General features: G+C 38.4%; 2 protein-coding genes and 3 pseudogenes across 6 annotated transcripts; 4 read left to right on the top strand and 1 right to left on the bottom strand.

Annotated features, from left to right (window-relative positions):
• Window positions 1–33,482: 33,482 nt before the first annotated feature.
• Window positions 33,483–42,032, bottom strand: LOC143601280 (RNA cytidine acetyltransferase 1-like; annotated as a pseudogene).
• Window positions 42,033–44,549: 2,517 nt separating this feature from the next.
• Window positions 44,550–46,656, top strand: LOC143601276 (acyl carrier protein 2, mitochondrial-like). The gene is made up of 2 exons (XM_077078728.1): window positions 44,550–44,768; window positions 46,208–46,656. The coding sequence occupies exons 1-2, from the start codon at window positions 44,559–44,561 to the stop codon at window positions 46,382–46,384; spliced, it is 387 nt and encodes a 128-aa protein (XP_076934843.1). The 5' UTR covers window positions 44,550–44,558; the 3' UTR covers window positions 46,385–46,656.
• A 5,252-nt stretch (window positions 46,657–51,908) lies between these two features.
• Window positions 51,909–56,241, top strand: LOC143601277 (putative metallophosphoesterase At3g03305; annotated as a pseudogene). The gene is made up of 4 exons (XR_013147624.1): window positions 51,909–52,269; window positions 53,478–53,719; window positions 53,883–55,421; window positions 55,900–56,241. The product of XR_013147624.1 is annotated as a putative metallophosphoesterase At3g03305 (transcript).
• Window positions 56,242–56,925: 684 nt separating this feature from the next.
• LOC143601278 (putative E3 ubiquitin-protein ligase ARI8) lies at window positions 56,926–65,992 on the top strand. 3 transcript variants are annotated; one of them, XM_077078729.1, is made up of 15 exons: window positions 56,926–57,264; window positions 58,905–59,029; window positions 60,112–60,214; window positions 60,297–60,387; window positions 61,067–61,239; window positions 61,922–62,026; window positions 62,132–62,220; window positions 62,981–63,088; window positions 63,176–63,266; window positions 63,362–63,451; window positions 63,946–63,993; window positions 64,312–64,383; window positions 64,494–64,593; window positions 64,686–64,815; window positions 65,679–65,992. In XM_077078729.1, the coding sequence occupies exons 1-15, from the start codon at window positions 57,112–57,114 to the stop codon at window positions 65,950–65,952; spliced, it is 1,752 nt and encodes a 583-aa protein (XP_076934844.1). In that variant the 5' UTR covers window positions 56,926–57,111; the 3' UTR covers window positions 65,953–65,992. The 3 variants fall into 3 exon arrangements, with proteins under 3 accessions (XP_076934844.1, XP_076934846.1, XP_076934845.1); XM_077078730.1 differs by lacking the exon at window positions 56,926–57,264 and adding an exon at window positions 58,031–58,114 and having other exon boundaries at window positions 65,679–65,991; XM_077078731.1 differs by lacking the exon at window positions 58,905–59,029 and having other exon boundaries at window positions 57,165–57,264; window positions 65,679–65,990.
• Window positions 65,993–70,237: 4,245 nt separating this feature from the next.
• On the top strand, window positions 70,238–71,961 carry LOC143601275 (heat shock cognate 70 kDa protein-like; annotated as a pseudogene). Its single transcript, XR_013147623.1, has 2 exons — window positions 70,238–70,464; window positions 70,566–71,961. The product of XR_013147623.1 is annotated as a heat shock cognate 70 kDa protein-like (transcript).
• The last annotated feature ends 128 nt before the right edge of the window (window positions 71,962–72,089 follow it).

Genomic DNA, 72,089 nt, shown 5'->3' with positions numbered 1-72,089 from the left:
CTCTGAACCAGTAAGTGCTGAATCAGTATGTGTTGTTTGGCTAGACCTCTGAATGATTGTACAGAATGACTATTTTACCCTTTAAACTATTTCGTGCTGAATAAAATATATATGTTTAGTCAAAGTTGTTAATAACTATATTGAATGATGATCGTGATCAAAATTTCATTATAATTTATCAAAATACATTTTAAAATAAACTTTCATTATAACCAACCAAAATACATCTTAAAAATAGTTCATCGAGACACACATATATAACTTAACAATACACCTACAAGTAGAATACTATGATACTCACAAAAACAACATGTAGCTATAGACCAAAGCAAATATGAGTACATGAGGGAAAAGAATAAAAACAGTAAATACAAAGTTCTTGAATCTCTCTTTCAAGCTTCATAAAAGGACCATAGGAAATAAATCCAACACGCCAACATGTACTGTAAAGTTCTCTTAACGGCAACTGCAAGTTGACGATGGGTTTTCTTTCGGAGCCCCATTAGATTCTGAAACGATGGTGGAAAATATTCCAGGTTGGGGTAACCATGCTTCTTAATCAAACTTTCACTGCTTTCGCCTACTAATGATGCTAGCGTGTCGTCGAGTCTTGTCTTCGATTGTTGCTGAGACAGTACCTATATGAGTGCAATGATATGTCATTTGTTTGTGGGGATGAAGAGGTAGGTCCCAGCAGAGCCCAGTTGGACCCGCAAGACTCACCTTGAAGAGGGACGTCTGCGCAAAGACCAACTGGATCCGCAGGACCCACCATGCTCAGAGAGATGAAGACCTTACGCGCAGTACGCCAGCTGTTCCCGCAGGAAAAGCCTCCCAATGGTGAAGTACCCCGCCTGTTCCCGCAGCTGCGGATACAAGCCATCAGGGAAGGCTACCCGCACTAATAGTAAGGCTACACGCACAAGGCACTAACTCTCAATAATTCAGTAATGTCACCTGAAGAAGGAATGAGCAAGGCGGGAATACTCCCGCCTAAATGAGCCAGTCCGTACGCTTCTGGAAGATCTTTTGTACTATACTTGCCAAGGTATGGACAAAATAGACAAGATCTGACCAAAGCAGCCCATGAACAAATCACAGGGTGACAGCTCACCGACAACAGTACGAGGATGAGCACCCTCTAGTACGAAATGTCACTATCAGCCGCTGCCTACTCACCAACCCTCATCGTGGCACGTACATAGCCTGCAGTTGGTGGAAAAGGAATAGTACACAGTCGGCCTTGTCACTATCAGCCGCTGCCTACCCACCAACCACCAGCATGGCACGTGCGTAGCCCACAGTTGGTAGAAAAGGAATATTATACAGCTGGCTGTACCTGCTTGGAAACCTACCTTCGGCTATAAATACTCCAACACCTTGGAACGGTATCATTATCTTATCTTATACGATCTGCTCTAGCTATTTCCCTCAATATACACTTATATTCAGAGCAATCTAGTCTGATTCTCACGCCGGAGGGTGGTCACAAGGAGGTACCCCCCCCCCTTCTCAGTGACGAGCTCACGGTGTCTGTTTTGCAGGTCATCAGAAGAATAACCATCTTTGCCGGACCTAACCCTCGTGGGAAACATCTACTTAACCATAAGATTATCCGTAATCTGCCGGGGTCACTTAGTGTTTCTTCATTGGCGCCATCCGTGCATAAAAGCTAGAACTAATTCTTTTTCAGTTTTTTCAAAACCTCTGGAAAGATGGTTAAGGTTACTCCGGTGCCAAGGCCAGCGAGTGACCAAGAAACTCCGGTAACCACAACCCCAGCTACTGGGGGGAACACCGGCGAGTACACAATTTTTACGAACACTACCCCGGTTACCCAAGCCGGGGCAAGTGCAGTAAACAATCCTTTACTGGGATTCACCGATACCCAGTTGGAGAAACAACAAATGAGGTTCCCCCGCCAAACACTTGATCAAGTTAAAGCGTGGGTAGAAGCACGTCAGAAAGAATTCCAAGCTGAGTTGGATGAACGTTTACGTTCACTCCAACAGGCTAATGACGAGTTCGGAAACACTCAACAACTCAACATGAGTAATGAGTACGAGTATGATGAAGATTGGGAAGAATCTGACAGTGACGCAAACCCGCGCCATAGGGCGAAAGGGAAGCGTAAACAAACAGATTTCCAATGAAGGAATTTTGGAGAAACCTTTAAACCAAAAAACGCGGGTGGAAACCCACGTGTCTACTCTAAAACCTTCAGACCAACTGTTGCAAATGCGGAACGTCCAAATTTGCAAGGGACATTGCGGAAGCAATTGCCCCGAAAAGTGCCAAACAAATGTCCAACATAGGCACATATGATGGTATATCTGACCCATACGATCATTTGAATAGATTCATAGCGGGGGCAATCGTCAGCAATTGGACGGAACCCACGTGGTGTTACATGTTCCAAATGACGCTTGTTGGGGCAGCCAGAGCGTGGTTTGACCGTCTACCGGTCCACCACATCTACGATTGGGCAGACTTCCAGCAGAAGTTCAGCCAACACTTCAGTCAACAAAGAAAGTATACCGAAGAGCAATGGACGATCCTCAACTGCATCCGAGAGGAAGATGAGTCTTTACTAGACTTCATCACTCGCTTCAACTCAAAGAAGCTGAGTCTGGGCACCATAAGCGAGGATCTTGTTCGCGCAGCTTTCATCCAATGCGCCGAATACCCAGAGCTTATCCGCACATTGACGGGTAAACACGGCATGCCATCCACATGGGATGCCATCATGACAGTAGCTAAACGTTTCGCGGAAACGGAAAAGCAACTGGGTAGAGATCTTCCCCAGAGCACAAACCTCTACACTCAAAAAACAAGAGAAAATAACGTCCTTACCGCCCGACAAAACAAAAAGAGGAAGCTTGGTATTTGGCAGTTAAGGGTAAACTTTGACACCTCAGCCGGCTCGCACCCTCTCTTAGGCGGAAAGGACAACATGCAGTCGTCGAACCGGAATCCCAGATGGACGCCACTCACCAAAAGCGTCACCGAAATATTTGCCACCGAGAGGCTCCCATGGCCAAAGGCTCCAATAGTCCGACAGCGTCACAACGCTGATCAGAGCAAGTCCTGTGACTTCCACGGGACATAAGGTCACACCACTGAGGAATGCATATCCTTGAAAGATGTCGTCGAGACATTTGTTAGAGATGGGAAACTCACTCACCTCGTGGCGTAATGGACGCTAAGCAGGCCAATGCGTGTAGAACCCCAGTTGGGGAAAACACGGATGAAACTGCAGCTTCAATGTTGGAGACTACATACTGTGTAAACAACGAGATTCCGAACCAGGTGCACATCGGCTCGAAAGGCTCGATGACACCCCCATCCCAAGAACATGGAAGGGAGCTAAATTACACAGGCTGCATGTAGATCAATTCCAAACTTGTAAAGAAAAGGCCTAGAGCCAGTTCTAATGGAAATGATTCTCCTTATCACATTGACGCTGATGGTCTTACATTTATACTTATGAACTTTCCACACTGATATGCCGGTATTCACCGCATAAATAAGTGTGAAAAGAAGTAAGTCGTTGCGTGTGGAAGGCGGCAAAACCCGCATAAACACAAAAAACGGTAAAAATTTCTAAGGAAAAGATGAGGAAAACCTTCACGCAGGTCAGTTATAGGTGAAGTTTGGTCATCCCACTAAATGAAAGTGACGGTCCTACCCGCACAATCATGATAGAGGAAACTGAACATTAACCTATTGACAACCACGCGTCGAAAGGTTAACTTATTCAAAACACTTGGAAAATTTCTAAAAAGATGAGGGAAACCTTCACGCAGGTCAGTTATAGGTGAAGTTTGGTCATCCCACTAAATGAAAGTGACGGTCCTACCCGCACAATCATGATAGAGGAAACTGAACACTAACCTATTGACAACCACGCGTCGAAAGGTTAACTTATTCAAAACACTTGGAAAATTGCTAAGTTAAACTAAAGTATGCATGAGCGAATCATATATTGTTTATGAGGCAAAACAAGTGCCAAATTAAACTATAATATGCATGAGCAAGTCATGCAACGTTTATAAAGCAAGTCATTAAGTGAAAGTGACGGTCCTACCCGCACAAACATTTATATTTCATAAAAAGTTCAAACATTACAAGAATGGCTAGGTATCTACCCGCCTACAGTAATGTAAATCTATCCTAACGGTGGGAAGGGATCTCAAGGTTCAAACTTCAGGACCACTCCCCCCAAACCCACTTGCACCCGCACCATCAGTTGGCTGTGGCGGTTCAAGGAAAGCCTTGAAAATAGTTAGCCCATCATCAGCTGCAGCAATTTCGTTCACCTTCTCCACCACCGGATGCGGGAAGGCAGCATACTGGTTCACTGCTTGGTCGTAAGCAACTTCAGTGTCCACGTCATAAAGAGGGAAGTTGGAAGGCGGGATGCCCATCTCAACAAACCCCAGACCAAGCAGGAAACCAGCCTTTTCCCCATCCTCATGGGAAGCGTTGAGGGCTGCGCTTATGGCATCTTCATAAGACGTGTTTGAGAAGATCCGATGCACAACCTACAAAAAAAATATATATATGTATCAAAAACTTTTCTAAGTATAAAGAAAAGCGTAAAGATATTATGAAGCTACGCATACCTGCGACAACGCTTCTCGTAGAAGCCATTCCTTGGTGATCAGAGCTTCCTGGAGGGCAACTTGAGCTTGGTCACGGGCGCGTTCGGCTTCATTTTTGTTAAGGTTGGCAAGCAACACTTCCTTAGCAGCAGCCTCTTCAACGCCCTTCAGCTTACGCTCAGTGTGGTCAAGCATACCCTTCTGGTCCAGGAGCTCTTGGAGTTTTTTGGCATCTTCTAAAGCCAAAGCATCATGAGCCTGCTGAAGCCTCTCTAGTTTGGCTTTAAGCTCCTCATTCTCAGCGCGCAGAGGCTCAACAATGGCTTCAGCTTTGGTGGCCCTCTCGGTCGCGTTCCGCGCAGTTTCCTTAGCCAACCTAAGCTGTTCGTTAACAGCTTGGGTAGCCTTGGAATGGGCCTCGAGCCGGGCCTGAACTTCAACCTCGAGGGCCTTGAAGGCCTTTTCCTTCTCCGCAGCAATGGCGGCAAGTCTCCTGTTCTCCTCCCGGATAGCCCGCGCCTGAGCCACTTCCTGGCTACGCGCCGCCTTTAACTTGTTGTTTTCACGACAAAGCAACTCGACGCGCGGCTGCATCCGGGCAAGGAGAATCCGAAGCTCATTCGTCAGCCTACCCTCCTGGTAGCTAGACATGGCTTCCCCCAACGCACCACTTGGGGCTGCGTGACACGCCCACTCGACGCAGTCCACAGCCGTTCGAATGGTTGTTCCCCGGCGAATGTTCCACCGTGGAACATACACCTCATTGGAATCCGAAACTGCAAAAACAAAACAATTAGGAAAAGATGATAAAAAAAAGATAATAGGCCAAAATAACCCTACGCACCTGTAGGGTCGACAACAGGCCGGTAGCCGCCAAACCCATCACCCGGACCTAAGGGATATCCATCCAAGAGGTCAGGCAGATGGGAAGGAGGCAGAAATTGGCTAGAAGCCCCAACCCTGAACATACCTGATGAACCGGCCGGGGACGAGGTAGTCGCCGGTGCCGGAGGCACGGTTGAAGCCGCCGTGGTAGAGACCATCGGAGGTGAACTCACTGGAGGTGAACTCACAACCGTGGCCGCCGCTGCGGAGGAGCCCGCAGAAAAAATCACCGCCGGCTCAGTGAAGGATGCAGTGAAGATGGCACTGACAGCCAGCGGAGATGACGTCACAATTGGAATAGTTGCCTCAACGGGATGAGCAACTGAACCAACACTGCAAACAGGCGCAGCTGCCTGGGTCATCGCCTCGGGTAGGTTGACCAAACCTACCGTCGTAGGTCCAGAACTGCTCCTTCCCGCACCACTTTGGAATGCGGTTGCATCCACGCCTGCATGAAGATAAAATATTAAAAACAATGGCGGAAAGAATTGCGGGTAAGATAAATAAAAAGTATACTAACGAGTTTTCTTGAGCTTGAAGGTTCTGACAGGCGGGGACGAACCCGATGGAGCCGGCCTCTTCATGCCGGTCACCGTCGTCGTACTGGGCTGCCCGGAGGTGACAGCTGTCTCAACCTCCGGAACAGTGGTCTCACCATCACCAGGGTTCCCCACTGCCTCCTCGCTCTCGGTCTCCGAGTCAGACCGGTTCCCCTGATCGGCAGTGGAGGCAACCTTCGACTTGCCCTTCGCGCCAGCAGCCTTCTTATTCCTCACGAAGAAAGGACCATCTGCGGATCCCTCATCAGAAGATGATAAAATTAAGGAAACTCCAGCAGAGGTTTGAGCATGAAGAGGGCGAGGGTTAAAGAATCCCTTACCTGGCCGCGTGGCGCTCAAAATCTCGTGGCCCGGCGGATAGACCTCCACGAACCTACCCACCGTTTACTCCAGGATGGGCAACTCGTTCTCATCAAGAGCACGAGTACCAAGCCGAGCGGGACCACCGCTCTAACGCGGTTGCAGAAGCGACTACAAGTTGTTTCCCTCTGAAAATAAAAGAGAAACAGTTAGAAGAAAAACCCTAAATCAGCAAAAAAGACGGAGCATACCGTAGGGAGTAGAATTCAAAACGTATTCGAGGATGATAGGTACTTGCGGCGTCCCAGAACCGGCATCCTTCTATACCCGGCTCATCCCAAGCATCACCATCCCAGACTCCGCAAAGCGGTAAACCGGAGTCTGGACCTGGGAGATCTTGGTAAACCATTCCGCCTCCTGGTAGTTGGAGGCGTGAAGGTTGGGGAGTGCCCTCCCGTTCTTGAATGTCATCGCAATAGGGACGACACGGGCAGAGATATAGAAGAACTCCTGCTTCCAAGACCGAAGACTGCGCTCGGTAGCACAGATCTTCAAACCCTTGATCCGAGTGATCAAGGTGTACCAGCCCTGGATGCACCTCCAGGAATAGAAGGTCATCAGGTGGTCGACACGGGGCTCAACGCCCAGATTGTGGCACACCCATTCAAAGTGGCGAACCTTTGTGATCGCCATCGGGTGCACCTCCGTTAAGTATACACCGTGTTTCTCCAAAACACGGTACACAAACTTCGTCAATGTGAACCTGAGATTCCCATAGATGAAGAATGCAGCATACACCCCTATCTTGCCCTTGGGGGCATCGTACACCGTCTGGTGAGGCTCATGAAACTCAGGCTCGAAAGGCTCGAGCATGAACTTCTTGACGATGTACTGATAAAGGTCGACGGAAAGAGCACACTGGTACTCGCCAGCAGTACTCTTATCGTCCTTGTCAGACGCAGACATCGGGTTCTCAGGGTATACGTCGGACTCTTCGGCAGTAACCTCAGGATCATGAGTAGAAGACATTTTGGAGGTATGAAAGAGAACGATTTCAGGAGAATGCTCGGCGGAAAAGTTAGAGTATTCGCCAGAAATCGTTTAGAAGAAGAAGAGTGAAGTAAGGGTGTAAGTTGAGATGCATCCTCTTCCCCCTTTATATACCTATCGCAATGAATGCGATGAATTTAATGCGGGGGAGAGGGAAAAGCGCAGGCACAATGAGACAACGACACGTGGAAAGCAAGCTGGCAACAGCTGTCGACAGGACGCGTGCCGTAAAATTCGCGCCCACGCGCCTGAAAACTCGCGCCCACGCGCCTGAAAAAGCGTCTGGAATGACCATATACTGTCACGTCGCCATAACTTCCTGCACATCCTGAAACTGTCAGAAGAAACCGTCGGACGACGCTAACGTCCCTTCAACAGTTTGGACTGTTCTTATCCTTTCACCAACTCTTCGAATTTCAAAAAGATTCAAAGATTCAAAAATAAGAGGGAATATACCCCCTTACCTTGGTAACCAAGAAACCGTAAGACAGGTGCGGGTACAGTGTCAAGGCGAAACCCTTCACATACTTAGCACCTGCAGGGAATTGAAGCCAAGAATACCTTGGTAACCAAGAAACCGTAAGACAAGTGCGGGGACAGTGTCAAGGCGAAACCCTTCACATACTTAGCACCTGCAGGGAATTGAAGCCAAGAATACCTTGGAAGTAAAGAAACTATAAGACGAGTGCGGGTACAGTGTCAAGGCGAAACCCTTCACATACTTAGCACTTGCAGGGAATTGAAACCAAGAAGGATCTTCTGGGCCATGCTTGCGGAAAGGGAAATAACATCCCCGCATAGCGGGAACGTTGAGAACTAGATTGTCTGAAGCTCCAAGATGGAATTGGTTGTTTAACATAATTGATCACTATGTCTAAAACTACCAAAACCTCGTGGAGAATCTACACAAGTGAAACTCAACGCTCCTGACTGGCGAGGAGGTTACACACCTACCCGCATCATACCCAAAGATCAAGCAGAAAAGTCGGGAATTTCTGCACGTGACATTAGGAAAACCGCGGGAAGAATCCCCACGGAAAACCTTAAAACTAAAAACCCTTTTCAAAACCCCTTGCTTAAGTCCAAAAGTTCACCTCATTTATTAACAATTCATGAGAACAATGGACTGGGGGGACTTGAAGAGGTAGGTCCCAGCAGAGCCCAGTTGGACCCGCAAGACTCACCTTGAAGAGGGACGTCTGCGCAAAGACCAACTGGATCCGCAGGACCCACCATGCTCAGAGAGATGAAGACCTTACGCGCAGTACACTAGCTGTTCCCGCAGGAAAAGCCTCCCAATGGTGAAGTACCCCGCCTGTTTCCGCAGCTGCGGATACAAGCCATCAGGGAAGGCTACCCGCACTAATAGTAAGGCTACACGCACAAGGCACTAACTCTCAATAATTCAGTAATGTCACCTGAAGAAGGAATGAGCAAGGCGGGAATACTCCCGCCCAAATAAGCCAGTCCGTACGCTTCTGGAAGATCTTTTGTACTATACCTGCCAAGGTATGGACAAAATAGACAAGATCCGACCAAAGCAGCCCATGAACCAATCACAGGGTGACAGCTCACCGACAACAGTACGAGGAGGAGCACCCTCTAGTACGAAATGTCACTATCAGCCGCTGCCTACTCACCAACCCTCATAGTGGCACGTACATAGCCTGCAGTTGGTGGAAAATGAATAGTACACAGCCGGCATTTTCACTATCAGCCGCTGCCTACCCACCAACCACCAGCATGGCACGTGCGTAGCCCACAGTTGGTAGAAAAGGAATATTATACAGCTGGCTGTACCTGCTTGGAAACCTACCTTCGGCTATAAATACTCCAACATCTTGGAACGGTATCATTATCTTATCTTATATGATCTGCTCTAGCTATTTCTCTCAATATACACTTATATTCAGAGCAATCTAGTCTGATTCTCACGCCGGAGGGTGGTCACAAGGAGGTACCCCCCCCCCCTTCTCAGTGACGAGCTCACGGTGTCTGTTTTGCAGGTCATCAAAAGAATAACCATCTTTGCCGGACCTAACCCTCATGGGAAACATCTACTTAACCCTAAGATTATCCGTAATCTGCCGGGGTCACTTAGTGTTTCTTCAGGGGACTAATTATCATTTAAAAAAAACAACTATTACGTACTTGTATTTCTTCATTTTATAACTACATATGACCTATCATATTAAACTCAGCATGCAATCTCAAGAGTTCATGTTTATTTATAAACAATCTTATCTTATTTATTATAAAATATTTTGTTTTAGTTAAGTTCAATCTTGGCAACATCATTAAACATTTTCATATGGAAGCACAAACAGTTATTAAGTCACAAACATTCATTTATATTGTTTACGAACGAACATAAACGAACACAAACATGCCCATTTTCTTAATCAAGAATCATGAATATAAAAACCCTATCAGTTTAACTATTTGTGTTCGGTCGATTGTTTGATACAAAAATGCTCCATTCATGTCCGTTAGATAAGTTTACAAGCCTAATTCTTAATGTCACATAATATTTACATTTAAATATCTTACCTCAATAGAAGATGCAGCAGTTTACAGTTTCATGTTTACAAGCCTAATGGGTTCTTTTTGATCCAGCTCGTGCATCATATATATGCACAAATGATGAATTTTTATACTAATGACAAACTTTGCTTTAACTGTGACTTGTTTATAAAACCATTGAACACAACCACGTGTATATGGATGGCGTAACATGACCATCATGTCATAGTTATGCACATCATATATATTAACTGAGCAATAGCTTGAAATTGTGCAGCAAAACAAATCATCTACAAACCTGCAGTAATCAAGTTCAAAAGATATAAAATCTAAAAGAAAAGTTAATAGTTATAAAATTGAAAGTGAAAATAAACATAGCACACTGCTAGTCCTTGAATAGATCCGAGATGGGATCTGAATTAATGGTTTGCAAACTAAATGTCAGCCCCTTTTTTCTTCCAAAATTTGAAGTGCCATAAAAGATTACAAGTAAATTATTCAATAAACTATCTACTATATATAATACATCAAACAAGGGCAAATTAAGACACCCATTTTTAAGTAATTTACAACACTTAAAGCATGAGGTACATGTGTTAGTAAGGGTAAACATGTCTTTTAAACACAATTCATTCAACTTATAAGTTTGGTCCCTCATCTTTAACCATATTATGTTTTTAATTTACCTTGTAAACTAACTTCCCACCCATGATTTTTAAACGACTATAGCCTTTTCGTACGTTAATATTTTTATAAACAAATTGCACCATAAAAACGAGCATTTTATTCTCTTTAATTTGGATATGATATTGTTGTAATTTTTTTTCATTTTAAATAAATTAATATGTTACGTATGGGTGTTCAGTGTTGGTTTTGATGGTTTTTAAGTAAAACTTGTGAGTCCAACCGTTAATATTGATTTTTTGTCGTCCAAAACCAAACTCAACCATTGAAAGTTGAAACCGAATTGTTGCTAACGGCCTGGTTCCAGTTTGGTTTCACAGTTTAAACTTCAATAATAAATTTAGTTTAAAATAATTAATAATTTAAATGTACCATCAATTTTAACTAAAAACCAACATAATATGATACTTGAGATGATCATAAATAAAAAATGATAATTTTAATTAGCCACATAAATGGTAAATATTAATGGAAGATTTATGACGTGAAATAATAACAACAAGGATTCGAAAAGGAATCATATTGCAATTAGGTTAATTTAAAGTCTTTTCTGGTTTCATATGGCCGGTTGCCAATATAAACCGCGGACCAACCGTTCATTACATTTTGAAAATTTTGAAACCGACCAACAAACCGAAAGTAAAAAAGAAAAAGAAAAAAGAAGTCAAACCAATGACCGATTTAAACGATTTCAATGTTTTAACTGAACATAAACACTTATATTTGTACGTGATTAACAAGTTCAAACACCCGCTGCATCACGCGGGCACCCGTCTAGCTTCATAGAAAATGAAACAAGAAGTAAAATGATAAACTTTTGGTATAAACTAGTGATGTTCAAGGTTCGATTTGTAACCGTGAAACAACTCAAACCGGTCATTGTTTTGGTTTTGCGGTCGATTTATTTTCATAACTTATGACGGTTGGTTTTAAAAGTTTCAAACCGTAGTGAACGGTTTGGTTTACGGTTTATACGAAAAACCGAACCAGGCCGTAACACTAAATTATATTTTAACATTTTAAATATAACCTAATATTGTGAAGTGGTTGTTATAAATCATAAAACTCTACTTTGTTTTAGCTATTAATGTGTAATGTTCAAAAGTCAAAACTGATTGTTAGCTTGTTGTGAACTGGAGATTGATAGGTTAGTTTGAACCCTTTTGTTGTGTGAAGTATTGACAACTATTTTGTGCTTCTATTTGGCTATTTTGTTCTTTTATTTGGCAGCTTGTATTCATTTATTTTAACAACTTGTCTGTATTATACAACCGTTCTTCGCGGTTTTAAAACTTTACAACCATTCGCCACGGTTTGAAAACTATAGAACCGACAGACTGAAAACTTCTATAAAAACCCTATCAATTATAAATCATATCAATCTGACTAATTAATTTTGAAAATCAAAGAACAATTATGAAGAACGAGACAACAAATTATCTCCTAGCCTTTGCAACTAAAGTGTTAATAAAACCTTTAGTCAATCAACATTTGTAATCACTTGTAATATCAAACTAATAAAATTCAACAAAACCTAAATCCTAAATAGTAATCACAATAACCCCAAAACCTAAACCAGATTTCTAGCTTCTAAGCCTGACCGTACCTAAGAGGTCGGGAACACAAATCGACAAGGGTAGGGAAACAAAAGAGCAAGAAATCGATTAGGGAGACAGAAATCGTACCTGATTGTGCTTTGAATCGGGCAGAAATCGAGCGATGATGGTGATGGTGTGCATTGGTCGATCACCCAGAAGAGAAGAGAAGATGAAGGAATGACGAATGTAAGGGCAATTAGGTCTTCTTTTCATTTAGATCTCATTCAGCGTTGTTGTGAAGCTGAATGGGTAAGACCCCCATTCAGCCATTAAGATGTGATATTTGAATGAAACAAACAGTCTGATGTATGAGCGATTCAGACTTCAGCCCCATTCAGCTCATTCAGACCTCAAACAAACACACCCTAAGATAATATTTTATACTTTCTTGGGGGATATATACTCGTAATATGTGTGTTCATTTTGACAAAATTACTTGTGGACGTTGACTTTGTAGAAATTAACTTGAATGCATCCATGCACAGGATTGTTACAGTTTAATTTGTTTCATTACGCACGAACTCTAATAAGATCGAATTCTTTACTTTGTATTTTTATTTCTTGTTTTGGTTAAATTTTAACTGTGCACCTTTTTTTCTTGTAGAGATTTGCATTCCAGCTAGTGATTCACCATTGATGACGCATACGACATGATGTCGCAATTGTTTTGATTTACTTTTTAACATGTACCAGTGTTGGAGCGCGATAGACTATAAAATGTCGTATTACTTTGCTTTGGCTTTAGTAATTGTGATGTCGGAATTATACTGGGAGAGTATAAAATGTTGTAATATTTTCTTTGTCTTCAATAATTGTGATGTTGGACGACTATGTAATCATGGACCTCTCTAGGAATCAAGTATAATGTTTGGATGATAAAGAAAGAAGTGAATGTTATGTGATTTTCTTTGTTTTCTGCATGTAATGGGTATACTATAGTGAGTACGTGTTAATTTCTTTCTTCTCGACATGTAATTAGAAGTGGTTTATGGATCAATATTTTTTTTGTTACAAAGGGGCGAAATAGAGAGATAATTGGCAACCATCCGTTACAATAGTGTAACGAATTACATAAATAACGCAGTTCAAGTGGTCGTGAAGTGAATGGTCAAATTGATCTTGAAGTCTTAGAAAAACTGCCAAAAGAAAGGTCGGGGTCCTTGAGGGAGAGATAATATTTATGCATATTTGGGAAAGCAGACGGACCATGGAGAACCCAAATATGGCCAATCTAAACTTTTTCCCGAACAAAGTGAATGCCTATTTCTATGTGTCTAGAAGGTTAAATCGGTTTCTCCGAGAAATAAACAACACGAACGCTATCACAGTAGACAATAGTTGGATTTTTTTGCTGATTTAGGTGACTTGGAGAAAAAAAAATGCTTTTAGGTATTGAATTTGAATTTAATTGCTTTTAGGTAATCCTCCATCTCAGATGGCGGATTGCACGTACACGTAAGCACTTTTCCACCTGTGTCCCCAAGTCGGATGCCATGTCAAGATAATACACATGGAATCCTCTATCTGAGATAGAGGATTACGTTTTACCATCGTTCACCGTGGAGTTACCATATGGAATTTCATTTCTTTACCTCTGGACACGTGTCACAACCCTCTGAAATCCTCTATCTCAATTAGAGGATTGTCATACAAAGAATATATGCTTGCTACGCTCGTGAATGAATTGTATTCATCATTTGAAATCCTCTATCTCGAATAGAGGATTGTCACACAAAAGAATATATACTCGTAAATGAATTGAATTGTATTTAACATTTGGAATTAGGAAATATCATATTCGTCACCATAAAAATGTGTTTAGCTTTTTCGTGAATAAAAACTTTCTTCATGTGTGAATTATCGTATTGGACTTTAAAATGTAACTCTAAGAATCCTTCATCTTTCCATTTAAAGATATGATTATAACTATTTTTCAAACACTCTTAATACAATTTAAATTAACTTTTAATGTCAGCGAATAAGTTAAATTAACTTGGAAGGTTGAAGCAAAAAAGGATCCACAAATATTCGCTGACATTAAAAGTTAATTTAAATTGTATTAAGAGTGTTTAAAAAATAGTTTCTTAGAGTTACATTTTAAAGTCCAATATGATAATTCACACATGAAATTTTTATTCACGAAAAAGCTAAATACATTTTTATAGTGACGAATATGATATTTCCTAATTCCAAATGTTAAATACAATTCAATTCATTCACGAGTATATATTCTTTTGTGTGACAATCCTCTATTTGAGATAGAGGATTTCAAATGATGAATACAATTCATTCACGAGCGTAACAGGCATATATTTTTTGTATGACAATCCTCTAATTGAGATAGAGGATTTCAGGGGTTGTGACACGTGTCCAGAGGTAAAAAAATTGAAATTCCATATGGTAACTCCACGGTGAACGATGGTAAAACGTAATTCTCTATCTCAGATAGAGGATTCCACGTGTATTATCTTGACATGGCATCCGACTTGGAGACACAGATGGAAAAGTTGCTTACGTGTACCTGTAATCCGCCATCTGAGATGGAGGATTACCTAAAAGCAATTAAATTCAAATTCAATACCTAAAAGCACTTTTTTTTTCTCCAAGCCACCTAAATCAAGAAAAAAATCCAATAGTTGCCTTCCAAACATTGAAGCTCTAGCAAAAGATTTAGGAGCCAACATGTCTTGGAAACTGCATTAATTACCCACTCCTCTATTTTCGCCATTCTCACTAAAACAAGAAATGGTGTGTTATTGTTTGAAATATATGAGATTAAGTCGTCTCTCAAGAAAACACAATATCCAGAGGTCATTGAGAATCCGAGCACTACCTTAATCAGCATCAGAATAGGCAGTTAGGTACCAAGACGGAGAGACAGTAATCCAAAGACCATAATCAAAAGTAACATGCAGATATCTAGGGACATGTTTTATAAAGCAAAATGGGGCTCTCGTAGGGCATGCATAAATAAAACAGACTTATTGAACGACATACGAGACATCTAGGCGTGTACTAAAGTGCCCGACTAAATCCATATGGAAGTAGCACATCATATGAAGCGGTAAGCTTGGACGAAGTGTCCACGTGGGTGCGCATGCTTTACAGCTTGTCATGGTGGCTCGATGTAGAATATCCTGGCACACTAAGATTGAGACGGAAAAAAACAGCGTTCTTGTCCTTAGACGTTGTAATGCCTAGCTAGTGAAGGCCTGTAGCGACTTAAGATCAGACGTGTCAAACTCAGTGAATAAAGTGGATATTGACGGAAATCACGTACACAATTAAACAAAAATATAACTGTGAATTGAAAGACGAACAAAGGTTTTGGATTAATTAATTAATAGATACGATCAATCTTGGTAAATACAAAATTATTCATAAGTAATACATATATAGACTAAAGATGATAGGGTTGCCATGTTTCTAATCGTTGTGATGGTTAAACAGGAAATCGTTATGCAACGGTTTTATGCCCACACTTTAATATTAAACGCAAACCCTAAATCATCTATCCTAATATAATGTCAAAACGTTAATAGTAATAGTAATAATAATAGTAATAGTAATACAAATAATAATACAAAGTTTAAACTTAATAATGTTTTTCATTATTTAATACTCCCCCTAACACTGTTAAGTTTAAGAGGGATCTTGGGTAGACTTTTGTGTGCATCCTTGACGACCTCAATTGCTTTGGCAAAATCGAACTTTCACCTCTTCGTAAATTTCTTGGTTGCATTCCGGTTTTCGTCCGGATAGAGAGTGAAGTATGTCCAGTCGTGTCCATCAAACATCCCTTGTCCATCAAACATCCCTTGATCCTTGTTTACATTACTTGAGGAACCTGCAAACATTGAATTTTCGTTTGTTGTAGAAAATTCAACCCAACATCTTTCGCAATTGAAGAGGTAGGTCCCAGCAGAGCCCAGTTGGACCCGCAAGACTCACCTTAAACAGGGACGTCTGCGCAGAGACCAACTGGATCCGCAGGACCGACCATGCTCAGAGACGTGACGTCCTTACGCGCAGTACGCAAGCTGGTCCCGCAGGAAATGCCTCCCAATGGTGAAGGACTCCGCCTGTCCCCGCAGCCTCGGATACAAGCCATTAGGGAAGGCCACCCGCGCAGCACGGCTACACGCACAAGGCACTTAGCTCTCGATCATTCAGTGTCACCTGAAGGAATGAGCCAAGCCGGGAGCAATCCCGCACAGAGGCGGGAGGGGGAATACTCCCGCCCAAATAAGCCAGTCCGTATACTGAAGGATCTTTTACTGTACCTGACGAGGTATGGGCGAAAGATCTGATCAGAGATACGACAGCTCACTGATACAGTATGGCGAGCAGCATGCTCCTGTACTGTATCACTATTAGCCGCTGCCTACTCACCAACTACTGCCATACCACGTGCGTAGCCGTCAGTTGGTGGAACAGGAACAGTGTACAGCAGGCCTGGTCGCTATCAGCCGCTACCTACCCACCAACTACCAGCAGGGCACGTGCGTAGGCTACTGTTGGTGGAACAGGAACACTGTTGCAGCCGGCCATACCTCTTTGGAAACCTACCTTCGGCTATAAATACCACAAATGGTATGACCATCTCATCTTATCTATTATCATCATATCTTACTACATTATCATATTATACCTGATATCTGCTCTAGCAATCTCTTAATATACTTTTATATTTAAAGAGCAATCTAGTCTGATTCTCACGCCGGAGGGTGGTCACAAGGAGGAACCCCCCCCTTCTCAGTGACGAGCTCACGGTGTCTGTTTTGCAGGTTATCAGAAGAACCATCTTCCAAGGGTCTAACCCCTCGTGGGAAACATCTATCTAACCCCCAGGTTACCAGTAATCTGCCCGGGGTTCGGTTAGTGTTTCTTCATTGGCGCCATCCGTGCATAAAGCTAGAACTTTATTTTTCTCCAGTTTTTTCAAACTTCTACAAAGATGGTTAGAGAAATTCCGGTAACCACAACCCCAGCTACTAGGGGGAATACCGGCAACACAGTTTTTACGAACACTACCCCGGCTACCGAAGCCGGGGCAAGTGAAGTAAATTTTACGAACACTACCCCACTTACCAAAGCTGGGGCAAGTGCAGTAAATGATCGCCTACTGGGATCCACCGATACCCAGTTTGAGAAACGAAGACTCCCCCGCCAGACTCTCGATGAAGTTAAGGCATGGGCGGAGGCACGACAAAAGGAATTCCAGGCTGAGTTGGACGAACGCTTGCGTTCCGTGCAACAGGCCGACGAATTCGAGTATTGGGAGGATGACTCGGAGGAATCCGACTCCGACGCGAACCCTCGCCATAGGGCAAAAGGGAAGCGTAAGGAGACGGAATCCCAACCGAAAAGGCATTTTGGACAAGCCTTCAAACCAAAAAGCACAGGTGGAAGTCCACGAGACTTCTCCAAAACGTTCAGACCAAACGTTGCAAATGCAGGAATGTCCAAGTTTGCAAGGGACATTGCGGAAGCAATCGCCCCAAAGAGTGCTAAACAAATGCCTAACATAGGCACATATGACGGTTTATCTGATCCAGACGATCATTTGAACAGGTTCATAGCAGGGGCAACCGTCAGCAATTGGACGGAACCCACGTGGTGCTACATGTTCCAAATGACGCTTGTCGGGGCTGCTAGAGCTTGGTTTGATCGTCTACCGGTCAACCACATCTACGACTGGGCAGACTTCCAACAGAAGTTTAGCCAACACTTCAGCCAGCAACGGAAGTATACCGAGGAGCAATGGACAATCCTCAAATGCATACGAGAGGAAGATGAATCTCTGCCAAACTTCATCACTCGCTTCAACTCAAAGAAGCTAAGTTTGGGCAATATCAGCGAAGATCTTGTTCGCGCTGCCTTCATCCAGGGCGCACATGACCCAGAGCTCATCCGCACCCTAACGGGTAAAGATGGCATGCCATCCACATGGGATGGCATCATGACAGCAGCAAAGCGCTATGCGGAAACAGAGAAGCAACTGGGTAGAGATCTCCCACAGAGCACAAACCTCTACACTCAGAAGACGAGAGAAGACAACGTGCTCACCGCCAGACTAAATAAAAAGCGAAAGCTAGGCATTTGGCAGTCAAGGGTAAACTTTGACACCTCATCCGGCTTGCAACATCGAGTGGGCGGAAGGGATAATGTACGGTCGCACCGGAACTCCAGATGGACGCCACTCACCAAAAGCGTCACTGAGATATTCGCCACTGAAGAGCTCCCATGGCCAAAGCCTCCAATAATCCGACATCGTCACGATGCTGATCGGAGCAAATACTGTGACTTCCACAAGACAAAAGGCCACAACACTGAAGAATGCATAGACGTAAAGGACATGGTCGAAGCATTTGTCAGAGATGGGACGCTCGCGCACCTCGTGGCACAATAAAGGCTGAGCAGGCGGGTGCGTATAGAACCTCAGCTGGGGAAGACACGAATCAATTCCAGCTTCAAAATCGAGACTACATGCTGCGTAAAGAACGAGATCCCGAACCAGGTGCGTATCGGCTCGATGGCACTCCCATCCCAACATGGAAGGGAGCTCATTTACACAGTCTGCATGTAAATCAATTCCAACTTGTAAAGAAAAGGCCAAGAGCCACTTCTAATGGAAATGATTCTCTTTAAGAACATCGAAGCTGATGATTTTACATTCATACTTTTCTGAACACTAATATGCCGGTTTTCACCGCATAATTACGTGAAGTCATTGCATGGGAAGGCGGTCCTACCCGCACGAACCCAATAACGTGACAAACCTTCACGCAGGTCAGTTTGGGAAAAAGTTCAGCACCCAAAAATGAAAGTGCCGGTCTATCCGCATGAATCATTAAAGGAAACTGAATAATAACCTATCAACAACCGCGCGTCGAACGGTTAAACTATGCAACACTGGCGACGGCGTTCACATTACGTGAAGTCGTTGCGTGGGAAGGCGGTCCTACCCGCACGAACCCAATAACTTGACAAACCTTCACGCAGGCCGGTTGAAGGGGAAGAGTTCAATTATCCTATTAAATGAAAGTGCCAGTCTATCCGCATGAATCATGAAAGGAAACCGAACACTAACCTATCGACAACTGCGCGTCGAACGGTTCAAAACAAAATTCTTAAAAAGGATAAGGAAAACCTACACGCAGGTCAGATAAGGGTAAAGTTTTGCCATCCTACTAAGTGCAAGTGACGGTTCTACCCGCACAATCACGAAAGAGGAAGCAAAACTTCACACCTGTTATCAACCACGTTCAAAGGTTAACTTATCCTCAAAAGGTGAGAAAAACCTACACGCAGGTCAGATAAGGGTAAAGTTTTGCCATCCTACTAAGTGCAAGTGACGGTTCTACCCGCACAATCACGAAAGAGGAAGCAAGACTTCCTGTTATCAACCACGTTCAAAGGTTAACTTATCTTAATGCCTTAGAAATTTCAAAAAGGAAAACCTACACGCAGGTCAGATGAAGGCTAAAGTTTAGCCATCCTACCAAGTGCAAGTGACGGTTCTACCCGCACAATCACGAAGGAGGAAGCGAAACTTTAACCCATTATCAACCACGTTCAAAGGTTCTTATTCTAAACACTTGGAAAATTGCTAATTTAAACTAAGTATGCAAGTCATAAGTTTATAAAGCAAGGAACCCAAAGAGGGAAATAACAATCTTATACGCAAAAAGATTAATATTTCAAGAATATATTACAAGAATGGCCGGGTAACTACCCGCCTAAAAGAATAAAACTATACAAGTCTATCTTAGCAATGGGAAGGGATCTTCAGGATCAAGCTTCAGGGCCGCTTCCACTTGGACCCGCTCCGTCAGAAGAACGGGGTGGTTCGAGGAACGCTTTGAGGACAGCTAACCCATCATCAGCAGCAGCTACTTCGTCCACCTTCTCCACCACTGGATGCGGGAAGGCGGCGTATTGGTTCAATGCTTGGTCATAAATGGCTTCGGTATCCACATCGAACAAAGGGAAGTTGGAAGGCGGGACGCCTTTCTCAACAAACCCTAGACCAAGCAGGAAGCCGGCCTTTTCCCCATCCTCATGAGAAGCGTTGAGGGCTGCGGTCATAGCATCATCATAAGAGGTCTCTGAAAAGACCCGACGCACAACCTACAAAGAAAACACAAGTATTAGAACCTTTTCTTACAAAAGAAAAGCGTGAAGATAAAACTAAACATACCTGAGGCAACGCTTCTCGAAGAAGCCATTGGAGGGCAGCTTGAGCTTCTTTATGGGCTCGTTCGGCTTCGCTCTTGTTAAGGTTGGCAAGTAAAACTTCCTTTGCGGCAGCCTCTTCGACGCCCTTAAGCTTCCGCTCGGTGTGGTCAAGCACCCCCCTCTGGTCCAGGATTTCCTGGAGTTTCTTGGCATCTTCCATTGCCAAGGCATCATGAGCGCGTTGGAGAGCCTCTAATTTGACCTTGAGCTCCTCATTCTCCACACGCAAAGGCTCAGCAACGGCTTCAGCCTTGGCAGCCCTCTCGGTTGCGTTTCGCGCAGTCTCCCTGGCCAGCCGAAGCTGTTCATTCACAGCTTGGGCAGCCTTGGAGCGGGCCTCGAGTCGCGCCTGAACTTCAACCTCGAGGGCCTTGAAGGCCTTCTCCTTGTCGGCGGCAGTTGCCGCCAGCTGTTGGTTCTCCTCCCGAAGAGCACGCGCCTCAGATATGTCCTTGGCGCGAGCTGCTTTCAACTTGTCGTTTTCACGACAAAGCAGCTCGACGCGCGGCTGCATCCGGGCCTGGAGAACCCGAAGCTCATTAGTTAGCCTACCCTCCTGGTAGCTAACCATGGCTTCCCCCAACGCACCCGGAGGAGCAGCGTGGCGAGCCCAGTCCACGCACTCCACAGGTGTGCGAAGGGTTGTTCCTCGGCGTATGTTCCATCGCGGAACATACACTTCATTGGAATCCGACACTGCAAAAGAAACAAAGGCAGTAAGGAAAAGATGATAAAAAACAAGAGAAAAGAAAGGAACCCTACGCACCTGTAGGGTCAATGACAGGCCGATAGCCGCCAAACCCATCACCTGAACCTAAAGGAAATCCATCCAACAGGTCAGGCAGACGGGAAGGTGGCAAAGATCGGCGGGAAGCCCTGCGCGTACCTGATGGTCCGGCCATCGGTGCCGGTGGCGCGGGCATGGTGGCAGCCGCCGAGGCCGCCGTTGTGGTCGCCGCCGCGGTCGCCGCCTCGTAGGCAGCAGCAGTAACCGCCGGCTCTGTAAAGGATGCTGTAAAAATCGCACTCACAGCCGGCGGTGACGTCATCTCAGCTGGAACAGTCTGCTCAGAGGGAGCAACTGAACCAGCGGGTAGCAGGCGCAGGCACCTGGGTCGACGCCTCAGGTAGGCTGACCAAGCCTACCGTCATTGGCGGAAGGGTACTCCTCTGCGCTTCACCCCGGAATGCGTCAACATCCACGCCTGCACAAAGAAGAAAGTGTTAAGATAAATTTATGAAGTAATAAATCTACAAAGACAAACTATGATTGTACTTACGGGTTTTCTTGACCCTGAACGTACGGACGGGCGGGGAGGAACCCGATGGAGCCGGCCTCTTGGTACCGGTCACCGTCGTCTTCGTTGGTTCTCCAGAGGTAACGATCGTAGCCTCCGGAGCAGTGGTCTTCTCACCACCAGGCTCCCCCGCCACCTCTTCACTATCTGACTCCGAGTCAGATAGAACAACTGGATCAGCTGTGGAGGCCTTCTCCTTCCCCTTAACGCCGGCAGCAGCCTTCTTCTTCCGTACAAGGGGAGGACCATCTGCGGATTCCTCAGAAGAAGATAGGATGTAAGGATTTCCAGCAACGGGTACAGCATTGAGGGGTTCAGGATAGAATATCTCCTTACCTGGCCGCCGGTGGCTCAGGATCTCTTGGCCCGGCGGATAGACCTCCACAAACCTATCCGCCGTTTGCTCCAGGATGGGCAACTCATTGTCGTCCAGAGCACGAGTGCCCACCCGCACGGGACTGTCAGCTTCCCGCGGGAACAGGAGCGACTCCAAATTATTCCCCTCTGAATGAAAAAGAAACAGTTAGAAAATTAACTAATATCAGCAAGAAAGACAAGACATACCATAAGGAATAGAGTTCAAACCGTATTCAAGAAGGATGGGAAACCGGGAAGCATCCTTCCATACCCGGCTCATCCCCAGCAGCACCATCCCGGACTCCGCAAACCGGTAAACCGGAGATTGGACCCGGGATATCTTCGCGAACCATTCCGCCTCCTGGTAGCTGGAAGCGTGAAGGCTCGGAAGCGCTTGACCCTTCTTGAACTTCATAGCAATGGGGATGGCGCGGGCAGAGATGTAGAAGAACTCCCGCTTCCACGATCGGAGACTGCGCTCGGTCACGCAGATCTTCAAACCCTTGATACGGGTTGTCAGGGTGTACCACCCCTGGACGCACCTCCAAGTATAGAAGGTCATCAGGCGGTCCACGTAGGGCTCAATACCCAGAATCCGACACACCCACTCGAAGTGCCGGACCTTGGCAATCGCCATCGGATGCACCTCGGTCAGGTGCACCCCGTGCCTCTCCAGGACACGGTACACAAACTTTGTCAATGGGAACCTAAGGTTCCCATAAACAAAGAATGCAGCATATACCCCGATCTTGCCACTGGGGGCATCGTACACAGTCTGGTGAGATTCAGGAAACTCAGGCTCGAGAGACTCGAGCATGAACTTCCTGACGATGTACTGGTACTAATCGACAGGTAGAGCACACTGGCATTCGCCAGCAGTACTCCTATCGTCGGCTACAGCTTCAGCATCATGAGAAGACATTTTTGCAGAAAGAAGAGTGATTTCGGGAAAATGCTTGCCTGAAAAAGGGGAGTATTTGCAGGAAATCACTAAGAAGAAGAAGAGAGGTGAAAGTGTGAATTGCAAATAACCCTCTCCCCCTTTATATAGTAATCGCAATTAATGCGGTGAATTTAATGCGGAGGAGAGAGAAATCGAATGTGCAATGAAACTATGACACGTGGCAAAAAGCAAGCTGGCAACAGCTGTTGAAAGGACGTATGCCAGTAATTTCGCGGCCACGCGCCCGAAAAATCGCTCCCACGCGCCTGAAAAAGCGACTGGAATGACCATGTTCTGTCACGTCACCATAACTTCCTGCACGTCCTGACACAGTCAGAAGAAACCGTCGCACGACGTTTCAGAGGTTTGGACTGTTATCTTTTCACCAACTCTTCGAATTTCAAAATTCAAAATTCGAAAATATTAAAAAGTAAGCGGGAAAATACCCCTTACCCCTTGGCAAACAAGTAACCGTAAGACGGCTGCGGGTACAGTGTTAAGGCAAAACCCTTCACATACCTAGCACCCGCAGGGAATTGAAGCCAAGAACCTTGGTGAACAAGTAACCGTAAGACGAATGCGGGTACAGTGTTAAGGCAAAACCCTTCACATACCTAGCACCCGCAGGGAATTGAAGCCAAGTACCTCGGCAACCAAGTAACTATAAGACGGGTGCGGGTACAGTGTAAAGGCAAAACCCTTCACATACCTAGCACCCGCAGGGAATTGACGCCAGGAATACCTTGGAAGTAAAGTAACCGTAAGACGAGCGCAGGTACAGTGTTAAGGCAAAACCCTTCACATACCTAGCGCTCCGCTGGGAATTGAAACCAAGAAGGATCTTCTGGGCAATGCTTGCGGAAACGGAAATAACATCCCCGCATAGCGGGAACGTCGAGAACTACGTTGTTTGAAGCTCCAGGATGGAATTGGTGGTCTTAACATAATTGATCACTATGTTCAAAACTACCAAAACCTCATGGAAAATACATACAACTGGGACTCAATGCTCCTGACTTGCGAGGAGGTTACAGACCTACCCGCATCATACCCAAAGACCAAGCAGGAAACTCGGGCATTTCTGCAAGTGACAAGGACTTCCGCGGAAAGAATCCCCATGGAAAACCTTACAAAACCCTTTTCAAAACCCTTTGCTCAAGTCCAAAAGTTCACCTCACTTTATTAAACACTCATGAGAAGAACATTGGACTGGGGGGACTTGAAGAGGTAGGTCCCAGCAGAGCCCAGTTGGACCCGCAAGACTCACCTTAAACAGGGACGTCTGCGCAGAGACCAACTGGATCCGCAGGACCGACCATGCTCAGAGACGTGACGTCCTTACGCGCAGTACGCAAGCTGGTCCCGCAGGAAATGCCTCCCAATGGTGAAGGACTCCGCCTGTCCCCGCAGCCTCGGATACAAGCCATTAGGGAAGGCCACCCGCGCAGCATGGCTACACGCACAAGGCACTTAGCTCTCGATCATTCAGTGTCACCTGAAGGAATGAGCCAAGCCGGGAGCAATCCCGCACAGAGGCGGGAGGGGGAATACTCCCGCCCAAATAAGCCAGTCCGTATACTGAAGGATCTTTTACTGTACCTGACGAGGTATGGGCGAAAGATCTGATCAGATATACGACAGCTCACTGATACAGTATGGCGAGCAGCATGCTCCTGTACTGTATCACTATTAGCCGCTGCCTACTCACCAACTACTGCCATACCACGTGCGTAGCCGTCAGTTGGTGGAACAGGAACAGTGTACAGCAGGCCTGGTCGCTATCAGCCGCTACCTACCCACCAACTACCAGCAGGGCACGTGCGTAGGCTACTGTTGGTGGAACAGGAACACTGTTGCAGCCGGCCATACCTCTTTGGAAACCTACCTTCGGCTATAAATACCACAAATGGTATGACCATCTCATCTTATCTATTATCATCATATCTTACTACATTATCATATTATACCTGATATCTGCTCTAGCAATCTCTTAATATACTTTTATATTTAAAGAGCAATCTAGTCTGATTCTCACGCCGGAGGGTGGTCACAAGGAGGAACCCCCCCCTTCTCAGTGACGAGCTCACGGTGTCTGTTTTGCAGGTTATCAGAAGAACCATCTTCCAAGGGTCTAACCCCTCGTGGGAAACATCTATCTAACCCCCAGGTTACCCGTAATCTGCCCGGGGTTCGGTTAGTGTTTCTTCAGCAATGATTTCCCAAAGGGTGTATTAATCTACCTTCTTCATACCCCTTTTCTCTTTTGACTGCCATATAGAGATCAAACATCTCCGTCTTTTTGTACTTTCAAATTTTGGTGAAGTTAGCTTCGTCAACTTCAAGTAGAAATCAAAGAACCAATCGAGCATATGTACAAACTTTACACGTATCTGATCTCTATATTTGTATTAATCATCTATACTCTCGATTAAATCCAAGAGTTTAGTACAATCATTAAACGAATTAAACTCGATTACATCAATGATTAAATATAATTAAACTAGAGTTTTACCCAACGCGCCGGGCAGGTCGGTAAAACCGGACGATGGTAAAATCCAAGCGTTTTTGGTTCTAAGCGTTGAGGTGGTAAGTCGACGCGAAGTCGCGAATTCGGTCGGCTTCGATTATCTGAACGTAGGTAAAACCTGAATATTATCAATCCTGGGCATTGAGGCGATGAGTCTACGTAAATTCGACATGTTTCCGTCACGTTCGTTACGGTACATGAACTAAAAAACGAATCAACGTTCAGTCGGTTTTCGTAACGATACTGGAACTAAAACAAATGTGGTGAGTCTACGCGAATAGGTTCAGTTGCTGACACATTTATTAAGGTACCGAAACTAAAATAAAGCAAAAAAATATACAAAATAAAAGTAAAGCTAGCATTCGATCATTTTCTTTATGTTTGTTATAGGCTGAAACTAAGACAAAAAAGTGTTTTGCATTGATAAGGTGTTTGGCAAATGGGAAAATGACATACTTACGGGTCAAAAAACTCTTATTTATTTACATTAACATATTTAACAAAAACATAAATAAAAGAATCTAAAAAAACAGATAAAACAAAACTAAATAAACCAGTTCAAAGATAGGAGTTATATATCCAGATTCCACAAGAAAAAATATAAATACCAAGAACTTTGGTTTTATATTCACCTCAAAACCAAAATTAGTTAAAAAAAAAAAAGAGTTAACCACATTTTACAACAGCTTTGAGTTCACCTCGAACCTGCGGTGCATGGTCTTCTAATTCCCTAGTCCTAAGGATTAACAAATTTCCAACAACCAACACACCATGACACTACAATGTGTTAAGCATCAAAAGGATTTACATAACAATAATACAAAGATAATAAAATAATCAAAAAAATCTTTTGTGGCACCAAACTTCACAATTATACTATACTAGAGATTTACCCAGCGCGTTGCACCGGGGCAGGTAAACTCAAACGGCGGTAAAACTCAAAAGTTGTCGTTCCAAACGTTGAGGTGGTAAGTCGACGCGAATTCAGTCGATTTCGGTTACGTGCATTATTATACCGTAACTAAAACCAGAAATAAAACAAAAAAATTATAATAATTTAGGAGATAGAGTCGGTTGGTAAAACTTGAGCGTTGGTAAAACCTGATCGTTAATGATCCCGGACATTGAGGAGATGAGTACGCAAATTCGATCGTTTCCGTCACTTTCGTTACTGTACTGGAACTAAAAAAATTGGCATCCAGTCCGTTTTCGTCACTTCATTAACATACTAAATCTAAAACAAAATGCGATGACTTTACACGAATTCGATCAAGTTTCCGTCATGTTCGTTACGATAACGGAACAAAACAAAACAAAGAAAAAGATTTCCTCCAATGGCTCAATGGAGAACTTTTGGCAACAAAACTCTTATCTATATTAACATATTTGAACAAAAAACACAAATAAAATATTAAAAAATATAAAGAAATCAAAAAAATATCTATTCAAACAATGGAGGGGTTGTTTTATATGAGTCTTGAACTTGCATTGTGCTATTGATAGTTTAGTAATTAACAAACTTAATATTAACCAATCCACCAAGACATCACAATTGGTTTATCATCAAAATGATTTAAACAAATACAAAAATAAATAATAAAATATTCAAAAAATTCTTTTGTGGCATCAAACCTCTTAATTGTACTATATATATATATAATATGTAAAAAATAGATAAATATAAATTTGTTTTATTAGATATAGAATTAAACTTAAAAGTATGTGATGATGCATATATTAAGATAGACGTTTGTGGAGATTTAGTGTTGAGTGAAAAATGAAGGTTTTTTAGAGAGGTTTCTAATATGACGCGGCATGTTAAGGTGCAGGTTTTGATTCCAGTGTTGGAGATGCTTTTAGATTAAAATTTTGTTTGGGCTTGAAAATGATAGACATGGCACCGATGTGAATAGTATGGTTTTGTGGGAAGTGTGGGAGCATGAATGAGCTTATTTGGGTTAAGGATGGTTGTAGGCCCCTTGATTGGATCTAACAATACACTAACTATTATTAGTTATCTTGGATCAACTTCTACACTAGTTGACGGACAAAACTAGTTAGGACCGAGATTTCGGATCTTGTTGTGATATTTATTGCGGCCGAAAGAAAAAAGAAAGGAAGAGAGTTTGTAGGTGTGAGATAGTAATATGAAAAAAAAAGGTTCTTTATGTTATGATAGATTCACACAATATACAGTGTGATCTCTCATACACATATTTTCATTTATATCGGCCCAATGGGCTCATAGTACACGGGCTCAAAGCCTAGCATTACGAACAAAGTGTTTAACAAACAAACTAACAACATAAACGAAACATAATACAAATATGAAAGACTATCAACATAAAAGGGCCTAACCATCTCCCTCTAGTCTTTGGTATTTGCTTTATTGACTTCCATCACCACTCGGACTCGTACTCGAAGATATCGTCTAGATTGACGAACTTGTTGAACTTTCCGACGATTGTGTCCGTGTTGTCACGATGGACGTCTTCAACAGTACAAAGGCGACCCCACAAGCTTCTTGAGATCGCTAAGTCCAATGCCTGCAAGTTCGTTTTCATCAAAGAACCTCAGGTCGTGAGTGCGTTTTCAGTGAATGATGGCCTCGCCGTGTACGTTGTCAAACTCCCAGGCGATGAAGTCGAAGAGAAAGTCAGCCTCAAAGGGCATCCCATGGCAAATTGGTTTGCAATGATCTTCTGACATCTTGTATCGTCTTCCCTTGGATGGCTTGTGTAACAACTCGGGTTTTCAAAATAATATTTTATATCCGTTACTCGGCCCGCCTTATTTTCGGAAAATTTTATCAATAAAAATATTAACTATATTATATATATATATATATATATATATATTCTTATCTTTATTTATTATACAAACTTTGCTAAATGAACAAAATTACCCTAAACTAAAGTTTTCTCCAATTGTGATTCCATTTGCACTCTATAAGGACTAATCTGCAATATTATTATAATATAACCCATCTTCCAACCCAATACCCATATCCAAGTCCAGAACCCGTATTCATATCCATATCGTAACTCGTTTAAATTTCTTGTAGCTTAATTCTCGTTTTAAACTTGGAATTGATCTTAACAGATCATTTATACGCGTAATCCTAACTAACCAACGCAACAAATTAGGAAAAAGAAGATCAAATTATGCGATTTGATATATAAACGAGCTTTCAAAACCCGTTTTTGATTTAACACCATAACAACCTCTATATTCCAATTAATCTTTGATATGCATGTATTTATACATCTCGAATCCCTTTTAAAGTTATGTTTATTTAATGTTTTAAGTTCGTTTTAGTTCGTGTTTTCGTTTATCTTTTATTAATTTAGGTTTTGAGTCAAGTTTTATATATTTATCGTGTTTTAACTCTTTTGGTGTCTTTCATGTTAAGCTTTAATTCTTTCTATCATTTTATGCAAAGTTATTATTTAACTATTATATTTATTATTATTATTATTATTTATAATATATTTATAATGGTTTTAGATTTTTGCGTCTCGTAAAGAGTTGGAGGAATAGGCAAAAAAGAGAGGACGAGATCATGGGTGTGTTATTGTCGTCCGACGGTCAAGGACAAACGGTGTGGACCTTGCATGCAATCATGGAGGGGAACCCAAACTGAAGGCCACGATCAGGCGTACCGGGAGTATCAAAAAATATTGTCCATTTAAACTCCAAGGCAGGTACGACTCGTCAGGTAAATGTTGGAGGCTTAAAGTGGTAAACGAGACACACAACCACGATCCCATTGTCTTTGAGGCGGGGTATGCGGAGCTCCGAAAAATGAACAGCGATGAACTTGATCCGGTTGCGAGGTTATATCAGAACGGCTTGAAGACCCAACAAATTCAAGATGCCGTAAAAGACCAGTTTCCCGGTTGCCAACCATCACTCATGGACATATACAACTACATATCAGCTTAGAAATGAGGAGAGAATTGGCGATACCCCCATGAAGGTAGTTGAAAACCTTCATAGTTTACTATATATATAAACTTGTGCTTATAATATTTATTAATGTTTTATTTAATCCAATGCAGGTACTTGAATACTTTTTCGATAAAAATGGTTTTGTGTACTATACCCGGGAAAATGCTTCGAACGATAGGACGGAGGATATTTTCTTCTGTCATAATAAGTCAAATAAAATGTGGTGTGCATTCCCTGAGGTGTTGTTGATTGACACGACGTACAAGACCAACATGTACGACTGGCCGTTGGTTCAATTTGTTGGCGTGACATCAACATCAAAGTCGTTCTGTATTGGCCACACATTTATAATTAGGGAAAAAGATAAGAACTTCACATGGGCACTCGAGAAACTTAAAGAATTGCTCGATGATCGTATGGAGCCACGAGTGATACTGACTGACGCGGACCAAGCCCTTATGAATGTGTGTCAAGTAGTCTTCCCTAATGCCACAAAAAAATTATGCATATGGCACATCTCCGAGAATATAAAAAAAAGTTTAAGAGTCTATATAGAACAGATATCGGGGAGGACTTAACGTACTGGTGGAAGGTTCTGTATCAGTCTCCGACGATCGATATTTTCAGGTATAATTTCACTCAGATGCAACGCCATTTAGAAGAACTGGACAGACACGGTAAGTCTTTCAATTCGTATGCAGTTTCTTATATTATGGATACACATTTTATTTACATTTTCCCTTTATTTTGTCAGAGGTCTGGAATTATATTCATAACAACTAGTTGGAGCCATACAAACACAAGTTTGTAGCTTGTTGGATAGACGATCGGCGAAACTACGGCGAGCACACAACAAACCGTGTTGAGAGTCAGCACGCAAACTTGAAAAGGTACCTCCATGGAACCAACAACACACTCGAAACCATTGCGAGGCATGTCCTTAAGGTGGTTAAAAGTCAAATGGCAGAAATCGGTGGAACGTTTGAAGAGTCCCGTTTTAAGGTCATGGAAGAACATCGACAACACGGCTGGTTAAAAAAGTTAATTAATAGGGTGTCGATTAAGGCTCTTCAACTGATTGTAAACGAGTACCATTTGATAGATAGGATGTGTGACGGCGGAGCTTCGTGCGGCCACTATTTGTTTACTTCTACAGGGTTACCGTGTGCTTGTCGGTTGGAGGGATACATAGTTGAAAACAGATGTATTCGACTACAGGATGTAGACCCATTCTGGCGACAGCTAAATTTTGATCCAGCGTATCCATAGAACGAAGAACAGACTAAGAAGCAGGGGTAGAGAATATCAAGAAAACACTTTCGTCAATAACCGACCGTCATCAAAAGAAAAGTATTTTCGCGAAGCTGATGTCTGTGTTTCCAGGAAAATCAATTAAGAAAGAGCCTGAGAAACGAGAGGACCCCAAAGGACGTCCCAGAAAACAGGATCCCCCGAGACACAACTCGTTGTCCCGTTCGATGTCACCCAGTGGCGTGCAAAATTGCAGATTATTTTGCTGGTTACTACCACCGACAGTGGCGTGCAAAATTGTTGGATGGCCCGTACGTCACCGAGCTTGCGGATTTCGTTGGGCTGCGCAGATCAGCTAACTGGTTTACGTATCCCAGCGATTGGTCCGCGCCCGTTGAATCGCCCCCGTTGTACGAGCATGCATATCGTGAAGTCGTTTTCAGGACCTAATGGTAAGCCGGTAGACTGACTCGTGTCCGGCCAGTTGGCAACCGCTTCTTACGTCCCGGTGCCTTTAGTCGAGCCTGCCCCGATAGCAGCGGCGGAGGTCCAGGTTGTTGACCAGCCTGTCGACGAGGAGGAGGACGCAGGTGGGGACGCGGATGTTGATGCTGATGTTGACGCACATGAGGTACGTGTTTATATTATCGTTTAATTTTTACTTTTAATTCATCTATTTAATTAATTAGTTATTGTTTTGATATTAGCCACCGCCATAGCACGCCCCCCCCCCCCCCGGGTACTTATCGCGCAGTGAGTTTGGATGCCGGCACTGACGCCAGGTTACAGCTCATAGAGCTGGGATGCTGGAGATGCAGCGGGTGCATCTGGAGATGCAGCGTCAGATTGGCTGGATCGTCAGTTACCTCGTCCCCGCTCAGCGTGGGGTACCGCCTCCACCTACTTTTGACCACGAGGCGGCACGTCGGGCGTTCGACGCGGACGGGGGTGACGACGTGGACGACGACGGTCAGGGATCAGGCGTCAGACGGAGGGTCAACGACCATGTCGATGTTCATGATGTGACGTTTACGGCCGCCAACATCGACGACACCTCGTATTTATAGTTTGTGTGTATTTTGTTTTATTATGTAAAAACTCGATGTTTTTGTATATAATAATGTTTTGGTTTGGTGTATCTACATGTTTATTGTTTTGGTACAAAAAATTTGTTACAAAAACTTTTTATATAATAATGTTTATTGTTTTTAAAAATTTATTATATAAAAACAATAAAAAAGAAAAAAAAAATAAAGACATAAAAAAAAGAAAAAAACACCAAAAATAAACTAAAAAAACATAATAAGATAAAAAAGTGTTTTTTTTAAACACCCCTTAAAAGACGGCATATAGTTCTATAGGCGGTCTATTAAGGGGTTTTTAAAAAAAAACCCAAGGTGCCTCTAACATTTTCCTTTCTAAACGACACATCTCTTCCATACGCCCTCTTCAACCGTTGCGTTGTGTCACCGGATAACCGCCAGTGTATATAACCGTTTTTAGTTAGTGGGTATAAAAACCCCTCTCCGATAGATTGTTAAAAACATCCAACACAAACCATTGAAATGAATATATGAAACCCTTCTGTATTATATGTGTTCATAATTTGTGATACCCATTCAATTTCTATCAAATTGATATATGAAACCTTGCAAACTCTAATTTCGCATAATCAGTTTGAACTATTCTGGCAGTAAGCGACGGAACAAGCAACGGCATGACGGTGATTCACGCGATTCCGGTTATAATATCAACGAAACTAAGATGAGAACAGACCGCTGATTGAATCAGAACAAGAGAGGTGTGCGATAAAGATGCCGATTTAATTTTCATCATCATATCCATCGGTTCATGGTGATGGTGACCGTGTAATGCAACAGACAAATACCGTCGTGATTTATAGATAACAACCAAAGAGACTGCCTTCAAACACAGTTACCAATCCGTCGCTTGCTTGCCACCGTTTCACACCCCACCCGCTCACTGCCGCTAACAATTTCCTGTCATGTTATAATCCTTCTTAACGTTTCACCATCTCCGTCAAAATATGGTGAATTAAAAGGCACAACGTTGTTGGTCAATGTGGAATTGGTTAGTTGTGACCCACGTCTCGGAAGATTGCCGGATGTCTCATGGTCTTCATGTGTTTTAGTAATTGTATTACATGAATAGATTGCATCACTTATAAAATTACTTATTAAAGGCGTTTTTTTTATTTTTCTTTTACAAAAAGGAAAATTCACGATGAAAAATTATGAAATTTAAAATATAAGAGTTAAATCAGTTACATTTTATTCCATGAGAAATTAATATTACGGTCACAACTATATTCAAACATAGATATCTTATGTAAACTTAATATTACCATCTAACCATACACAAATAAGATTTTTTAAATTATTGGTTAATTTTCTTCAACATAGTGGATGATTTATCTTTTAATATAGGGGCAATTTATTAATTACAGGGATAATATATATTTAAAAATCTTATTTGTATGGTTTTGCTTTATTTTATTTTGCATTTATTTTTCAAAGTTATTGTACGTAGTGGAAAACGGATTGGCGGATAAATCTCCCCATAGATAAATCAAACCATACCAAGAACATATACTCACATACTTGAGTCAATACCGACCAAATTCCCGTCGCAACGCGCAGGTAATTCTGCTAGTTATAAATAATTATACACTTCTACCAATTATAAATTACTACGCCCTTCCCTTCTTTGAAGATTTGGAAGAACCTCCATCATTGCTTCTTTTCTTGTTACTATCTTTCATTTTCCCATGTTTTTCGACTTTTGTTTTAATGGACTTGACACTAATCAGACCACCAGGCGGTACATTTCCACCCCCGTTTTTCAAAGCACTCGCAAACTCTTCGTCCTTGTTTGCAATCGCGTACCTTTGGAAAAACTCCGAGTTCAACACATTGTCACTGCCTGCTTTAAAATCATCCTAAAATACAATCACAAAACAAATTTTAGTTCAAATATCAATTATCAAGACAATTGTCAACCAAACAAACCTTAACTATTTTTGCAGCTTCATTGAGATCCTCTTCCATTGTAATCTCGTGTGGCTTCAATTCCACCTGAAACTAGTTAAATATTAAGACAGTACAAAGCAATGAAGAAAATTTACTAATTTACTTTAAACTTGTGTCATTAATTGCATGTCTTCGGAGAAACACTGGGTTCAACACACCATCACTGTTTGCTTTAAAACCATCCTAAAATTCAATCACAAACAAAATTTAAATTCAAATATCAATTATCAAGACATTGGCCATCAATGGTAAAACAAACTAACCTTGACTTTTTTTGCAGCTTCACGGAGATCCTCTTCTACTGTAATCTTGTGTGGCTTTAATTCCATCTGAAATTATAAGACATTATTAATCAATGAAGGAAAAAAAATTAACTAAACTAGTGGCTTACTTCTTTGACTGGGGGCAGAGTTGAAGTAAATTCTTTTGTAGACATTGAATCCAAATATTTGTGAAATTTATTCATCACTTTAAAGAACTGTGACATCACTTGTGGTTTTTCCAACTTCATCACTCTCTATAAAAAAGAGATGATAAATAAATTGAAATAACTAATTAAAGTTTAGTTGAAAACAAACTAAACCACGACATAAGAAGCATCTTGATTCTGCAAGCCCATGCATAGTAATATAGAGGTTTGTACACATGATAACGAAACTGGTAACTTTTTCTCGAAGTATAAGTACGCAAGTGAATGTGTTAAATCTGAAATCTGTCAATTTAAACAAATATCAGCCTATGTTTTGTTTTAAAAATAATTTTGAAGATTCGTTACCAGATGATAATCAGCGCTTTGGTTCACGTAAGCTTTCAGTCTTTTCATATTGATTGAAGATTTAAAGATATCACCGTATATATCGTGTGAAATTGTAGACGGAGGGTCTACATCTGTGAAGCTGAGTTTTGGATCCGAATCCAATATGCTATAAAGACAAAAATATGGCACGATTAAAATTCCATAAAAAGTTATTAATAATAGAGACGTGTGTACCTCATTGCAAGCTTGTATTCCATAGTATTAAATCTAGGGGAGCACAAAAGCCTAGCAAATGATGACCTAAAAGCTAAAGACACAAAAAAATAATTTTCAATAATAAAGTTTTTGAGTTAATTGTGCAAATAATCTATGTGGTTTGGCCAAGGTTTAAAAGTCATGACTTTGAGGTTTAACGCTAACTATATACAAACCTTGATAAAAAGGAGCAACAAATCCCAATTCATCTGATCCAGTAACTTCAATATCATCTGTATGTAGAGATTTGAGCATCATACACGTATGCTCACCGGTAACAGGATTCTGAAAACAAATCATAAGAAACATGGTCAGAAAGGAAATTAGTATTAAGCATTAAAAAAAGATAATGATAATAATAATAATATCAACTTAACTGGAATTTGGCATAAATAAAACGGAGCGAATTTACATCTTCTCCAAAAGCGAAACAGATCCAAAGTAAGCCCAAAAGAGACCCCAAAATAATGTAGTTTCTCGTGCGGTCTTTTTGACAGAGGTTCGAGTAGAGCTGGAAGGTCTGACCTTGGTTTTATGTTTTCCTCACGCAATGACGCCTACAGAAAAAAGTTTGTTACAAAAACACAAATGTAAAAGTAATTAAATAATAATAATATCTTGCTTTCTCGGCTGCTTCGGTAATTCTGACAGGTGAAGGTTCCGGACGATCATTCCGTTGCCGATCCTTCCCAGAAAGTAAGATTGAAGTTCAAGTCTTCAAGATCGGAAAATAAAGATTTGTCCAAGATTCAATCTCGTCCAAGCTGTTGGATCAAGACAAGTACTAAATTTCAAGAAATAAAGACGAAGCAAGGAACTTGATGAAGGTTCCTGGACATAATCAATCCTAGAGGGAGATTATAGGGCCAATATTTCATATTAGTTTTAGGATTGTGTATGTCTTTATATTTGCTTTTAGTCGGTGTAATACGTACCTCAGTACGTTTAATTTTTTAAAGACAAATTGTAAAAGTTGGTGAAATGGGGACCATGTGTAAGGGCACTTTACCCATTTTCTCCAACCAACCCTTCACAACTTATCACCCACTTGGAAATAAAGAGCAAACTTTCTCTCTCACCCTACCTAACTTTTCTACCTTTCTTTCTTTTGTTTCTTACAAACTAAGATCCGAGATCCAAGTGTTGTTAGTGATTTCCGTTAGCTAGCAACACGGATTGATCCGAATAAAGTTGTTAGATGATCTATCTAAGGAGGACATACAGGAAGTTTAGTAAATATTATCATCCGGTTAGACACCCTGAAGAATATGAAAATTTCGGAATCCGAGATTGTATCAAAGTCTTCGGTGTTAGTGGGATTCAACCGGGAATCCAAGAGTACAGTGGGAGAGATCAAAGTGTCGGTCTATGTGGATGGAGTAAACTCTGTCCATAAATTTTCTGTTATTGATGCGTTGACTTCTTTCAATGTTATCTTAGGCAGGCCGTGGATCCATGATATGAAGGATATGCCTCAACCTATCATCAATGCATCAAAATTCTGATTCCTTGGGGAATCGTCAAGATACAAGGCGACCAACAGGAGACTAAAGATTGTTATGATTCATCAATGAAACCTACGGCTAAACCTACTCAAGCATAGTAATCAAATATCAAAACGCTTGATGTATTGGAAGCAGCCGAACAAGAACTAAAAGAAGTACAATTAAGCAACCGAACAAGGTGTTGATAGAAACTATGATTCCCGGAGAAATTGAAGAACAGTCGATCATGTTCCTCAAGAACAGAACCTCTACATTTGCATGGAAGCATGAGGTAACTATACTCTGCTCTTTTAATTGATGCAAAAGCTTTAATGATAAAGATCGTCATGTCCCTTCATAAGCTTAAGAAAGATATACAACAGTTAAGAATATGCAAAGATGGGACGTTGTACACAAATTCATACGTATGTATATATATGTATTTTCAAACTCGTTAACAGTAGAAGAAAGGAAAACCATATAAGGCCCGAGTAAGGACTTAACAACTGGCAGTGGAATAGCTGCAGCTTCACCAATCACCAAAAGTTCAACTTGAGACAGTTTTCCATGTTCGTGAGGTTGTATATACTACAACGACGCATATATAGTTATAAGCACATACAGTAATAGAAAGTGAGGTCCAAAAACATAGAATATAAAACAAGAATTAATTAATATGCAAGAGTGGCAATTGTGCATGCATGAAAACCTGAATTGACTGCCCATGCTGTTTGCATATATTTATTTTGATAGTTTGCGTTCTTGAGCTCTGGAATATCATAATCCAAATGTTTATATATCATGTAAAGAGGTTAGATTGTCACCCCGCTACAACAACTCTAGCAACTGCAAAACCAAGTGCAGCCGACTTCCCACAACCACGACCAGCAAGCAAAGCCACCGTGCAACACTTGTTAATCAGTTTCTTATCCAGGATCGCATCAAGACATGTAATTACAGCTTCACCCTAAATAAACAACATTCACAATATGTTAACTTTATGTGTACATGTAATATTAGCAACATAAGACACATCATTACCTGATCCAATGTGCAACACTTGCTAATCAGTGGACAGACAGGAAAGTCATCCTTTAACTGCTCTTTCAGATCTTTAAATCGCGCTCTGCTTTTGAGAACCCCTCAGAGTCCTTTTATTGCAAAAAAAAACCCCAAATTTCATGTCTTATACTAATAAAAACTAGAATGTTAAAGAAACCATAAATGTACCTCTTCTACTTAAACCGGTGTTATGGATTTAATGTGAGATGAAATTGGTAATATGTTTAACTCATCATCAATAACTATACACGAACCGCACGATGCAAGAGATAGTAAAAAGCCTTTGCTAAAGCGCCCGATGGCTAATGAATGGGATTTTGTATGAAATCTTTCATGAACATCCTGCAAGTAACTCCATTGTTAAACTCATAACTGCACTTTCTATTTGTGTAATAAGCTTGTGATGCAATTCATACCATAACCATGGCGTATAGACTAGTGAGTTTTTTTAAAAATGAAGTAATAGACTAACCATTCCACCGCCTTCCACTGTTTCTATAGTTGTAGCCAGAAGATTTGGTGTTAGAGCCTCAAAATCCTGGTGAATAAAAACATAATTATGCATATTAAAATGTACCGGCTATAATATAACTTAGACTTAAAGACATTATGAAATGCAATCTACCTGTAGTATATAGGTGCCAAGGTATTTCCAAGAATCCTCTCAGAATCCTTGTAACGTCAATAAGTAACTACTATATAAAGTTCCACGTTTTCAGGATCCATCCCTTGGCTAGTCTCGAGCTTCTTGGCCGGTTTGGCCCGCTTTTTCTTATGACTGTGAGACGCAAACAAAACATGAAGTTAGCCAATAACTTTCTACTAGTAGGGGTGTGCATGAAACAGAAAATGAGAAAAACCGATCCGAAACGGCAAAAAAACCGAACTGGCGGTTTGGTTTTTGTTTTGCATGCAATAAAAACCGAGAAAACCCAACTGAACCGAATCTTTAGATTTTCATTTTTAATTAAATTAATTACAAGAACTGAATAAACATGTAACCCAAATATTTCAACGCAAATGTATAATAATCAGTTGGTTATTAGTTAACAAAATGATTGAGACACGAATTCATAGCACAATATTTAGTTTTTCGGCCCAAAATTTCAAACTCAAGTGACAAAACGAAACCGAAAAAACAAGACTGCACGGTTTTGTAAGAAGGTAACTAGTTACCTGCAAAGTAAAAATAAGAAAATAAAACTAATTAATCTAAATGTTTGGTGTCAACGTGTCATGCACAAATATGTGGAGAATATAATAAATTATACAAAAGCAAGAATGTTAGAAGGGGGACTTGAACAAGGGCACCAAACAAACTCAGCTTTAAGAAAGACACAACTAGCCATCAGACCAAAAGAGTGTATTGTTAAATCTATACAATAATTTATCTAAAATCTCAAAACAAAGGTTTAAAAAGGATACTATAACACTAAGCTTTGATATTTATCTATAGTTATAATTATAACAAATAATAATAATAATAATAATAATATTTAAATGGTCTTGTAGTTTTTGGGGTTGTCATATAACGCCATTATGAAAAACTAGGCTATGCTTTATAATCTTGTGAATATTAATAAAGTGATGTCACCACTCTCTTAGCTCTTCACATTCATTAGGCCACCCGTAGTGTCATGCACAAATACCATGACAGCATATAATTTCACGAACATAGATTTGAGTGAGTTGTTCGACAGAGTACTTTTCCCGGATCGGGATGAAGTGAGCCGATTTGGTTAATCGATCAACGACTACCCAAATACTATCATTTTGCTTTTGAGTGGGGGGTAATTTTGTGTTAAAGTCCATAGCAATTTCTTCCCATTTCCAAACGGGGATAGGAGGTTTCTCAAGTAAACCAAAAGGTTTTTTGATGTTCGGCTTTAACATTTGAGCAAGTAAGACATTTTGAGACATAAAGTGCTACGCCCTTTTTCATACCCGGCCACCAATAAATAAATCGATGTATATCTTATCCGCACCAGGATGCATGGAATATCGCAACATATGAGCTTCGTCGAGAATGAAAGTACGAAGTTCATCACGATCGGGAACCCACAAACGATTGAGAAAATAAAGCAAGCCATCGGGTTTGGTTTCAAGTTGAAGTTCGGCTCCACATGACATTTCTTCGTACATATTGCCTTCATCAATAAAGGTGCATTGGGCTCGATAGATGCGGTCTTGAAGATCGATTTGGATGATGATGCTATGAAGCAGAATGAATTTGTCATTAACTTTACGACTAAGAGCATCGGTCATGACATTCGCCTTACCGGGATGGTAGCGAATTTCTCAATCGTAATCACTAAGTAATTCGGCCCATAGACGTTGTCTCATGTTGAAATCTTTTTGGTCAAAGATGTGTTGAAGAATTTTATGATCTGTGAATACAACACATTTCGTGCCATAAAGATAATGTCTCCAAATTTTGAGAGCTAAAACGACGAAACCAAGTTCGAGATCATGAGTCGTGTAATTCTTTTCGTGAACCTTAAGTTGTCTCGAGGCATATGCGATAACTTGACCTCGTTGCATGAGAACGCAACCGAGACCTTGGTTGGATGCATCGCAAAATACCACAAAGTCGTCGTTTTCATCGGGAAGGGTTAAAACGAGAGCATTGAAAGGCAAATGCTTTAGAGTTTGGAAAGCTTATTCTTGTTTCGGTCCCCATTCATAAGGTTTTCCTTTTTGAGTTAGTGCGGTGAGGGGTAACACGATTTTGGAGAAGTTTAGAATGAATCACCGATAATACCCTGGCCAAACCAAGGAAAGATCGGACTTCCGTGGGTGTGGATGGAGTTTTCCAATCTTTTACTGCCTCGATTTTGGCGGGATCAACATGAATACCTTTATCGTTGACGATGTGTCCCAAAAATTGAACCTCTTTTAATCAAAATTCGCATTTTGAGAACTTAGCATAAAGTTATTCTTTTTTAGGAGATCGAGAATGGAACGTAAATGATGCTCATGTTCGGCTTTGGTCTTGGAGAAGATGAGGATGTCATCGATAAAAACAATTACGAATTTGTCCAAGAATGGTTTGCAAACGAGGTTCATGAGGTCCATGAATATCACGGGTGCATTGGTTAATCCGAAAAGCATAACCAAGAATTCGTAATGTCCATACCGAGTACGAAAAGTGGTTTTAGGAATGTCGTCTTCATGAACACACAATTGATGATAAACCGATCGAAGATCGATTTTGGAAAAACAAGTTGCGCCTTGAAGTTAATCGAAGAAGTCGTCGATTCGGGGAAAAGGGTAACGATTCTTGATGGTGAGTTTATTGAGTTCACGGTAATCGATACACATGCAAAACGATCCATATTTTTTTTCACGAAGAGGACGGAGTGCCCAAAGGGGAAGAGCTTGGACGGATAAAGCCCTTATCGAAGAGTTCTTGAAGTTGGTTCGATAACTCTTGCAATTCCGAAGGAGCTAAACGATAATGAGCCTTGGCTACGGGAGTCGCGTCGGGCACAAGGTCGATTCGAAATTCAACTGGACGAATGGGCGGGTGACCAGAATCGTCTTCGGGAAAAACGTCAGGAAATTCACAAACAACAGGGATGTCTTAAATTTTATTTTCTTCGGGGTCTTTCACCACCGCTTGGGCTAGGAATGGAACATACCTTTGTCGTAAGTACTTACGAGATCGAGAGCTTGACATGAGGTTGAGTTTCTTGGGATCCGTTTTTCCAAAGACTTTGAGGGTTTTGCCATTGACGAGCGGAATTCGAATATATTTATCATAACAAACGACTTCGACACGGTGCAAAGCTAACCAATCCATACCTACTATGATGTCGAAGCTTCCCATTTGCATCGGGATAAGGTCTATGGAGAATTCGCGCTTGCAAAGAGTGAGATTGCAATTTCGAATGAACGAATCGATGGTGATGGAGCTACCGTTGGCGACTTCGACAGAAAAAGGGCGCGAAAGTTTAGTGCAAGGTACGACAAGGATAGATTCAAATTTAAATAAACAAAACTCCTATCAGCTCCGGTATCAAATAAAATTGAAGCTAAATGCTCATTTACTAAAAACGTATCGTTCACCAAATCGTTGGCAACTTGAGGTTGGATGGCGTTCATCATAAAAGCACGTCATCGGTTGTCGTGGTTGACTTGTTGAGATAGATGAGGATGGAGAGCTTGCATTGCTTGCGGGTGTGGCGGAGGAGGAAGGGCTTGCATTGCTTGGAGCGGTTGAGCCGGAGGAGCCAAAAGTTGCGGGATTTGAGGTTGATAGGTTTGAACTTGGTAGGCTTGGGTTTGGTAATAGGGTGTGGGCATGAGTTGAGCTTGGTTAACAAACGCAAGTCGATGACAAGCATTGCGGAAATGATTCAGATCTCCTCAATTGAAACAAGCTCTAGGTTGAGGAGGTGTTTGAGCAAAAGGTGCGGGGAGATTTTGGTTAGATGGAGCGAATATTGGTGGAGCGGGTTGCCCAAGAGAGGCTTCCCGACACACGTTGCTAAGGTGACCATAGCGGTTACACTTAGTGCATTGGCGGTAAGCGGAGTAAGCGGGATGATGGTGTTGGCAAGTGTTACACAAGGTATGAGAGCCGGATTACGATTTTCAGTTTTGGAGTGCTTGGGATTGAGATTGAGGTTGTGATGGGTGGGTAACGGCATAGTTTCTGTAGTTGGGCTTGCTTTTCTTCTTGGAGTGGCATAGTTTCGTATGTCTCTTTTTTAATTTATACGTCAAGATTAGGATGCTACAACACTTCTGTTACAACTATACTTTTTTTTTAAGTCAGTTATGTTTATTGTTTAGAACCTTAGAAGCAATTAGATAACAGAATAAGTATATTTAACTTTGAAAATATGCCTCCGATCCTAAGTAAATACGGCTAGAATCCTAGATACATTTATGAGAACTATTAAGATAATATTTTATATTTTCTTGGGGGCTATATAATATGTGTGTTCATTTTGACCATATTACTTGTGGACGTTGACTTTGTATTGAAATTAACTTGAATGCATCCATGCACAGGATTGCTACATTTTAATTTGTTCACGAGCTCTAATAAGATCGAATTCTTTACTTTCTATTTTTATTTCTTGTTTTGGTTAAATTTTAACTGTGCACCTTTTTTCCTTGTAGAGATTTGCATTCCAGCTAGTGATCCACCGTTGATGACGCATACCACAAGATGTCGTAATGGGTTTTGATTTACTTTTTTAACATGTACCGGTGTCGGAGCGCCGATAGGCTATAAAATGTCGTATTGTTTTGCTTTGGCTTCAATGATTGTGATGTCAAAATTATGCCGGGAGACTATAAAATGTATTATTTTCTTTGTCTTCAATAATTGTGATGTTGGACGGCTATGTAATCGTGGACCCCTCTAGGAGTCAAGTATAATGTTTGGATAATAAAGAAAAGAGTGAATGTTATGTGATTTTCTTTCTTTTGATATGCATGTAGTGGGTATAGTGGTATACGAGAGTGAGTACGTGTTAATTTTTTCCTTCTCTGCATGTAATTTAAAGTGGTTTATCGATCAATAGTTTTGTGGTTAGGGGGGGGGTCCCGTTATATAGGGAGATAATTGACAACCACACGTTACAATAATGTAACGAATTACATAAATGACACAATTCGAGCGGTTTGAACTTTTTCCCGAATATGGCTAATCTGAACTGTATACTGGAAAGCCAAAGGACCATGGAAAGCCCGAATATGGCTAATCTGAAATTTTTGATAGAACAAAGTGAAAGTCAATTTATATGTGTCTAGTAGGCTGATTTTAAACCGGTTTCTCTGAACTGAAACATTATCATATCAGACAAAAGTTGCCTTCCAAACATTGAAGCTCTAGCATACGATTAAGGGGTCAGCATGTCTCAGAAACTGAATTAATCAGCCACTCCTTTATTTTCGCCCTCCTCACTAAAACGAGAAATGGTGTGCTATTGTTTGAAATACCATGAGATTAAGTTGTCTCTTAAGAAAACAAAATATCCGGAGGTCGACCGTCGGGATTCCGGACACTGCCTCAATCAGCATCAGAATAGGCGGTTAGGTACCGAGTCAGAGAGACAGTAATCCAAAGTACCAATTAGATATCTAGGGATATGTTTCATAAAGCAAAATGGGGCTCTCGTGGAACATGCATAAGTAAACAGACTTATTGAACGACATACGAGACATCTAGGCGTGTACTTGACTACTTGTCACATCCCAACCTAACGACGGAACATGTCGGGACACGACAATATTTGTATAATAGCTCAAAAGACACTAAATAAAAATAATGACAATAACTGATTAATGTATTCCATATAAAAGTACACAAGGTTCATAAAACAAATCAAATCCAAATAAATTCATCAATCACAAAATCAAACATGTTGTTCTTTAAGTTTTTATTAAACCTAAGACCCAACAAATATCTTGCATCTTCAATCATCTCATGTAGCTACTTGCGATATGAGTAAAAATAAATATATTTTGTTAACAAAATGTTAAGCAAGTAATCACAAATTTGAGATATATATTAATAACACAAATGACAATTCCTTTGCAATATCGTGCATTACTTCGACTAACATAACATTCAATAAAAGTTGACTTTTCACCTGACCCTAACATGGTATCGAGCTACTCCGCATAGAGGTGGGGAAATAAACTGGTTAACTGAACCGACTCAAAAATCGAACCGAAACCGAACTGGTTTGGAACTGATTGAAAGTTGAAACCATAGGTTCGGAACTTGTTTGTTATTTTCTCCACCAAAACCCGTACCAAACTGGTTAGCCGAACCGAAACCGGCTAAAATCGGGCAAAAAGCGGGTCAAACCTGAACCGAAACCGATCAAAACCTGAACCAAAATCGACCGTAACATGGTAATGAAACTGGTTTTAACCCGAACCGAAACAAATTATAAACCGCTTTTGACTTTTGTTGACCAATACGAACCGGTTTCAACCCAAACCGGTTTTGAGTTTTAAACCGCTTTGTGCACCTCGAACTTCGATCACGTATCGAAGGGTGCACCTCATGGGTGGCGGGTGGGTGTCTAATATATGAAGGTTGAATCACTATAAAAGTAGAGGGTTCACACCACACACAAACACAAACACAAACACAAACACAAACACACACTATCATCAGTGTATCAGATCGGTAAGGTAGCTAGGGTTTATCAATGGCGGCGAGAAATGCACTCCTGAAGCAGCTGCGTGTGAATGTTTCAGCTCAAAAACCTAGCAGTAGAAGAGTACTCGAAGGAGGCTTAATCCACCTCTTCCGCCGCCGTTTCTCCGAGGAAGGCCGAGGATCTTTCCTCGACAAGTCAGAGGTGAATGATCGAGTGGTTACCTGCGTCAAAAATTTCCAGAAAGTTGATCCCTCTAAGGTAATTATAATTAAACCAACCAATTTAAATGTAAACCTTTTGGAAAATTAAAATGTGTATATTTGATTGATAATTATTGTGTTGATTGTTGGTTAAGTTTTGTACACTCTAATGGGTTCTTTGAGAAGCTAGTAACCGATTATTATTATTATTATTTTTGTAGTCCCACAATTAACATGTGTCTGTTAATCTTACAAGTGAAATTTATGATCATGTAAATTGTGTGAATTCTATAGCCTCACCTTTTAATTTAGGCATGCTAATCGTGCGCTAGATGCCGAGATTAAGAATGGGTTACTTTAGAGGTTTGTACACAAAGCGCAAAAGGTGCGCTTTTTGGTGAGGTGAGGAGTGATTGTCTATTTGTACATGGATCATTGATTCGGGCCTAGAATAAATTAAAGCATAATGTGCGTAAAAAGGCGGATTCAAGTCAAAATTTTTCTAAAGTTGTAGAAACATCCCATACTTTATTATTTTGTTTTAATGTTTAAGCTCATTATGCTTTATTTATAATATGGCCCAAATTATAGCTTCATGTACAAGGAAATTAGAAAGTTATGTGGGGTAGTATGTGATAAGTCATTTTGTACTTCCAGTATGAATTAGGATTAGTCATACGTTAACTAGAGTGTTGACTTGGCACTATGAATCGGGCTACCGTCTATGTGCTCTATATCTGAGATGACGTTATGATAATGCCGTACACTCGTACGATCACCTGCTGATAATTTAATGTTTTTGGCATCGTCAGTAGTTTATTTAGAGAGAGGACCTGGTATGAATCGCCGGATCGGTCAAGTTAATAGTCAAGGAGAGTCTAGGTAATTTGTGTATTTGACAAGCGGATTTAGTGATAGTTTGTTTAAGTATTTAGTTTGTTTATATTAGTTGTTTTCGTATAGCTGTAATATATCTTGGTATATAAGTGCGCGTATAATGTGCACATCAAATGTTGCAGTGATGAAATTGCATCGCGCGGCGCGGTTCTATTGTGCGCATCACATGATGCAGTGGTGACTTATGCAGTCGACCAGCATTTGAACAAATTGGACCATTGCCAATGGGTTTGAGTTTCTTAAATCTGACTGAACAAATTTGACAATCGATTGAACAATGAGTTTTGAGTATTTGAACAAATTAGACTATTTATTAGACAGATCTGACTATTGATTATGAGATTATCTTGTAATATTGTGTTTAAAAGTCAGCAAGTTCAAATATCATCTAAAAATATTTTTTTTTAAACACGAATTGCATATGTGGTGTGTGTGCTTCGCGCATCGGGCTTTTTCTAAACACGTTATGGAGACTCTTGCCCAAATTGTTTCGCGATTCGCTAATAATATTCTAGTTCGATTTGTGTGCCAAAATGGGTTAATATTTACTTTATATTCAAGTATTAATTGAGTTTGAACATATATTCTCATATTTTGTAGGTTACATCATGTGCACACTTCCAAAACGATCTTGGGTTAGACAGTTTAGATACAGTTGAGGTTGTAATGGCTCTTGAAGAAGAATTTGGGTTCGAGATTCCTGATAATGATGCAGACAAAATTAGCTCCATTGACCTTGCGGTTGACTTTATCGCGTCTCATCCTCAGGCTAAGTAAGGAGTATGAGTGGATGGCGTCAACTATATTGATATTAAGATAATGCAAAAATCATTTGCATCTTGGCTTTTTTCATTTTAGTTGTTTTTGGTATTACTGTATGCTTACACACTTTTCATCATCTTGCATGCTGCTTAAATAAGTGCAGTTGACTGCAGTTGGTTCATTTTATTGGTCTTGTTGAATAGATCAAAGAAACTTGATAGGTTTACTCTTTGTATTTGATTAATTTGAATCTAGATGATGATGATAATTTGAAGCGGTTTTTTTTAATATTTCTAAGATTTTTTTTTGTGTTGAAGATGATGGTATGAAAAGTTTTTAAACAATGGTGCTTCAATTCTATAAACATTGAAGCCATTCTCATTATTGGGTCAAAATTTTGTCAATCCTGATATCAGTGGTATGAATCTATGTGGAATAGTGTTTTTGTGCAATTGGTATCTTTGTAGGCAATTGTCACTTAGATGCAGATTTACCCATTGGGTGTTAGACTTTTATAGTTGATAAACGAGTCCGAGTTTGAGCTTTAATTTATATACTTTAATTATTTTTTTATATATTTTGAGAAAAGAAAAACTTAAATGACCCAAGCCAAGCTCGTGCATTGATAAATTAATACATAAAAGTTTAAGAGAGTTAAACTTAGAAAAACTCAAGGCTTGTTAAGACTTGGCAAGGCTAAACGATCTTTTCATACAAAACTTGAGCTAAGGCTTGATAAGTAAACGAGTTTTAGGCTTGGCTCGAGCTCGCTAAGGCTCGGATTGTTTCAAGCTTTTTATCAATCCAATCTCAAGTAGCTCACAAGTGGCTCGACTCACCCTTGATAGTTAGTTGACTCTAGCATTGACGTTTGTTTACCAGCATAATATTTGTTTTCATCATTGGTGCATGGGGGGGGGGGGGGGGGGGGGGGGGGGCGTTGTAAGTCACTTTTAGATTTCTCGATTTCATATCAATAAATTTTCTTTCTCGATATGTCTGTTACCTTTAGTCGAGTACATAACTAACTTTTTTGTTTCGTTTTGAAACATAGAAAAACATGAAAAATATTATTATTTTAATATCTTTTACATTAAAGACCAAACTAAGCCATAGTTCTAACTCCATTGTTCTTAATTGTGTTTTGAAAACCCAATTAGATCCAATGTCAGAATTTGCTAGTGTCATTCGTGATTGACTCTTTTCTTAGCCAATCAATCGGTTGCTTACAGTCTTACACCGAGTATACAAGTTGTTGCCAAAGCTAATGGTTTAATAATAACCTGTCCAGTTTTTTAACCTTGATCTTTTTTACTTTTGGGTTTAAGTCGCACCTACAATAAATAGTTGGGGTCATGAATTTTACTCACATATTGTGGGGTCTCAAGGTCGAGGCTAACTGGGCGGACTGATATACGAGTTTTCCTTCGAGAACGGGGCAGCCTAGCATCTCACGGTTTCATACTCGGGTGAACAGTAGCCCAATAAGTGTTCCAAATAGCCGTTAAAAAAATATTTAATTTTGCACACTTCTAAAATAAAATGAAAATAAGAATTAAACAAAATCCAGAAGTAAGACAAATATAGCAAATTGGTTTTATCACTTTCATACAAGTTACAGGTTTCACGCATCATTGAAACTCTCAACGTGCTCCCAAGTTAACATAATTAAAGAAAAGAAAGAAAAATAAAACTTTCTTTCCATTTTCGTTTCCATTCCTTCCATATATTTCATCCTTTTTTCTCTCTTTTTCTTTCTTTCCAATTCTTTCATATTAAAACTTTCCAATTCTTTCATATTAAAAAGGAATATTAGATTATAATAATCCAAACTTTGTCACGTTGGCTGGCGTTAAGCCGGACTTTAAAAATATACTACAACAGTCCCAACTTTCAAACTATTGGCCATCAGTGAGCTTTTCACTAACGTAGTTGGACTCCGTTAGTTTTTGCTGACGTGACTGCTTAGGTGGAAAATAAAGTTCTTTTTAATAAATTCTTACAAGTCCAGGGGGCGAATTAAAAGATTGAACAAGTTTGCATCTGTTCTCGTCCCCCATGTCTCCTCTAGTCTTTCCAGCGCCACTACCGCCACCTCTCAGCGCATTTTTCGGCGAGAATTGAACATCCGAATAATGACCGAACCCTACAATTAATACCATCGTTTGACCCATAATTTGAAACCGAGCTTCACACAATTTTTCTGAACTTCCGGCATCACTCTAGTCACTTCTCATGTGTTTTCTGGCGAGAAACAAACACCCAAATCATGACGGAAACTGATAATTAATAACAAAAATTTGACTCGTAATCTCAAACTGAGCTTCACACAATTGTTCTGAACTTCCGACGTCACTCCGGTCACCAATCACGCATTTTCCGGCGATAACGAAACACCCAAATCATGACCGAAACCGACAACTGACGCAACAGTTAAACTCATAGCCTCAAACTGATTCCCCTGACTCAGTAGATCCCCATCTCTCTCTGTTATGCCGTCATCTTCGTTGTTGTGTGTTCTCCGGCCAAAAGACGGTATCGAAACAAGCATCAATAAAGGTATTTAATCACACCAATTGATTCCAATCACGTTTCGTTTCTACTATCGAAATCGAACATGACTTTTTAAAATCAAAGATTGGGGCGGATTCTAGGGTTCTTGTGCAGATTAACCAGATGGGTGGTGGCAAGTGACAGTGGTTGTAACTCGCATCTTCCAATTGACATGAATTAGGGTTAGGGTTCGGTTTGGTTTCTGATAGATGGTGATGAAGATGACGATGCTGCAGGTGGTTGTGGTGGTGGTGGAGGCTGTGGTTGTGGTGGTGTCTGTATAAAGTATATATTGTTCAATCTTTCAATTCGCCCCTGAACTTGTGAGAATTTAATAAAAAGAACTTTTTTTTCCCACCTAAGCATTTACATCAGCAAATACTAACGGAGTCTAACTCCGTTAGTGAAAAGCTTGTTATTGGCCAATAGTTTGAAAGTTGGGACTGTTGTAGTATATTTTTAAAGTTCGGTTTAATATCGGCCAACGAGACAAATTTTGAATTATTATAATCCAATATTCCTATTAAAAATAAAGTTTTTACCCTTTAAAACCTAGCATTTGTCCTTTATTTCCTTTCCTTTCTCCTTTATAAATGAAACTTAGGGGCGTTTGAAATTCCTTATTTAGACTCCGTTAGTGAAAAGCCTGTTATTGGCCAATAGTTTGAAAGTTGGGACTGTTGTAGTATATTTTTAAAGTTCGGTTTAATATCGGCCAACGAGACAAATTTTGAATTATTATAATCCAATATTCCTATTAAAAATAAAGTTTTTACCCTTTAAAACCTAGCATTTGTCCTTTATTTCCTTTCCTTTCTCCTTTATAAATGAAACTTAGGGGCGTTTGAAATTCCTTATTTAGACTCCGTTAGTGAAAAGCCTGTTATTGGCCAATAGTTTGAAAGTTGGGACTGTTGTAGTATATTTTTAAAGTTCGGTTTAATATCGGCCAACGAGACAAATTTTGAATTATTATAATCCAATATTCCTATTAAAAATAAAGTTTTTACCCTTTAAAACCTAGCATTTGTCCTTTATTTCCTTTCCTTTCTTCTTTATAAATGAAACTTAGGGGCGTTTGAAATTCCTTATTTAGACTCCGTTAGTGAAAAGCCTGTTATTGGCCAATAGTTTGAAAGTTGGGACTGTTGTAGTATATTTTTAAAGTTCGGTTTAATATCGGCCAACGAGACAAATTTTGAATTATTATAATCCAATATTCCTATTAAAAATAAAGTTTTTACCCTTTAAAACCTAGCATTTGTCCTTTATTTCCTTTCCTTTCTCCTTTATAAATGAAACTTAGGGGCGTTTGAAATTCCTTATTTAGACTCCGTTAGTGAAAAGCCTGTTATTGGCCAATAGTTTGAAAGTTGGGACTGTTGTAGTATATTTTTAAAGTTCGGTTTAATATCGGCCAACGAGACAAATTTTGAATTATTATAATCCAATATTCCTATTAAAAATAAAGTTTTTACCCTTTAAAACCTAGCATTTGTCCTTTATTTCCTTTCCTTTCTCCTTTATAAATGAAACTTAGGGGCGTTTGAAATTCCTTATTTAGACTCCGTTAGTGAAAAGCCTGTTATTGGCCAATAGTTTGAAAGTTGGGACTGTTGTAGTATATTTTTAAAGTTCGGTTTAATATCGGCCAACGAGACAAATTTTGAATTATTATAATCCAATATTCCTATTAAAGATAAAGTTTTTACCCTTTAAAACCTAGCATTTGTCCTTTATTTCCTTTCCTTTCTCCTTTATAAATGAAACTTAGGAGCGTTTGAAATTCCTTATTTTTGCCTCTTTATAACTTATAATTTATCAATAAGTTAAAAAGATGTTTAGAATACATAATATGTTAGTGAAAAAGTTTCATAAGTCACAAGGATGTGACTTAGAGCATTCTCATCTCATTCCATGTCCTCATCTCTATAATTACACTACAAAACATTACATTTCTCTCTTCTGTTCAATTAAATAATATTTTCTAAACCTTTATCATTACAGTCTTCTCTCTCCTCTACTCACAACCAATCCAACAAATATTAAAAAATAAATAGGAGCAAACAATGTTCCCCAAATGTTTCCCCAAATTTACAAAAAATCACTACATTTCTCTCTCCACCATATAATTTACACTCACAAACACTCAAAACCTCACCCTATAATTTACATACCCTCCTAACATAAATTTAGGGAATGGGATGTGAATGCTCTTATGACTTATGGATAAATCTTAAGGAGTTAAAAACAAGGAATTATGCTTGTCACTTTTACCCGAAACCCAACCCAAGAAAGCCCGAAACCGAATCCAACCCAACCCAAAAAACCCATACCCGAGAAAATGCTAACCCGAACCGAAGTAATTCGGGTTGGTTCTTGGGTCTGCTTTATAGGTTTCGGGTAAAACCGAATAAACTATTTGTAACAAAACATGATATTATAGTTAGGTATGTACACCGTATACAGAACACTCTACACATTCCACTTATTTCTATTCCACCTATTATAGTTAATCAGCTATTTATTGTTTACATATCTTTTCTAATAATAACTTTAATAGAAGAAACTGTTGCTTTACTGGTTATGTTTATTTATAATTTGATTATTTACACAATGAGTAAAGAAAAATATGTTGCTTTAATTTTCGCATTGTAGTTTTTCTTATACTTTTTAATTTTCTTTTGGTTTTCTTAGATACCTGAAACCCGATTAACCCAGGTCGTAAAAACCTAAACCCAAATAACCCGAACTCGTAAAAACCATAAGAGATTTAAATTGAGTTTTAAGTCTAAAATTAAAACTTTAAAACCCTAATAACTTGACTCAAAAAATCCGAAACCTGTAAACAAACCCGAAGAACGCAAAGGAATCCCAATTTTTAACATTCCATTCCTTTCCTTTAAAAAAGAAAACTTTTGGAACAAAGCCACTTCTATCTTTCCATTCATTTCTTTTTCTTTCAAGCTCTTGGCTCTTGGGAACACAGCTAGTACTGTGTGATTGACCCCCAGCGGATGTCACTGATCCGACCCGGTTTGCAATTAAACCCCCAAATAAACCCTAAAAGCAGTATCATACAACAAACATTATGAAACTGTTAATCCTCTTATTGCTGTGCTACAATTGTATTGGTAGCGATGAGATCAGTAGTAACACGAAGAAGAACAACAGAGACATTATACAAGTACAAAATAGTGAGGATGACGTGGTGTGGATCGTTCAGCTATCTGATCTTCATTTCAGTGTTCATTATCCTGAACGAGCTTTCGAGTTCCAGCAATACGTGAGCTCTACTCTCTCGATGATCAATCCGTCACTCGTATTAATCACCGGAGATATTACTGGTATTCTCATTACAATTTGACCTGTTTTCGTAATTATTCGATGATTTGATTTGAATTGAGTTCAGTTGAGTTGATTTTGATGATGTTTTAAGCCAATTTATTATTTGTTTTACGAATGCTTAGGAATTTAAACACTGATTGATCGGGCCGTACTTGAACCAAGTGTTCGGCTAGAAGTTTGTTTATGTTCGGCCGTTTAATAAATGAACGAAAATGAACAGAGGCCATGTTCGTTCAATTGTGTTCGTAAACGTTCGATAATGCGTTCAGTTCGTTTATATTCGTGAATGTTTGTTTGTTTATATTTGTTCATTAAAGGTTTATGATAATTTTTAATTACTTTTCTAATCTAATCATTTAGATTTAAGCAAAGTTATTTACTATAAAACAAAAATATATATATGAGTATTATGTGATTAATTTATATGTAAAATTAACATAAGAATATGAGTGTTAAATAAAACACCTACACAAACTTGGTAGGCGGATCGAACCCTTGACACTGACCAATTCGGTTAGCTAAACAAAATAAAACATTCTTTATGTTCATTTGTGTTTCGTTCGTTTGTATCGTGAACCGTTTATGAACAAGTTCGTTTCTTTAATGAATGAATACGAACAAGAAATTCCGTTCAGTTAGATGTTCATAAACTGTTTGCTTGTCTGATAAAAGCTTAATGGATAAATATGAACAAGGCCTTGTTCGGTTCGGTTCGTGTAGCCCTAGTGATTGAGTTATATGTGGATTTAGCTTAATGGGTGTTTGGCTGCATGTTATCAAGTAATTATTCTACTTAAAGAACTAGGGATGTTTGGATGTGGTTTTTGAAACTGGTTATGCATAATTAGTAGATCAGAGCTTTGCATGTTTACTTACATAAGCAATTTCATCTTCATGTTAACATCAAAGTGTAACAACCATATTTACTTATTTAGATTTGGAAAAATCAGATTTTTAATGACAATAAGAAGCTAGTAAATAACTAAATACCAATAATTTGATATGATGTTGAAGATGAAGTAAAAATGTGAAAAACAATATACCAAATATTAAAATTTTGAATCTTTAACCGACTTATTTTCTCTGTAATAAAATATAAAGTATAAACATTTGGTGGATCTTTGATAATATTTAATCATTTTTTATCTGCATTTACATGCTACTTGAAGATTTGATTAAAAGTCATTACTTTATATAATTCTAACAGAGGGTAAGAGCAAGGATCATTTAATAATGAAGCAAAATGAAGAAGAGTGGATTGAATACCAATATGCAATGAAAAATGTTATAACAACAAGTGGCCTTGATAAAAACATCTTTTATGATGTTAGAGGAAATCATGACAATTTTGGTGTCCCCAATGTTGGTGGTGCATTTGACTTCTTTTCAAACTATAGTATCACCGGTCAACTTGGAAGAAGCCAATCGGTCAACAGTGTTACTCTGCAGGTTAGTTTTTCTTTCAATCTCCATTTTTTGCACATTATTGCATTGTTATATAAAGCTAGTTTATAAAAACATCATAAAAATTAAAAGTTGCATCATATTATTTCTTTGAATGTGATACCTGTTTTGACTTGACCCGTTACCCAATCTGTTTTGACTTTGATAGACTAGCAGCCGGAATCTTTTATTTGTTTCATTCGACAGCACAATGTCTACCGGCTTACGGGGCCCCACAAATCTTTTTGGGCATCCAACTGACCAACTGTTAACCGAAATAAACTCTCATCTCTCACAATGGGATGCCACGTCAGCAAAATCATTAACCAAGATCGCGTTCGGCCATTTTCCCCTTTCGTTTTCCGCACCCACAAATTCCAAAAGAACCCTAAAACAAATTTTTCTCAACCAATCCATAACCGCTTATCTGTGTGGCCATCTTCATTTAAAATTCGGTAAGAATCTAAAACGCCATCACGAAACGGATCTTGAAACGGGTCGTAGCCCTATTCAACTAAACATACATCAAAAGGGTAGTTCATCAAGTATCCAAAGTTGTCAAAAAGTTGGTCAAAACGTCAATGAGTTTTGGGAGCTGGAAATGGGTGATTGGAGGAAAAGTCGAGCTATACGCGTTATGGCAATCGATAAAGGTCGTGTATCGTTCATCGACACCGATTTAAAGACTGGTTTTAAAGAAATCTTGATTTTACCAACTTATCCATTAGATTCCCGGTTTATATCAACAGATATGTTAAATAAATATAAATGTCAATCAATGGAGGATGCATCTCATATCAGAGTCCTAGTTTTCTCTTCAGCAGCAATTGCATCCGTTAAGGCTAAAATATATGATTCAATGCACGGGGATCTTAAGATGGTTCTAGAAGCTTCCATGAATAAAAATGATAACTTTAACTTATACACTGTACCGTGGAACTCAGAAGCATTTATTGATCCGTCTGTTAATAGATATTGGCTACAAATCGAAGCAGTCGATATTAACGATAAAACAGTTTCAACCGAATTAATACCTTTTTCGTTAGCTGGGTTGCGTGCTGACCTGTCATGGACATGGAAGGAAGCTTTTGTTATGGGGATTCAATGGGCCGAGTTATACTACCCGATATTTTGGTCGTTTTATTTTCTTGTTTTTATCATTCTTATTCTACCAAAAATCATCATTTTTGTTTGGAAAAAGCAGTATAGTTACAAATACTTCAAGGCGAATAAAGGGGTTATAAGTTTTTCGACATGGGTTTTTGCTGAGTTGGACAATATCCAGTTTTTGTGGAAGTTATTATTGGCATACTTGTTGTACCTTATACTATGTCCATGGTTTTTAGGTCAAGTTTTCACTAAAGGTGGTGATAGAGGATACATGACATATAAAGGGTGGGTGGTGAATTTTAATGATTTGAAAATTTTGGAATTTATTGGATTTCCAGATGTAATGGTGATTGTTATTCCTCATATTTATTTTGTGGTGTTACCGGCTGTTATTATTATTGGGGCGGTGGTAGCTGAGAGAGCAGTGTATCAAGATCATGTTTGTTCACTTTCTGGGAAGAAAAGAGATGATGGTGTAGACGATGAAATAATTAGGTCAAGAGATCATATAAGTGGTCGGGTTTTGAAGATGCTGAGGAAATGGGCTAGGGTCATTCTTGCAATGTTGTCTATGGCGATTTGTTGGAGGCATGCTAAGGTGAGTACCATTGATCTATAACTATTAAGAGGAAATAGAGATACATGAGTAGTGTACATAAGCAGAAAGAGATTGGTGGGGGTGGGGGTGGGGGATTGTAATCATTTTTTGTCCATTATTTAAAGTTATTTCTATAAATAATTAATGAGATAGTTATGCACTTATGCATACAAAAAACATATTATTGCTATATTAATCTAAATCTTTTAATAAGTTAGCTATTTTCTGTAAGTAATCAATGAGTTAAACATGCTTACCAAAAAAATATTATTACTATAATAATATAAATCTTATAAGAACGATTTATTAGGTAGTATGTGACTATGCGTTTATGATAGACGTAAAGCAACTCTCAACTCACCCGTTAAAGCGTTCTAATTCATAGTTAGATTATTATTATTGTTGTGACTTTTAGCGTGTTAATTATGGAGAAATTTGTTATAAATTTTAATTTCTGCCTTTTAATTTGTGGATGCAGAACTGCTGGTCTCTAATGAAAGCTTACGAGATGAACCCATTTGTGCATTTTCCATTTTATAGCTTCTCAATCCCGCTGTTATTGGCTTATGTTTTCTACAAGACGAAAAGACCATGACGCCCTTTGCTTCTTTAATCTCAATATCGTTAAGGTTGATAAGAGTTACTAATGGCATAGTTATGGGATGGATTTGAGTTCCCTATAATCTTGATAATACAATATTCTAAATGCAAATCGCTTATACAGAAACTAGTTTTCTTTGTTCAAGGATAAATTATACATGGAAAAAGGAACTAATGGGCATATATGTAACTTAGTTATAGTTTTTAAGTTCTGTAATGTTCTTATAATAGTGTGTTAACAAGTCTTTTAGTTCTAAATAGGGGCAAATTGGTACTTTTGGTCAGTTTTACATGAGTTATGGTTAGGGACTTTATATATAAGTTTTTATCTTTTATTATTTTTGTCATTGCTAGTTGTTCACCTTTCGTGATGCGTGCTTAACAAAAGGATTTATCGGTTCCAATTTGTTTAAAAAAAACACACTTTTGTTCAAATTTAACATGTGTCTACCAACATGTAAAAAATTGTTTACGGATTTTTGTGAGAAAAAACAAAAAGGATGTTGATTTTTTATTGTGTTTTCCTTGACAAAATTATTATCTTTCATTGAACGATTTGCCACGAGTTCGTATTTGAATACCTATGTGTAAATGTGATTGCACCTTGTCTATACTAAACGATATCTAAAACTAAAATGTAACACAAGTATCTCTAACGAACCGCAAACCATATCATATTCCGCAAACTCTTGGAACTGCAACAATGAAGCCAACCAAAAATTTAAAACTCCACATGACAAGACTTAGGTTAGGTAGTTAACTTAAACCACTCGTAAAGTTGGTGAACAGCATACATACATATTTTATAAATAATTAGGTTTAGTGACCCAATCCAAAAGTTAAGGGGGTTAAACTTTAAAGTAATAAAGTGTATGTATCCAAATACGTATCCGTTATTCGATCCACCAACATAATAAGAATAATAATATTCTTTCCCCTTGGTTCGATCTCAATAATAATACTAATCGGAATCTCCGGCCAATTGAGCTTACACGCAATTACACTGGGAGAATTAGGGGAAAGAGATAATTAGGTATTAGCTATCTGCATTCAATTAGGTTATAATTAGGGCTGTGTGATTGAATTGGATATGGACTCGGAAGATGATTATATATATGGAGGTGAGTCATTTGATGATGATGATGATGACTTCTACAGTGGAGAGACTGCCATGGACTCCGGTTACGACTTCATTGATAATGAGTCTGATGATTCTGATAATCTCTATTCTCGTCGTAGTCAGGTACATTGATATTATTGCTGTAATTATTATTCGTACTGCTGCGAATATATAATTTTAGGTTTGAGTATGCCGCGTACGCGAGCTAGCATTGCTTGTAATTAGTGATAGTTTTTGCTATGCTTAATTGTACTAATGTTGATAATTTATAAAATTTTATTGATAAGCAACATAGAAATGAAGGAATTCAATGTTCATGAAGCTGCTAATAAAGGAGATGATTTATGTGATTACTTAACTATTGCTAAATGTGCCGACATGTTTAAATTTTTTGTGGACGGTTTGGAGGTGCGGTGTAAATGAGGATTCTAGAAAACTTAGGATAAGTATTTATATCTCTTTAATTTTGGTGATGCTGTATGAAAACTACTTTTTACATGATATTACAGATTATTTAAACAACCGAAAGATTAATTAAGCTCACTGAAAGGATGATCATGGTACACAATGTTGCTGTGTGCTTGTGTCTATATACGAGTGTGAGTTGAACATAATTTGAGAGAATTTGTGCATGGAAGAGGAAGAAAAACACTAGGATATTGATTACCATAAAAGTTCATAAATTAGTCGATTTGAGTTGGTTATAGCTTGATGTCTTGCAATTGTGTTTGGATTAATCGCCACTAAAGGTTTGACATAAGTGGACTCATTTTTATTAGATTGCCATATAAATGCTAGTTCTGGTGTGATCTCTATGAAGATACCCAATCTAGTGGTATTTTAGATTCTATTGCATTGAGCTGCCCTCAATTGTGTTGAGCTTTTAACTTTTAGTTTATTGGTCTTAGTCTTTTTGACTCACAAGTGGACAGTTTTGTAATTGAAGAAGATGCATTCTTTCTTGTTGTATGGTGTAATCAACCTTTTTCTAGTATTAAGAAAGATCAAAAGTTTGTAGATTTTGGAGTTGAATATGGTTTGTAATTAGCGGTTCTGGTTCATGAAATCCATCTCTTCAGCCCCGAAGATTCTTCTTTCACTTTCATGTAATTAATGGGGAGCTTCCACATGATAGTGGCCTATATGATTTGAACAATGTTGTCAATTAGCAGATTGTCATCTTCAAAAAATTGTTACATGACTGAATTAGACGAGTTGCTGTTGCAGTTACCTTTTCATTTTGTATTATTGAAAGTGAAGTCCCTCTGAGATAACTACTGTGATACACGTGTCTGATTTCAAGCTTTAATGAATGATATTTATTTGCTTTTAGACAAAATGTCATACCAGAAAATTATCACCGTGTGCATGTAACAACATAATAGCACTTTAAAGTGTACGTAATAGCATAACATGTTTACTTATGATTAGTATATTTTAATTTCATTTGTTTAATAAACTAATTTTATTATTATATATGTACTCAAACGGCCATCTATACTTTGTTTTGAAAATTGAAATTTCAAACTTAGTTTTGTTAAATGTGTTTTGATTTTTAATTGTTTTAGCCAAAAAAATTTTTTATCTGTCACCATGCATGTAGGAGGTGTTAGGGATCGCTTATTAAAGCTGCTTACACTTTTTAAAATAATCATATTAACAGTTGGGATTAAAAAACTCCCTACCTGAATATTTGAAACTGCTTATATCATCCTAAAAACTCAGATAATGCATTACTTAAAAGTATTTATGGCTTTTTTCAGCAAAACTATTCCATTTTGAATGAAGCTGATATTCATCTACGTCAAGAGGATAATATCAATAAAATATCATCTATACTTTCCATTTCCAATGATGCCGCTGCCATATTACTCCGCCATTATAACTGGTAATCTGTTGTTTCTATATCTCCGCTCTGCATGAACTGACTTTATAAATTTATGTCTCAAAAGTCAAAACAGTGGTGTCTGAAAATCTAGCATGAAGATAGATATGATACTTCTATATTACCAATTTTTTTGTAGAGATTGGATAGTTCCATGTGTTTATTTTGTACTTAATCTTGTCTAACCTTCTAGATTATCATCATGTAAAAATTCTTCTAATTGACTTGGTAATTCCTAATTCGTTATTCAAAATTTACATAAAATTCCCACATGATCTTGAAGCTCAGAACTTCATAGTGAAAAGATGTTCTTATCGTACTTGCACTTATCATCGTTAATATCGAGTTGCATTTTTTAATAGAATCAAACCAACTATTTATATATTTTATTCATCTTCAAATATATGGTTATAGGGTGAAAAGTCATGAGGTTCTTTTTGTTAGTGGAAATGAGGTGGAAACTTAAGCTTTAGAAGTTGGACTTGTTTATTGTACTCTAATTTTTCTTTTTTGTAATAACTCTTTAAGACAATTCATTAATTATTGAGCAAATCATGATATATTTTCCTGAAAAGGTAGCTTAAATTCTAAGGTGAACCTAGTCATCTAAAAGTTCTAATTGCACATCTTGTACCGTAAGCTTTGGGATATTGCAACTTGTTCTTTTGTTGTATACGCATGCATACACACACACATAGTAGGCACTTATGTAACCACCTCTTGTATAACACTTAAAGCAAAAGGTACAAGAGCATTATGGTTCTCACAGTTCTCAACATTTTTTGGTTCTGATTTGAATGTCTCCCTATATATATATATATATATGTACACATATATACATATGTGTGTGTATGTGTGTATATATTATGCGTTATATTTTGAAAGCTATAGGTACCACTTGCGTAATTGATTATATTCTTTTTCAGTTTCAGTACACAATGTAGCATATAATAGCTATACTGTCATTGTTTATTGGGCTTAATCTTCTAGGTGGTAACAGGAACGGTGTCTCAATCTCAATCTCAATCTCAATCTCAATCTCAATCTCAGTCTGCTGAATGAATTTCCATATTTTGAACATACAGGAGTGTCAGCAAAGTCAATGATGAATGGTTTGCTAACGAAGAAAAGGTTCGCAGGGTTGTTGGATTATTGGAAGTACCACATGCACTTCCCAATGGCAAAGAGGTAATTATCTACAATTTTAAGGGCTATTAATTGTTAGCATCCTTATGACTTTTAGTTTTAATACTTCACTCATAACTGGCAGTTGACATGTGGGATTTGCTTTGACGAGTATCCTTGTGATAGTACGAGTTCTGCTGCTTGTGGTCATCCTTTCTGTGTGACTTGTTGGCAAGGTTGACAAACTTGTTCCATATTATACACTCTTAACAAATGCACACATATAAGAAAGAAAAATATTTTATTGTATTTCATCAATAAAGGATATAAATGGTATAAATTTTATAACAGAAGGATGTGCATTTAAATTATTGTATGTTATCAATAATATTTTTGTTTTTAATAAGATATTTCCTTTGTGATGAAATTACATAATAAAAGAATATAAATGGTAAATTTTATAACAGAAGGGTGTACACATAAATTATTGTATGTTATCTATAGTATTTTAGTTTTTTATAAGATATTTCGTTTGTGATGAAAAATTACAAGTAATGTAAACATCCATAACATGTTGATATTGAATTATTGAGTTTATTTTGGAAGTACTAAAGAGAACATTTAAATTATTGTATATACATTCATAGTATGATAATGTAACTAATATGAAAAGAGGTCAAGAGATAACTTTTTGTTAGTTAGTTGAAAATAGGTTTATATAGAAATATTGAGTTACTGCTTCATAATATGAAAGCGTATTCATGTCGTTAATTGAATACATAACATCATCAATTTCTAATTGGCAAATGAAAAGCCATTTAACCTTTAATTGAGTGACATTGTTCAGATTAGAGAATTGCTGATGTCATATTTATCTGCTTTATTATATATTAAGATTGCAATTAATGTATGCAGGATACATAAGCACTGCCGTTAATGATGGCCCTGGATGCTTGATGTTGAGATGCCCTGATCCGTCTTGTGGTGCAGCTATTGGTCAAAATATGATTATTTCGTTGGCTTCAGATGATGATAGAGGAAAATATCACCGTTACTTCCTAAGATCCTTTGTGGAAGACAATAGAAAGGTAAGTTCACATGATTTTAATTTATGTGTATTTAAAATTGTTGTTAACGAAGTAAAATTTGAAATTATAAGTTTATGATTCATAAGCACTTCTATTTCCATTTTAAAAGAACATTATAAGTTTATAACTCATAAAAGCATTATTTGTTATCGTAAAAAAATTATTACAATATTTATCTAAATCTAAAAAAAACGATTTAGGAAGATGTATGAATTTAAAGTAGACTTTTTGGTGACTTTCAACCTGAAAAACCCATTTGACTCGTTTGCATCCCCCTTATATTTATTGTTATATTTGACCCACTAAAGATCAGGTGGGTTGAAATGGGTTATTTTGTCCACTTACAAATAAAAGTTATTCGGAAACGCATTAAATATGATTACGAAAAGTATTTTTACAATATTAATCTGAATCATTGAATGAATTGATTATATGCATTAATAATGGACTTTGGTTGACTTTCAATCTGTTTGACTCATTTGACTTAGTATTCCTGTTCCAGCTAATTTTTCATCTTACCCATTTGAGATAAAGTAATACACAATCCAAGTCAACCCATTCTTTATTTTGCCTATGAGACTAAGATAGAAACAATAGTATTTTGTCTCATACATCAAATAACTCTTACTTATGCATTTTACTAACCAATGTAAATAAATAATTTTTATGATTATTTTTATAGACGAAGTGGTGTCCTGCCCCTGGTTGCGACTATGCTGTGGACTTCATTGTTGGTGGTGGAACTTTTGATGTTACTTGTCACTGCTCATATAGCTTTTGTTGGAATGTATGTTTCATTCATCAAATACAATGTATTATATATACTTCCATTTAACGTTATCTATTATACATTAACCAAAGCAAGTTTTTTATTGTGGGCCCACATTTACAGTGTACTGAGGAAGCTCACAGGCCAGTTGATTGTGAAACAGTGTCAAAGTGGGTGATTAAGAACACTGCAGAATCAGAAAACATGAATTGGTATTCAATTATATAACTTATTTCTCATATATTCATGGGTTGCCGTTCCCCACTCTGAACTAAATATTTCAGTTATTTTAGGCTTATTCATTTACGGGTCTGATGGGCAGTAAAAAAAATATCATCAAGAAATGACGGGTTGTTTAAAACCAAAAAAACCCGAACCGAAATAACTGAACCCAAACAAAAACTGATGGTTTGGTTTTTATGTCTTCATAAAATCCGAATTTTGGTTCGGTTTTGGTTTTGCATGTAGCTAAAACCCAAAAAACTTAACCGAACCGAATATATGGATTTTCATCTTTTATTTTGAATGTTAAATAATTCATAAAAATTTTGATAAATTGCATAACCCAAATATTTTAGCCCAGATGTATAATAATCAATTAACAAAAAGATTTAGGCCCAAATTCGTTATTTTCGACCATATTTTTTTGGCCCAAAACTTTCTAGCCCAAATGGTAAAGCCGAAACCAGACTCAAACTTAAAAAATTGAAAACAAACTATTTTTAGAAACTCAAAAGCCAAATTTTTGTTTTTTGTTTTGGTTTGAACCCAAAATCGACCCATGCATACCCTAGATTTTTGGGAGTTGAGGGTATATATATTATCTTAAGGTTTTAATTGGTTAAGAGGGGGTTTTGGCCAAATAAAAATTATATTAGTCATTAGATTCACTAGGTGTAGGTGTTTTTTATACATAATACTTGAACATTGATTCAATATCTATAAAACTATGAAATGGCCTTGATTTTTCAGGATATTAGCTAATTCAAAACCATGCCCCAAGTGCAAGCGACCAATTGAGAAAAACCAAGGATGTATGCATATTACATGCACGCCACCTTGCAAATACGAGTTTTGCTGGTATGTTTATTCATGTTTTGTACCATTAAACATTATTATTACTGAAAACATGTCAATTTTTCTTATATTTGAAATATGATTTTTCAGGCTTTGTCTTGGTGCATGGTCTGATCATGGCGAAAGGACAGGTGGCTTTTATGCATGCAATCGTTATGAGGCTGCAAAACAAGAGGGAGTTGTAAGCTTTAGAGATGTTTTGCACTGGGATTATTAGTAGATAATAATGTTTCACATATATGCATATTATATCGTATTATATTTTATTGCATGCAGTATGATGACACGGAAAAGCGACGAGAGATGGCAAAGAACTCTTTAGAAAGATACACTCACTATTATGAAAGATGGGCTACAAACCAATCGGTTGGTTTTTTATTCTTTTTTCCATGAAATCAAAATAACCCGACTCATAACCCAAAACTGAAATGAACTTATAAAATTAATTTTGAGTGCTAAGTAATTTATAAAAAAAATAATAAATGGTGTACCCGATAAGTTTTAGGTTTAAATGCTTAATAATCAGTTATCGTTAATCAACAAAAAAGCAATAGGCCCAAATCCATTAACCATTTTCGGCTCAAATGGGAAAACCGAAACCGAACGAACCCGTCAACTCATTAAGCAAATCAAAGTCTCCCAACGTGTATTTTGAGTGCATGAGGCATCCTAATTTCTAAATAATTATAGTAAAAGAAAATAATTTTTTTTATTGAAACATTATAATAATATCTAGCATGCAATTTTATAAAATAAGCTGTATGCGTTGGGCTAAAAGTGTTTTTTTTTGTTCAACCCGTCCAAAATGACTTGTTCAGGTTTGAACCTTCCAATTTTATTTATCTGTTTCTGTTTTGCAGTCTAGACAAAAGGCCTTGGCAGATCTTCAGCAGATGCAAAACGTACATGTAAGCAAATTTTCTGTATGATTTTTTAATGTTTCGACTGTGACTACAACTGTTGGTATAAACCTATTTCCTCATATGACATGCTCACAAGCGCTTTTTTATTGTGTGTTTTGTTAATACTAAATATGTTTATAAAGTGTATTTTTACACAATAATCTGTAATTGTATAAGCAAAAAACCCCTAGATTTCTGGATTCTCCCACCATGATACTGTCAGCTTCTCTGATTTTATTGGATGTTTTAATAATTATTAATTATGTAATGAGTGTATGTATTTATATATGCATATGTATAAAAATTTACTTTTTCTTTGTGTAGCTTGAGAAGCTGAGTGACAAGCAGTGCCAGCCTGAATCACAGCTCAAGTTCATAACAGAGGCCTGGCAACAGGTGATGTATTTTTATTTTTTATTTTTAATTTTTTTAATTAAAATACAACTTAATATACTTTTGTAAATTATTATATCTTTGTGCTTATGGATAATAATATATTATTGTAGATAGTTGAATGTAGACGGGTACTTAAGTGGACATATGCTTATGGATATTATATACCTCAGCATGAGCATGCCAAAAGGCAGTTCTTTGAGTACTTGCAAGGTACTTCTCCACATCTAACAACTTATCAATTCCACTTTTTATAAAACTCGATCTTTTTTATAATAAAATAAACTTTTCTTACATGTTTTTAGGTGAGGCGGAATCTGGATTGGAAAGACTTCATCAATGTGCAGAAAAGGAACTACAATGTTACCTCAATGTTGAAGATGCTCCTTCAAAAGACTTCAATGAGTTCCGTATGAAATTAGCTGGGTTGACCAGGTGATTAAGACAAACTCGCTTCTATCTTTTAATATTTTTTGTTGATATAAACCTATTGGTTTTTTTTGTGTTAGGTAGGTGTTTAATTACTTTAGATAAGGATAAGTAGTGGACATTTAGTATTATTAGGAGAGTTAATAAAAAGGGGTTTAGAGGTTAATCATCATGCTACCATCATTCTAAAAAATATTAATCCATTTAACCTGTTTTCCTTTTAGGTTTTTGTTTTATATAACTTGTTTGTTTCTTTATGGATAAAACCATAACCCAGTTGATAAGTCAAAATTATTACCTAACGAGAACAGAAATCAACGCTCAAAATACAGTTTGTATGAATGTATCTTTATGTATATAAGTTTCACCAGTGAGAATGTTTTTATGCATTTTATATGTATTTTTAAGTTTTAGATATATTTTCCTTGAAATTACACATAAAGTTTCTATGAGTCATGAGTGAAGCTGTATACTTGAATATCTATTAATGTTTATATACACATATATATTTTCCTTGAAATTACACATAAAGTTTCTATGAGTCATGAGTGAAGCTGTATACTTGAATATCTATTAATGTTTATATACACATATAATTATTTTGTATCATTTTATAATTTCAGATTTATAAATCCAAATATACATCATATATATTATTTAGTTATTTTTATCATAATGATATTTGTTTAATAAGATCATTTTTGTATATATAAATAATAGTGCTTGTTTTGGTTTGAGCTTTTGGCTACCCAATTCGGGTAGCTCACGAGTGGCTCGGATCGTTTAGACCATGTTCTTAACTAAGATTAAGATCATCTTCATTATTCTAACAAGTTTTATCTTTGTTCATCTTGTACGAATGAGCATAGTGTGACCCGTAATTACTTTGAGAATCTAGTTCGGGCTCTAGAAAATGGTCTATCAGATGTGGATGCCCGCGGTGGGCCCAGTCGAACCAGTGGTTCAAGAAGCTTAGGAGGAGCTGGAAGCAGCAAGAGCAGAACCAATAAGAACAAAGGAACCACTCCTGCACCCACAGCTAGATCTAGAAACATAGATGATTCTGGTCGCTGGTCATGTGAATATTGTACATTCGCTAATGCCAAGTCAGCCATCGTGTGCCAAATGTGCCAGCACCGTTGATGACTTCACATTTCATTTATTACATCATTCGGCGTTCTATAAATTAGTATTTATCCTTTGAAAACATTAATGGTGCCATATTTATCCATTTAATAGTAAATAAAATAAGTTCAATTATAAAGTAATGATTTTATCTATTTACTACAAAAATAGGCGCGTATTTGATGTTTTGAAGCGATATTATGAAATTTAAAAGTATTGAATTCTTAGAAAAGAAAAGAGTTTACATTGCGATGATTCGTTACTGTTGTATGTATGTATATGTTTTATACAGTTAATGGAAGATTTAATTTGGTCATCTATTAGACAAATTTGCAAGCAGTGACTTCTGTAAATATATATGCTCTTTATAATTTATACCATCACTTTTAAGAGGGCAAATGCAACTTATATATACAGTGAGAGGAAGTTATTATAATTGAACTTCTATCAACCGCAGTTGTGAAGAAAATGGACGGGTATGGGTAGTTCTAGTCTCATACACGATTGTAGAACCGTGTTTCATATCGGGTCCAATACTTTCAAGTATCCAAAGAAACTAAAAGTATAAATATAAATAAATAATGTTTGGGTTACCAAAGAGAGCCGTGTTCGTTTACCTAAGCTTAACAAATAAAGTGGAAATTTGTTACAAGTAAAATGCTATAGGAGGTGGATATGTCAAGTGATACTTTTAGTGATGGGTTGATTTTGTAATAATTGTAATTGTAGGGACTAATTTGATGAATTTCTGTCTATGGTCTTTCTAATTTCCCTTAGCTATAAGGCTGAGCGTAGTGGGCGAATTTGGAGGGGCGAAAGGGCCGATTGGGGGGGGGGGGCACCGCCCCCCCCCGGCCGATATTGGGGCGATAAGGGGCGGGGGCGGGAGGGATTTGTCGCCGGAAGGAAGAAATAAATATTATTATTATATTAATATGTGTGTGATATATATATATATATATATATATATATATATATATATATATATATATATATTATTACTATTTGTAACCCCTACACTGTTACACCCTAAAACAAATTCTCACCCCTTGCTGACTGGGCGCCACGTGTCGCAATTCGTCCCAATTTGTAGCCCCTCTACTACGCATAGCCTAAGTGGTAGTGATATAGTCTACATATACATATTATTATATAAATATTTTATAAACTTTTAAATACTTTAAGCTATGTTTTTGTTGAATATTATTCAAGTGGCTCATATTTATGTTCTTAAAGTTTATGAGACAACGAGCTAATATGAAGTATTTATACTAAAGTTAAGTCCTATAACTTAATATTCTAATAGATTTTATCCATTACTATTGTTGTTATTATTGTTACCAATCTTCTCTAACTTAAAATTGAGAATTAGTATTATTGTGTAGTGAAATTCTAATGCATACGTATGATAAAAATATTGTGTTTTGGTTTTGAAGGATTAGTCATATTGTTGTGATCAACGTGTGCAGCCCAAACGAATAGCTTTCACAAATCACAATTATATGGTGGAATAACTTGGAGAAAAAGGCTTAGTGAAGGAGGTCACGCAAGGAATATTATTATTATTATTATTATTATTAGGAAAATTGGATTTAAATAATCCCACCTTTAATGATTGACCAATAATAATCTCACATCCGGTATTTCCCGCTGGCAGTCCCACATTTTCAATGTTTTTTGTTTTATAAACCAGCGTTAAAAAAACTTAACAGGGTTAAGTGTTTGCTTATGTGGCGAGTGACATGGCTTTTTCAATATCCTACCTGGCTTTTCCCTTTATATTTTGTTTCCATCCTTATAGTTCAGGGATCTAATTGCAATTTCTGTTATATTATTATAGAAAACACTTGCAATATAAGAACCCTAAAAAGATCAATCGATTAATCCAGTCATTGTTCAATCAATTAAGCATAGAGTTATAGATGAGGAAGAAACGACGATCATAACCATATAAAATAATACATGTAACAATTTTATTTGAAGTGTTTAACTGTTAATAACAGAGCCGACCAAAGAACAAATCAAGAACACCAACTAACGATTGTCATAACGCAATTAGGTAAAGGGGTTTGTTTGGCGATGGCACCAAGATGATGCAGGCCTGATTAATTGAATTATTATTGACGAAATAGGTATAAACCAGTTGTACGTTAAGTTCGGTTCGTTTAAATGAGCAATACGTATCATCCATGATTGTTATTACCAAATTAAAGAATAATTCCCCTAGATCAATTCCATAATTTGGACGAGAATTGTGCTTCAAGAATACTAAACTGGTCACGGGTTGGTACTTGGATCATGGGTACGGACATATGAGTTCTGGGTAAATGGGTTAATAATATAATAATATAACAGAAATTGCAATTAGATCCCTGAACTATAAGGATGGAAACAAAATATAAAGGGAAAAGCTATGTAGGATATTGAAAAAGCCATGTCACTCGCCACATAAGCAAAAACTTAACCCCGTTAAGTTTTTTTAACGCTGGTTTATAAAACAAAAAACATTGAAAAAGTGGGACTGGCAGCGGGAAATACCGGAGGTGGGATTATTATTGGCCAATCCATTAAAGGTGGGATTATTTAAATCCAATTTTCCTTATTATTATTATTATTATTATTATTATTATTATTATTATTATTATTCCGATTTTACTTACCCAAAGTGGACAACGAATATTATTACTATTATTGGTTTTTGGAAGCTATCGTCAACAGAAAGGAGAACAGAGGGAGGTGCTACTGTTTGATCACAAGAAAAGAAAAAGGAGCAAGCACGTGTAGGCTCAACTAAAGAGCTTCCAGTTTCAACATCTACTCATCCAACAATATTATTATTATTTGTTTCGAATTTATTATTTTCGTCATAAATTAATAATTTGAACTTATCTATTTTGGTTTGTTCTTGAGTATTATTATTGACTAAAACTCTATAGACCGCCTTTGTTTGGAATATGCTTTTGTTTATGGCTTTATAAATCAGTAAATAGTTTGATATTATTTATTTGATGCATATGTGTGTTTGGTCTTGTTTGATAAGTTTTATTGTTTCACAGAGCTTTTGGTGATTGTTTCATATAATAAGATTCTGTTAGGTCATTCCATGTGTTCTTGACTAGTTTGTGATTGATTTATAATAAATTTATAGAAACAATATTATTAATCAAAGGGTTTGTTTCTATATATATATATATATATATATATATATATATATTTAAGATTAAGATTATATAAATAATTTATCTCAATTAATTTAATCCATCTATCTATATCTAAGGCTAAATTGTATTCTGTAGCCCAAATCTATATGTAACCCAAATTGTAAGCCCACATTGTTATAAATAGATAATAATAATAATAATAATAATAATAATAATAAATGTAACCTAATAAAGAAATAAATAAATGGTATTGGTAGGGTCAACTGAAGGTGGTCTCAGTCTCAGTGTCAGTCTCAGTCTCAGTCTCCGCTTAAAAGCGGGAATCGCAATAGGTCTGCTGACGTGGTTTTTTGCTTTCCTTTTCGCCTCACCCAAACTCAGGTTTGAATAGTTACTAATTAGTTATTATCCGATTTTAATGTTCAGTCTTAGTTTTAGTTTTTGTTTATTGTTAAATGTTCATCATTGATTTGTTTTTGAATCCTCAATAATGCCAAAACAATATTGGATATCGAGGATTGATATATGAGATATCGGTTATCACGGTGGGATATCAGTATTTTTAGTATCATGCAGAATATATACTCTTCTACTATTACAAATTTTCCTTTTGTATTAACTTGCAAAACACTAACAATTGTAGCAAGTAGGAACTGATTAAGACTCATAACACTAAAAGTTGAAATTTAAGACTTAAAACATTGATATCGGGAATATCAGTCAATATCGCCAATATTATCGGTACCGATATTCTGACTGGTATTTCACATGAGGACCAATAACCAAGATACCACCGATATTGACTGCATAGACAGCACCGGATAAAACACAATGATCAAATCCTGAATCTATACTTTAGGAATAAATAAAAATGCTCGATCTGACACGTACTTATTTTGGTTATATGAGTTTTAATTTGACCGTTTTTTTATATGACCCAAACCCACCCGACCTGACCTTGTACCAATTTTTTTTTTTTTTTATTATATAGCGATAGTCACCCACTTCCATGAAATTATTATTTTTAAGTCCACCAGTAGAAAATGGCTCTCTTAATCTCTATGACTTCTCTATTATCTATTTTGCCATTTCTTTAAGCGTTTACATATTTTATCTTTTGCCCTTAAGACACATATTCAGAGATGTCGAGAATTGGCAAAACAACTCCAATTGGAATTGATCTTGGAACAACATACTCGTGTGTTGCTGCATGGTTTGATCAACACGACCGTGTGGAGAATGGAGATCCTTCCTAATGAACAGGGTAACACCATTACCCCATCATGTGTTGTTTTCAACAACACCGAACTTTTGGTACGTGAGGGTGCCAAAAACCAAATGACCAGAAACGCCAGTAACACGGTATTCGGTAAGTTGATCTCATGTCCAACTTTGATGCTTATCAGTTATCATACAAGATATTACCATAGAAACTAGTTTGATATATTTTTTTTGCTGATATATATTTAGATGTTAAACGGATGATGGGTAGCAGATTTAGCAATATCAAACTACAGAAAGACATAGAAACATGGCCTTTTACGGTGATTGGAAGATCTAATGATAAGCCAATGATTGTACTTGAGCACATGGGTGCAATCAAGGAGTTTTCTGCTGAAGAAATATCTTCCTTGATTCTTAAGAATTTGAAAGAGGCTGCCGAGGCATACCTTGGGACGCCTGTTACAGATGCAGTGATTACCGTCCCGGCTTATTTCAGTGACAAGCAACGACAGGCAACCATGAATGCGGGTATATTGGCTGGTCTCAATGTCATGCGTTTGATCAGTGAGCCTACAGCAGCTGCAGTTGCCTATGGTCTAGACAAGTTAGCCGACCCAAGACACCCGCAGCAGAAAAACGTCTTGGTCTTTGATTTGGGTGGGGGGACATTTGATGTGTCGCTTCTTACTATTAGCAAAGAAGGAGTTATACGTGTTAAAGCGGTTGGTGGTGACACTCATTTGGGTGGAGAGGATTTTGACAAGGCGATGGTTGATCATTGTGTTGAAGAATTTAAGAAAAAACAAAAGAAATATATTAGTGAAAATGCAAGAGCAATGGGGAGATTGAAAGTTGCGTGTGAGAAGGCAAAGAGGGATTTGTCCTCGACAACGCAAACGTTGATTTCTATCGATTGTTTGTATGACGGTACTGATTTTTCAATGAAGTTTACCCGAGCAAAATTTGAGGAGCTGAATGCTGATTTTTTTAGTAATTGTATTGAGCATGTGGAAAGTTGTTTAAGAGATGGGAATATGGAAAAAGATAATGTTGATGATGTGGTCCTCGTTGGTGGGTCGACTAGGATTCCCAAGGTACAACAAATGCTGAGGGAGTTTTTTGATGGGAAGCCGCTTAGCAAGAGTATTAAAGCGGATGAAGCTGTCGCTTATGGTGCAGCAGTGTTGGCTGCAAACTTAGGTTGTAATGGCAGTAAGGCTGTGAACGATTTGATGCTTCAAGATGTCACTCCTTTGTCCCTTGGGACAAGCGTCTCAATAGAAGAGCGTATGGATATCATAATCCCACGGAACACGTCAATACCCACCACGAAAGAGCGTATATATCGTACATTGGTGGACAACCAAAAATCCATTATAGTAGGTGTGTATCAGGGTGAGTGTGCTAAAGTGACAGACAACATCTTCCTTGATGAACTCTACGTTGATGGTGTTCCACCAGCGCCTGCAGGTAAGGAAAAGGTGAAGATTTGTTTCAGCATAGACGTGAATGGTATTCTTGAGGTCGTGGTTGAGCTGGTATCTACCGGTAAGAAAAGAAGTATGGTAATTGCTGGGAGTGGAAATGTGTCCAAGGATGACATGGTGAAGATGCTGAAAAAGATGGAGCTGTGAATTTTTGAATTTTAATAGTTTAGCATGGCAGGACTAAAACAAGAGCTTTTTGATAAGTTTGTATTGTTTTTGTTTAGCATGGCAGGACTAAAACAAGAGCTTTTGTGAATTTTTGTTTTTGACAAGGTGAATTTTT

Source organism: Bidens hawaiensis, unplaced genomic scaffold (assembly GCF_021521415.1).
Source record: "Bidens hawaiensis isolate Kalapana, Puna unplaced genomic scaffold, B.hawaiensis_p1.1 tig00056000_1, whole genome shotgun sequence".
Taxonomy (NCBI): domain Eukaryota; kingdom Viridiplantae; phylum Streptophyta; class Magnoliopsida; order Asterales; family Asteraceae; genus Bidens; species Bidens hawaiensis.
The sequence above is the reverse complement of the archived record's forward strand: the minus strand, read 5'-3'. Positions and strand labels throughout refer to the sequence as shown.

What these genes read in the sequence shown, in the direction of transcription:
- LOC143601276 (XM_077078728.1), top strand. Translation starts at nt 44,559, where the DNA reads ATGGCGGCGAGAAATGCACTCCTGAAGCAGCTGCGTGTGAATGTTTCA. An exon ending in AGAAAGTTGATCCCTCTAAG is followed by an intron (nt 44,769 to 46,207) that starts GTAATTATAATT and finishes CATATTTTGTAG; the next exon opens with GTTACATCATGTGCACACTT.
- LOC143601278 (XM_077078729.1), top strand. Translation starts at nt 57,112, where the DNA reads ATGGACTCGGAAGATGATTATATATATGGAGGTGAGTCATTTGATGAT. An exon ending in TTGTGGAAGACAATAGAAAG is followed by an intron (nt 61,240 to 61,921) that starts GTAAGTTCACAT and finishes TTATTTTTATAG; the next exon opens with ACGAAGTGGTGTCCTGCCCC. An exon ending in CATATAGCTTTTGTTGGAAT is followed by an intron (nt 62,027 to 62,131) that starts GTATGTTTCATT and finishes CCACATTTACAG; the next exon opens with TGTACTGAGGAAGCTCACAG.